The 60,948-nt window shown below is 46.0% G+C and overlaps 1 protein-coding gene across 1 annotated transcript; it reads left to right on the top strand.

The window, feature by feature from the left end:
• The first annotated feature begins 12,299 nt into the window (after positions 1-12,299).
• Positions 12,300-53,093, top strand: LOC115636458 (myeloperoxidase-like). The gene is made up of 13 exons (XM_030536577.1): positions 12,300-12,375; positions 15,141-15,234; positions 19,738-19,913; positions 20,749-20,872; positions 22,591-22,720; positions 32,240-32,446; positions 33,849-34,164; positions 36,121-36,281; positions 40,805-41,051; positions 42,875-43,045; positions 46,128-46,365; positions 50,459-50,670; positions 52,904-53,093. The coding sequence occupies exons 1-13, from the start codon at positions 12,300-12,302 to the stop codon at positions 52,924-52,926; spliced, it is 2,175 nt and encodes a 724-aa protein (XP_030392437.1). The 3' UTR covers positions 52,927-53,093.
• Positions 53,094-60,948: the final 7,855 nt, after the last annotated feature.

Here is a 60,948-nt window from a genome sequence, read left to right as displayed (position 1 = left end):
GCTGTCAGCACTCCCACTATACAAATTGTTCCAGCATGCCTAACCTTTTATGCTCATCAAGATAAGCTTTCAGAGACATGATATCTGTTCTTTGTTCAGTCAGTTCAAGATCTGCACTGCCTGAACCCATATCTAGATGGCAATCTATGAAGCAGCACTTATTCATAATCCAGTTCTCCTGGACATGACTCACATAATCTTCATGGTGGCCTATAGCCTGGCCTTCTTCTTGAGCATGGTGGGTAATGGCTGGATCATCCTCATCACTGGCTTCTAGGTGAAGAAGACAGTCCCTCCTATGTGGTTCCTTATCATGGCCATTGCTGACTTCATCTTCATTTCCTTCCTACCCTTCAGAGTTAGCTACATAGCCTTGGGCTTTTGTTGGTCCTTGGGCAGCGTGATGTGTAAGTTGACCATTATTGTCACCTTGCTCAACATGTTCACTAGGGTTTTCCTTCTCACTGTCATCAACGCCAGCCACTGCATCTCCATGGCCTGCCCTGTGTGGTCCCGGAACCACAGGTCGCCCCGTCTGGCTTCTTTGGTTATTCTGGTCATATGGATCCTATCCCTTGCATTGAGCTTGCAGTACCATAATCTCTGAGATTCCATGAGCTCTTCTTCAGAATGGAACGTCACCTCTGGCAATCTGAACAGTGTCCAAGAGAACCTTTTGCTGAGAAAATGAAGGATGATGGCCCGTGTTGCTATCTGCTTCCTGGTTGGGTTCCTGGTCCCATTAGCCTTGATAGTCATCTGCTACATTCTTCTAGCTGCCAAGCTGAGGAGAAGCCATCTCACTCAGTCCAGGAAGCTCCTCAATGTCCACCTTGTCTTGATCCTGATCTTTTACCTCTTCTGTCTCCCATATCACGTCTTCTGCTTCCTGCAAGTCTCAGGTGATGCACTACATTCAGTAATGGAAAAATCCCTGGACATGGGCATCCTCTTTGCTGATGGCCTGCTCTATTTTCACAGCTGCCTCATTCCCACTGTCTTCCTTCATGGGCCAGGAGTTCATGGGCTGCAGGGAAAATGCATTTAACTACCAAAATGCTGTTCACTTGGAAGGAGAGCCAGCTGAATAGGGGAGAAATGTTCAAGGGGAGATGGGATCCATTCACAAACTGTATGGTAGCTCAAGATAATGAGCTTCCTAAGTGTGTTGTGTCCCCCTATAGCAACTGAACTGTACAAGAAGATGACAGCTTACTACTGCTATTACACTTGGGGGCTCCTTAACATCTGTGCTCAAAGTGTGGTGCTGAAGGTGCTAGATTCAATCCCTGCTGATGACACATGCTGGAGGGGGGCAATCACTAGACAAAAAGGGATCTAAATTCATGGCCAATATTTTTCACACAAAATGGCTGGGCCTGCAGCGCTTAGGGCACTTGATCACAGGCCTGAGCCGATGGGCGTCTTCCCACAGATATCAGTGGGGACTGGATAAGCTTAGGGACGTTCTGAACATTATAGTGCAAACATTCCGCCTCCTTTAAGTAAAGGATCATGAGTGGCACAGTTCATGTGGTGAACAGTTTACAGAAATAAAGCTAGTTTACTCCAGAATGCTGAGAAGAACCAATTCTCAAAACTCTTCAACCTGAGTACGGAAGATCCATGGAATGGCCGTGGTCTCAGGAATGGGTGGATTTACACTCTGTGAAGCATGAGGGACCTTGTGAGTGAGGCTGGATTTTTTTCTAAAGCTAAACCTGTAGTATGAATATCAATGGCTGGGAAAGACACCGTTCCAGTTCTGGCAATCCTCCAGAGACTCTCCCTCCCCACAGTGCAATCATTCTTAATAGCCGCTGGCCTCCTCAGAGGAAGTTGGTTAGCAGTTATAACTGAATATACAGAAGATGGTTTCTCAAGTGGGTTGTTTAAGGTCTTTTGAAAAAAACGGAATGGTGTCGCAATTGTTGTTAACCTTTCCCTAGCAAGACCACTTACTGGACCTGTCCATTCTGCTTGGTTCCCCTGGAGCATCAGGGACCAGGTCTACACTGTGAAAAACAACAACCCCAAACCCCGATCCTTGAAGTGAGTCTCAAGGAGCTCACACTATAGTGGAAACAGTCCCACTCGGGATGGAGCTCGGGCTGGAAACCCCTCCCGGGACGGGGGGAGCTCAGAGCCCACACTCCAGCTTGAGTGGGAACGTTGCTATTTTTAGTGCTGCAATGTGAGCCCCATTAGCCCAAGTCTATAGATGCAAGCTCTGAGATTTGCTGCTACAGAGGTTTTTCTTTTTCAGCCTCTCAAAAGACCCCTTTAACATGGTGAAATGTGCATGGTACGAGGAGCCCAAGACTCTTGTCTTCACTTGTGTGCTGTTAAAAATTCTGTGCCTTGCACAGCTAGAGCTGAACAAATCATTGATGTTTCAGTTCAGTGGCTGGATAGAAAATCCCCCCCAAATTCACTGAAATGGAATTGTTTCTGTTTTTCTTGACAAAATGAAAACATTCAAGTTGAACAATGACATTTCAAAACAAAATGCCTCAAATTGCAATGACATTTCTGACATGTTTTAAGGTTTTTTTTTCCCAGCCAAACCTCTTTGGTGACTGTGCGGAAACCTTTCGATTTGAAATGTCATTGTTCAGCTGGAATGAACTTTTTTTCATTGGTTTCATTTTGTCAAGAAAAAGCTAACCCCCCCCCACCCCATTTAGGTTCAAAACACGCTGAATTTTGGGGGGATTTTCTGTCCAATCACTGAACTGAAACATCAATGATTTGTTCAGCTCTAGCTGTGCAAGACACAGAATTATTAACAGTGCCAAGTGAAGATAAGAATCTAGAGCTCCTTACACCATGCACATGTCACTCTGCTTAAGGGGTCTTTGGGGTGGGGTCATGGGTGACAGTCACTCTTGCAATAATTGGACCTTCACATTTACCTAATGGTGAGGTCAAGTGCGACAAGGGAGTTAAAGTTCATGAAATGTCACAATAACCTATGACGACAAATGCTGATATAAAAAGGACTGAGTTAGTACAAACAAAACAGCCTCCTGATGTAATTCAAGGTCTGTGTTAAGATTACGCCTGGTAAATCAGAACATGGTGGGATTTGAAATCAGTGACCCAAAATTGGTGTGCTGGAAATTGTATCTAAATTGGTGACTAACAGAATGGGCTGTTCCACCCATCAATCCCTTTTGGGGTTCTTAAAAAGAACAGCCTTTGGGGCGAAAACTAGCAGAAAAGGAGCAGTCTGCTAACAACCCCTGCGCTGAGCTTTACTGTCCTGGTTGCCACCCACCATCTTCTGGGAGATGACATTGCTGGGCTTTTGTGGTCTTCATCCTGAGAGACGTCATGAGCAGACTGGGCCAGAGAGAGGGATCCAACTGACATCATCACCTCCCCTGGATCTGGCTAAATCCCAACCACCACCTGGGATGTAAGAGAGACTTTGTTACCTTCCCTCCCCACCCACCCCATGTCCTTTTCCTTCCCTAACTTATTTCTTCTCTTTGTACACCTCTCTTTTTTCCTTCTGCCTACTAAGAGTCTGGCTTAGCGAGCCAGCACTGCCCCAGCACTGCAACAGTGCTGTCAGACTCTGGCCATGAAGAAGCAGCTAAAAGCAATGTCCTAAATAGCCCGATGGTCATATGAGTTTGCCAGGTCTTGGAGTGGCTGAGACGACCTTATGCTGTGCCTCTATTTCTTCAGCAGTGAGGGTGCAAGTGAGTCAGTGCTAGAGACAGAAGCTGCATTTTCTCTTTGCTGTTCTTTTCTCGCCCCTCTTGTGTGTGTTTCTTGTTTTGTCTTCTAGGAAATGGGATCGGACTTTAACAACAGCAGAAGCAGCAACAGCTCCATCTGTTTCAACTGACTCTTCTCTATCCCCCAAAGAACAGTTACTGCCATTTTTAATACCATCTAAGAGTCTGGGGGAGGTCCCTTCTAAAAACTCCCGCCAGATAAAACAAAAGAGAACAAGAGATGTTGCGAAAATGAAAATCTTGCTTAATATTTTACATTTCAAATGCTTTAACTGTTTTTTTCTTCTTTTCTGTCTCTTATTAAATGTGTGTTTGCAATGGGACGGAGCAGGCTGAGTTCTCTGTATAGCAAACCCCAAACCATGTTTAATGTTGGACAGTTAACACTACTGACATTTTTGGCCCATATAGTCCATCAAAATTAATACCACACCACTCCCATTTGTTCTATCCATGCCCTGGCCAGATACTCCACACTGCCAGATGCTGGGAATGGATGACACGGGATGGATCACTCAACAATTGCCCTCCTCTGGTCCGTCCCTCTGAAATGTCTGGCGCCAGCCACTGTCTGTAGACAGGATATTGGGGTAGACGGACCTGGTCTGACCCCACGTGACCCTGGCAGGCCAAATGCAGTAGTTAAGAACTGACAACCTCGCAGTTGGAGACCAGACCAAGTCACCTGGATGTTCGTTTTGCTCAAAATATGTATGAATCGTATAAGAATGTATTTAGTGTTTAGCCTTTATGAAATGCTTGCATGTGTTGCTGACTGCATTACTCTCACTTGTAATGTCTATATCCCATGTTATTAGGTAATATTTAAGTGTTTGCTTTGTAACTGTAAACCCCCACAGTCGGGAGAGAAACATGACCAAGTGTGAAATACTAGTTTGCCACAGGAGGTGTTATAATCTGTCCAGCCAAAGAAGGCCCCTAGACACCAAACTAACCACGGTGGAACATCAGAGGATATTGCTCCCCTCCACCCATGAAGAGGAGATGCGCACGTGAACTCATCCCATCATCTTTAGCTCTGGGGGAAGGGATAAAAATCCTTGACAAGAAGAGAAATTGCATCTTTTTGGCTGTTTGAACTCTGAAGGGCCAGAGACTCTAAATTGAAGCCAGAGATCCCCAGCCTCCTGAAAGACACTTTCAATAGACAAATCACTACAACTCTGTCACTCTTAGGATTTAGAAGGTATCTCATTGGTGTGTCGATGGTTGCTTGCTTGAATCTGTAAATAACTCTCTGATTTCCTTTTCCTAGTTAATAAACCTTTAGATAGTTTATTACAAGATTGGCTCCAGGCATTGTCTTTGGTGTAGGATCTAGAGTAACCTGAGGTAGATGATTGGTCTCATGGAACTGGAAGCAATCTGAATATGGTGTAATTTTTGGTGTAAGTGATCGTTTTTCACTACATCCAGTTTGTCTGGGTGGCAAGATAGACTGGAGAGTCTAAAGGGACAGTGTGTGACTTCATCATAAGACTGTTCTGGTGATCCAGGAGTTCACATTTGTTACTGATTTGGTGAAATCTAATTATAGAACATACCACCGGCTTGGGGGGGTCTGCCCTGCCCTGAGTTAGGCACTCACAGTTGTGAGCCAAGCCAGACATTGTGATACCAAGTATGGCTGTTCCTATGTTCAGGTTTCTGACCGGAGGCCCCCCCAGGCAGTGCATGGGCTTGGCTAATTGGTCACTGAAGATATGGCTACACAACAAAGAAAAACCCATGGCTGGCCCGTGCCAGCCAACTTGGACTCGGGGCTTATTCCTTGCTGTGTAAAACGCACAAACTCACTGCCTGCTGGACCATGTCTCGCAGCCTCAGCTGAGAGGCCAAATGACCGATGGGACCCCCTAGAAGAATTAAGGGGAAGCAGGGTGATTTGTCAGTGTGTGTGGGAAACATGCTTTGCTGCTCCCTTGTAAGTAAGGAGTTGCCTTGATTCACCAGGGCTGTTTCACCAACACTAAACCCACATGTCATTTTAAGCTGAAGTTTATTGTTTTATGCAAATTATTTGGAAATATACAAATTAGATTGAAAAAATTGCATCAAATGTCTGGCATGGTACTGCACAAAACTTGTTGTCTCTGTGTCTGTCTGGAGTTTGTGTAGATTGAGGCAGGGGGCATGTCTAAAGAGTCCATTGCATTCGGTGGGTGTTGAAGCAACAATGAATAATAATTATACCTAGGAGAAATCTATCAGAGCTGAGAGTTAGCTGTCTATGGATCAGCACACACTGGCCAGTGGGTTACAGATGGTTGTTGTGCAGTGTTTGTTAGTAAAGAGCAGGTGCAGGACCCTTGCCATGCTGGACATGAGCTGTATTTTAGTGCCATATTCAAAGTATTGCTCATCTAAATGGTCTGGCACCCAAACCATGATAGTGAAGAGGTGCAGACCAATCCAGCTGTGTTCTCCTCCTCCTAGCCTGGGGATATCTCAGCATGGGTAACTGTCTTCACTAAGGGACACACACAGACCCCAGATAGAAACACCATTCCGTCTTTTTCCAGCTGCATTGCTGTCTGTATTGTTGGAGTGTCTAGAATGTTTCAAGCCTGACGTTCCCATGTACATCCCTTCAGCTCACGAGACCAGGGGAGCCCCCCATGGCTAGGCAAGAAGTAGCTGCTCTGGGAGTGTTGCCACCTTTCCTGGTGTCACCTCAGCCTGGATCCAGGGCCGGTGCAAGGATGTTTTGAACCCTAGGCGACACTTCCACCTTGTGCCCCCCGCCCTGAAGCGTCCCCCACCTGGCAGCCCCTCCCCTCCGCCCTTAGGCGCCTCCCAAGATCCAGCCACCGCAGTAGCTGCTGAAGAAAATGGAGCCCCCCCAAATCCCAGCGCCCTAGGCAACAGCCTAGTTCGCCTAAATGGTTGCATCAACCTTGCCTGGATTAGTCCTGATTCTATTTTGGTGGAAATGGCAGCAGTGAGGGCTCTGGGGCTCATGGTGATGTTTGGCAGACAGGTGCCCCAAAACCCAAAGGGAATCTCAGATGCCTGCTCCTGCAGAGTGTTGTTCTGTGGGCAGCTCCTGGGAGAAGTCCACAATGGGCATGGACAGCAGCTTTCAAGAGACAAAATCTTTCCCAGAAGATCCAGTTCTCATGAGACCAGGCACTGGTTTTTAGTGGGGTTTAATAACTGTCACATTCACGCTTACAGTGGCGGCACAAGGGGGAATCCACCTGGCTACTCCAGCAGCATTTGACTGGCTTTTGAATCTCAAGATTCAGTTACAATTCCAGCCCATTGCTTTTCAAATGCCATATGAAAGAATTCAGAGTAGCAACCGTATTAGTCTGTATCTGCAAAAAGAACAGGAGTCCTAGTGGCACCTTAGAGATTAACAAATTTATTTGGGCCCACGGAAGCTTATGTCAAAAAAATTTGTTAGTCTCTAAGGTGCCACAAGGACTCCTGTTCTTCATATGAAAGAAGTAATTCTTCATTGTGTAACACATATATCAGCATAGCCAGTGGCATCTTCTAAAGACTGATCATCACACAAAGGGCAAAGATATGAGACTGCAAAGTGAACACAGAGAACAGGCTGAGCCATGTGCCAGCTCAGCTGGTTTGCGTAAGAACGGTCATGGTTGTGCAAGTCAGCTGCGGTAACACAAACAGGGAAATTCAGGCTGTGTCTTGCCATGAGCTGATTTTACTGTGGATTTTGCTAAAGCACTTGGTCTAACGCCTCCAGCGAGAAGATGAAGAATGGTTTCGGCTAGTCCAGGAATAATACAGTCTATTCAGAGGAAGACAAGACCCAAGAGCGTGGAGCGGAGGAAGGACAGGGCTAAGTCCAGCACAGGAGGGAAGTGGCATAGACCCCCCAGGGATGGGATGGGGGGGGCAGCTTCAGCATAAAGAGTTGGGAACCGCAGTGAGGGATTAACAGAACTAATGGGGAAGAAAATGCCAGATAGCCCCTGGGGTCATCCCAGCTCCTCAACTCTGCCACTAAAACCACCCTAAGAGTCAATCCAGGCTCGCCCTGAGAAAACCGACAGAATCCCTGCTTTAGCGCTAGGCTCCCTCCAGGCGGGCATAGGGCTGAGGAGTGGAGCTGACCCTTCAGACTCACTGGCCAGCTCTGCTTGCACAAACCAGCCAGGGCGCACCAGTGACATGGTCCCTTAGCCCTGGTGCTTTCAGGATGAGGAGTTGGGAGGTAGCAAGAAGTGGGCAGAGCTTTTTCTTGGCTCTGCCCAATTCATGCCAACTGGGCGTTTCCCACAGCCTGGCCAGTCCCGCCCAGCAGGAACTGCCCCCGCCTGGAGATAAAAGTGCAGGTGTCCAGGCTGCCATGGGAAGAGGAACAGAAGATGGCAGGTGAGATGCTGCAGGTTTAATGCTTTTATGTGCTTGAGCAGAACTGCTGCTAAAATAGCGCGGTTGTTAGGAGGATGTGCCGGGAGATGCTTGTGGAAAGCTCGGCTAAGTCCCTGCTACTGGTGCTTTGCACTGTCTGTGTGGCAGCCTCTGCTGCATGTGCCCTGTGCTAGTGCTGGGTACTGTCTCTGCTGCTGTCTGGTAGTAGCGCTTGCCTGCCTGGGCAGCAGAGTGTTCAGCTGAGCCAGGCACTGTACCAGGGATCTGTTGTTTCATTGGTGGGGTCGGGGCAAAGAGAAGCAGCCAGAGATCTGAGTTGCTTGGTTGTGTTTTCCTTTCATCCATTGTTGTGCTTGTGAGGCTGCCAAGCCCTGTCCCCTCAACCCAGGGCCTGTCCTCTGGGTGTGTTGGAATAGTCTCACCAGTCTGGAGCAGCTGCTGCGGGAGAATTAAACACCATGGCGAGGGCTGGGCGGGAAAGGAGCTTTTCAACAGTTTGAACTTTTTCCTGGCATGGATCTGTGACAAAAATCAAACATTTGAAAATTTTCAAAACCCAAAAATAAGAAAAAAAAATTGGGTTTTTGTCAACAGAAACATTTTATTTTTATAATTTGGAAACATTTTGTCTTGATTTGGACTCTTTCTTTTCTTTTAAAAAAAAGCTTTTTTAGGTGTAAGTTTACTAAAATTTTAAAATGAAAAATCATTTTTAACTAAAAAAAATCTGAAACTTTCTATTCTGACAATTTCAAGCCTTTTTTTTAATCTTTAATCTTTCTTTTTATTTTTTTTTAAGCCAGGTGTTTTCTCAAACTTGAAGCTGTTTTGCAAACAATTTGTTTAATCAAAAAATTCCTGACTCACTCCACTTATCACCAGTGCTGCCCACTCAGAGCATTCAGGATTCATGTGTCAGGCTTCAGAAACATGAGATTGGCTTAAAATAATAATACGCCTTTGGCTTCTGATTCCGGAGCTTTATTCCGCACTCCTGTCATGTTTTCAAGCTTTTCTCTACAACAGTTAATGTAGAAATTTACACCTTTTCTACCTCATAGGACAGCTGACAGTCTCAGATAATCACATGACTCAGGAACTGGGGGCTAGGAAAAGCAACAAATATCATGAAAGTTGGCAGCCCCGTGCAACACACACCTTTCAGCCATAGCTGTGTGCATTGCTTGTGTTTGGAACCATCACTGACCTGACTTGGCCTCCACAGAGAGCCCTGTACACTGGCTCTGCAGGCCTACAGGGCATGCAAAGCCAGGGTATAGCTTGGTGCAAGGGGGGCAGCATGGCTCTACACCTCTCTTGGCTCAGCCCGAGGCCCAGGGACCTGCTGGGGGGTGATCTGAGGGAAAGTGGAGGTGTGGCCAGAGCAGTTGCAGCACCGCATAAATTAGAGCAACTACTGGGGATCTCTCCGGTCCCCAGCCACCTCCACAATCTGGGAGGCACCAAGTTGGTGCTCAGTGACCTTTGATCCCCAGAACCAGGGTAATCTGGCACTAGCTAGTAGCCAGCAGCCCCTTTACGGTGGGGTGAACGCCACTGTGTGTTCCTGACTGGAACGGCTCCTGTAACTTTGAGCTGGGGATAAGGACCCCCGCCCTGGCGAGTGGTCCCCAGAACAGCAGCTCTGGAGACTCCTGTGGGATCTGTGAATTCCAGCTTCTGTGTTACGCTGCTCTAGCAAAACCTGTGAATTAGTCCCACTGTTAAAATCCTTCTCTCCCCATCTCAGCAGCTCTGCACACGCTAAAGTGCTTAATGCAATTAATAGTGATGGCTGGGAATTATGCAGACAGAAAATTAGGCTAACAGAAAATACTGATTCTACAAACATTCAAATTTTCCTTGGGAAATTTTCAATTTTGCCCAAAATTTCCAATTTTCTATTGGGAAAATCAGATTGTAAGATTTCATTCCGGGTCAGTTGAACACAAATCAGAATGTGTCATTTTATTGACCTGACCTGAAACATTTTGTTTCAAATCAGTTAAAAAAACCCACTCAATTGCATTTTGCAAGTGCATTGCCTTATGAGAGTTGAAGTCTGGGCCCCCATCGTATTCCCTGAGTTGGGCTCCCTGGAGGACGACATCACTCACAAAGCTTGGTCAGATGGGGCCACATGGAGACAATGGAGGAGAATCAGCTGAGCATGAGCTCCCAGTGCAACGTGGTCACAAGGGCTAATGTAGTGTGGGTTCCCAAACCTTTGACGATGGTGTCCCCCCTTTCCCCTGGCCATGCCCCCCTGCCCCACCCCTCCTCCAAGGTCCTGCTCTTTGGCTGAGGCCCCACCCCCACTCACTCCATCCCCCCTCTCTCTGTTGATCCCTCTCCCCACCCTCACTCGCTCATTTTCACCAGGCTGGGGCAGGGGGTTGGGGTTCAGGGGGGTGAGGGTTCCAGCTGGGGGCATGGGCTCTGGTTTGGGGCTTGGGGTGAGGGATTTAGGGTGCAGGAGGGTGCTCTGGGCTGGGACTGAGGGGTTTGGAGGGCAGGAGGGGGGATCAGGGCTGGGGCAGGGGTGTGTGGTGTCGGGGGAGGCTCAGGGGTGCAGGCTCCAGGCAGTGCTTACCTCAAGCAGCTCCTGGAAGAAACGGCATGTCTCCTCTCTGGCTCCTATGTGGATGCATGGTCAGGTGGTTCTGCATGCTGCTCTGTCTGCAGGCACTGCCCCTGCATCTCCCATTGGTCACGGTTCCTGGCCAATGAGAGCTGCTGAGCCCTGGGATTGGACCACAGGAGCCGGGAGAACAAACCTCCAGGGGTGAGCAGCCAGCTCCAGCCTGACTCACAGCACCAGTGTCTCTCTGGAGCTCCTGCATGGACATCTCAGCAGAGAGAGAAGCATGAGAAATATCCCGACCTCTGGCTGTGCAGAGGGACTCTGCTCCCAGAGCCTTCCCCAGCAACTCCCTACCTTGTGCCCAGCTGGGTCCGCTGCCTTGTCCATGCCCCACCAGAGTTACCTGCGGAGGGGGGAGAAGGGTGGCTCAGTCTTTCTCCTGCTAGACCTCTCTTGGCCAATTCTTATTCTAGCCTCTACATTTTCAGAACTGAGCCTTTTACAAGTCACTCCTGCTCCACAGGAGGGGATCGCTGCCCTCACAGCTCCTCAGGGAGGGATGGGCGCAGGAGGGGATCGGTGCCCTCACAGCTCCTCAGGGAGGGATAAATGCAGGAGGGGATCAGTGCTCTCACAGCTCCTCAGGGAGGGATGGATACAGGAGGGGACTGCTGCCCTCACAGCTCCCCAGGGAGGGATAAATGCAGGAGGGGATCACTGCTCTCACAGCTCCTCAGGGAGGGATGGATACAGGAGGGGATCGGTGCCCTCACAGCTCCTCAGGGAGGGATGGATACAGGAGGGGATCGCTGCCCTCACAGCTCCTCAGGGAGGGATGGATACAGGAGGGGATCGCTGCTCTCACAGCTCCTCAGGGAGGGATGGATACAGGAGGGGATCGGTGCCCTCACAGCTCCTCAGGGAGGGATGGATACAGGAGGGGATCGCTGCCCTCACAGCTCCTCAGGGAGGGATGGATACAGGAGGGGATCGCTGCTCTCACAGCTCCTCAGGGAGGGATGGGCGCAGGAGGGGATCGGTGCTCTCACAGCTCCCCAGGGAGGGATAAATGCAGGAGGGGATCAGTGCTCTCACAGCTCCTCAGGGAGGGATGGACGCAGGAGGTGCTCCTGTGGGACACACCACTGAACACGAAGTGGAAGTGACTTAACACATCAAAAGGGTGTGATGCAATGAGCTTTTCTGCTGTGGTCACCAGATAATAGCAACAGGACGTACCACCTGAGCAGAAGGGCTGAAGTGCAGGCACTCACCTACTGGGCTTCGAGCTTCTCGCCCAGTGGCTTTATCCCAACATAACGCCTGACTTGCAGAGGTGTGAATGAGCCTAGGATTAGGCTGCCATGTACCACTGCAATGGCTCTCTTATGGCCTGAAAATAACCCCTCACATCCTGGGAGATGAATCCATCTGTACCCAAAGGTAGGAGATTTTGGCCTGGAGTTGAACCTTACTGAGGAGAGGGGCAGTCAGAGCTGTGGGAGTTGAGCTCTTCTGATGGGTGGATGAAATCTATGAATCCTTTACATCCTTCATTGCTACTAATCCAGGTGTATTTGTGTTTCTTTCCAGGGATGAAGCCAGCGATCGCCCTTGTCGGATCCCTGGTAATGCTGAGCCTGTGCTATGGATCTCTCCCTTCCTTGAATGGTAATGCCCCCTTCTCCTGCCTCTCCTGCTCTCTTTAATCAGTTTGACAAAGATTTTTTTTTTAAAAAGTGGTTTATATTTTGAGAAGGAAAAGTGCAAAATTACAACAGCATCAGGAATTAAATGTTTCATCTGCACAGAAATCTTCTCTAGAGATCAGCTGAAGCACAAAAGAAATAAACAGTTCGCTTGGGAAAACAAACCAGAGAGCATGTCTAGCAGCTGATAATTTGCCTTTTCAGACTCTCTCAGCCCCAAGTGCCCTTTCCCTCTCCTGCCCTGGTCATTCTACAGGATGGTGAGTTTCTGACAGCCAGTGTCCTTTTGCTGTTCATCCAGAGTGAAAGGAGATGGTACTGGTGTAATATGCACACAGGTTTTCTGATCAGCCCCTGCACAGGAAGGCTATACAGCCAGGGTACTGACCAGCTTCTCAGGCACCCGCCTCTGGAGGCTAAACTCAAAATTATACCATCTTGTGCTGCACAGAGAACTGTAAGCTCTAGAAATTCGCCCTCTCCCTCAACGTGGGGAGAGATGCAAAAGCTTTCTGCCTCAGGTTATAATGTCCAAACACTAGTTTTAAACAAAACAAAAACAAATTTATTAACTACAAAAGATTAATTTAAAGTGATTATAAGGGACAGCAAACAGAGCAAAGCAGATTACCTTGCAAATAAACAAAAATGCAATCTAAGCTTAATATACTAAAGAAATCGGATACGAGTAGCAAATTCTCACCCTAATTGTTGAGTTAGGCAGTTTGCAGAGTCTTGAGGGCAAGCTGCACTTACTTGAAGCTTAAAACCCATTATTCCTTTCACAGGCTAGAAACTCCTCTAACATGGGTCCAGCCCTTCTCCTCAGTTCCAGTCCTTGTTCCTCAGATGTTTCCAGCAGTCTCCTTTGGGCGGGGAGTCCAAGAAGAACCCCGATGATGTCACTCCCCTGCCTTAAATAGTTTTTGCAAATAGCTGGAACCCTTTGTCTCCAACTTTAGTTCCCACACCTTTCAGTGGAAAAACACTGGTATTCTATGATGGAGTCCAGCACCAGATGACTTGGTCACATGTCTCTGTAAGGCTGTAGCAGCCATGAACCAGAGGCTGTTTGTAGTGTCCCCAGGAAGGCTTCCCTGTGGGAGATAAGCATCTTCTAAGACCCACTGTTTTCCCTAATGGCCCTTCCCAGCCAGCCATCTAGACTGATTGCATTCTGTCTAGTGGGTGTTCCCCAAGTGTAAACACATTTTTGAGAGATGCATAGACAATATTCCTGACTTCCTGTCCCTACATTCATACAAACAGGATAATCATACTCAGTAACTCATAACCTCTTCAATGATATTTCACATGCCTTATCGTGCACAAAATACGTCATAATGATGCCATGCTCATATCATCATAAAAATACTATGAAGAATATGGATCGTAATGCCACAATAATTTTTAGCATAAATTGTGAATGCTTCATTTTTCTTCATAACTGAAACCTTCTTCTTTAGCAGAGGCTGAATAATAATATTTTTTTTCAGAGAAAGTCACTATGAATTGCACTTTTGCAAAAGGTCTGTCTTCTCTCATTGTTCTTCCAGACATTCAGCAATGAAGACTAATGGGAAAGATGACCATTAGCTCTGTACCTTTCATTTCAGAAACTACCCATTGCACCAGATCTATTCGGGGGAGAGGAGAGGAGGAGGGTGTGTGTAGTGGTACACGGGATAGCAGGAGGGAGGTGGAAACCAGAACATGTCTTCAGAGGAATGTGGACAGGAAAGAGGGGGAGAAAGGTGTATCCCAACTGCTTTGCTATACTGTGGAGATGCAAAGCAGCTGTAACCCCAACTTCCATGCCAGTACTCTGGCTGCTTTGTGCTGCTTCCAAGGGGCAGAAAAAAGTTAGCCTGAACCAGTAGATCTGGCCATAAAAATGAAAAGCAAATGAAAACAAAAGATTGCTACAGCTTCTTCAAACCACTAGTAATATCACTTAGTGGCATTCTGGTTGGGGTTTGTGTTTACTGTTGATATATGGAAAATAATTTTTTTTAAAAATCAAGGCACTTTTCAGACAAAAGTTGCACTAAACTGAAATCAAGTTTTAGAGCACGTATCAGTAATTTAAGATAACAAACGTAACAGGGATGTTGTAACTATCCTATAAACAATTGTTATGAACCCAAGAAATTCAGAGTAAAGATTAAACTTAAAAGAAATCCAAAGTCAGTCTGGTCTAGAAATGCCCATGTCAGCTAAAGAGACAAGGTGGATGAGATAATGTCTTTTATTGGAGTGGCTGGCAAAAGAGACAAGCTTTCAAGCTACACAGAGTCTTCAGTTCAGTTGGGGGCACACAGAATTAACTAGGCAGAATCTGCCCCAATAGATACCATGTGGGAGAGAGAATAGTGCAAAGAGAACAAAGCAATTCTCAGTCAAAAGCGGCATTAAACTGGAGTCAAGTTTCGTAGCACATGTCAGTAATTTAGGGTGGAATTTGATGCAATATGTACCATGTGGGAGAGCTAATAGTACAAAGGAAACTTGATCTTTGAATGTCCAAACTCTGGGTATTGAATGGCTGTAAGAGTGGGTATATGATAGAAGAAGAGAGGGACAGAGGCCAGATAGTGAGCCTCAGGGCAGATTCAACTTGTGATGGGCAGAGACTTGCTCCAATATATACAGCAAATCCTGATTTGTGCAGTGAACTTGTGGGAAGGAGTTGTCCTCATATCCTGCTCCTCTTTCTCTTTGGACTAGATATCTCAAGGATGCTGTCGGCTCCGTCCCTTCTGAGCAGTGTTGATGAAGCCAAGCAGCTGGTGGATGCAGCATATAAGTATACCCAGTACCGGTGAGTTCCCTGCTAACAGGGGGTCAGCCTCTCATACCCTTCTTCATGGCGAATAGCACCCTGCTCCATGAGTAGGTAGCTTTATTGATTTCAGTGTCACTATTTGCAGCGTAAGGTGCGACTCATCCTGAACACAGGTGTCAAAATCTGTCCCAGGATAATTTTCCCTATGTAATATGCTGCAGTCCAATATCTGACCCTAATCCAAGGCTCTCTACTCCAGGTTGCAAGCAGAACAATGCCTGAGACCTAATCTGCGATTGGTGACATTCTCTAGCAGGGCTACAGAAGGAGTGTCACTAAGGTGGCATTTAACAGTCCTTAGTGGAAAATGACAGTAAAAGAGATGGCGGGACAGAGACAGTCCTTCCCCATGGGCCTCTTGTGTATGCAAGTCCTGCCTCATGGCTATCTGTGCTCTGACATAATTGTTATGGAACTGCCGGCAACTATTCCATAGTTAAGGTTGAGTTCAGTTTTTCTTCTAAGAATACAATGCATCTTCCCCAATTTACAACGCTTAATCTGGGAGCAAAGAGTGAATCTTCTGAGGGTTTTCAGCTAAATGTTAATAAATCACTTTTTTTTGAGTCACAGGTATTCCTGGGCCACATCTAGCTTCCAAACAGCTTATTCAACCCTGCAAACTTTCCATAAAATTAACACACATTGAAAATGTTGGGAAGAGGCACATCTGAACGAATCAGGTCATAATGCAAAGTTACTAACAATTGTTGTTTAAATATAGTTAAGATAGAGAATATGTCACCTTATTTTAGGAGAAAGAACATTTCAGGGCGGTTGTGACTCTATATCCAACATTCCAAACCCGGGAAATTCAAAGTTAAAATTATGCTTAAAAGAAAGTTAAAATTATGCTTAAAAGAGATTCAAACATGGTAAGGTTTTGGGAGAGCCGAGTAGTGAGGCCAAGTAATAACCATACAATTACAGATTCTGGATTATGATTAAAACATTTAATGTTTGTGGTTCCAGAATGGAGGACATGGATTTTTTGAGGATAAGTTAAGGGGGTTTTATTTTTCCCTTCATAAGAGCAGTACAAAGCAGCTGAAGCACAGTGGTGAATCTGTCCCTTAATTTGCAGTGGCTTTATTGGTCTGCGTTAGCGAGACTGGTGCTACATGAAGGGTGGCTGGGAGAGACAAGTTCTGAGTCCCCGTAGCTCTGCCCTGTGCTCCTGGCTCAGTTCCTCTGACAGTGCTGCCTCTGTGTCCGTGGAGCCAATGGGAAATTTTCAAGCACTGATGACCAAGCTACTATGGGGCTATGGGACCTTTAAAAGGAGTGGCAGTTGTGCCATGTAATCTACCAATGAGAACTCTTGATATATCCAATCTTCTTCATGTTTCTCTTATTACAACCAATGGAATTGTTACACACAAATTAGCTGTAGAAGAAGGTTGAGGATTAGTTGTTACCTCTGATGTCACATTGGTAGCACTTCGAATTAGCTGAGCTGTTGCCCTGATCTTATCTGGACCCAGTTAAACCATAACAATTTATGCACCAATCACTGCTACTTTAGTTTAATTACAATCACATTTCTTCAAATATGGACCATGAACAAGAGGTCAAATATTTGAACTGTGGAAATTTGACAAGCGTGTGTTGTCCCATTATTTTGGGACAAAGAAAAGATTGACTTGGATGGTAAATTTCTTAAAGGATCCAATTTTTAATTCATGTTAACTCATAAGCTAATTCTGAGGTTTACCGGTAAATTCTCAGAAAATTCATTCTGAGCTCAAAGAGTGAATGGTGTCAGTTTGGGGAGGATAAGTTGTATTCTTCATTTATAACCAAGAGATTGAACCCTTATTTTAAGTGCAAAACAGAACTATAGAGCTGCAACCGGTATCTCCATAAATACAAGCAAGGACAGTTCAAACGGCATGGATCGTTTTTGTGACATCAGAGGTGACTCAACCACCCATCACAATCCCTTGACAGTTGATTTGCATGCCGCATTTCCAATGATTGAAATGAGTCAGTGGAGTAAGGGGGCTGGACACGTGCCCAGGAAGTTCTCATTATGGAGGTACTGTTTGGGACTCCACGGTTGTGTGGAGATTGCACTTAAAACAGGGATTCAGCATTTTGTTCTGTATGAACCATCCTGCATATCCTCCCCACACTGACAGCACTTTGTCTTTGAGAATAAAATGAATTTTCTGAGCATATACAAGATAATCTATTAATTAAACAGCATTACAATTAGTAAAAAATAAATAAAGTGTTTTTGTTCCAATCTAATCTCATTAATGGAATTGTGAGGAATCTTCAGACTTTCCATATCATTAACCTTACTGAATTTGTATGCATATGCTACATTTGAAGAATTTTTGTTTAGGATTAATGGTAATTTTTTGCCATTATTCTTCATAACTGAAAGTTTTTCCTTCAGCAGTGGCTGAAGAAAAATATTCTACTTCAGAGAATTCTATGAACAACTGCCCTCTCAAAATGGCTGCCAGCTCTTATTCTTCTGAATCCCATAGCAAAGATGGACACCACCTCCTTTCACCTGCACCCCTCCACTCCTTCACAGCATGGGGAGCTACAATCTTCCCTGGAGTCAACTTGGCATCACTCTCAGTGGGAACCATGAGAAGTGGTGGCCATTTTGGATGAGAGCAGCCTGCGTCGTGTGAGCAAAGAGACACCAGACTCCAAGGGTGGAATTCACAAGGGGACATACACACCTAACTGCCACTTTAAGTTCCTCAGTCCAACATTAGGTGCCACTGGCATTCACAACCCCCCTGCTCAGCTTCTGTCTAATCATGTAGGTGCCTAAAGTCCATAGACTGATATTTCTGCCTGTAAAGTCCACAAGGTACCAACATTTTGGCAGCTGAGCACCTCCTCACACTGCCGTGAACCTAACACTTGGTGGGATTCACAAACGAGGGATTCCCCTGCCTATCTTGCCTTCGGGGATTGGTCTGGTAGATGCCCTCTGCACACGTCTAAACTGACACAAAATGGTCAGCGGAGGGGGTTGTGGTGTCCCCTTTAGCTCAGTGTCTAGAATACTTTCCTGTCCCCTATGAAAGGGCTTAACCTGCGTTTCCTGCCTCATAGGAGAGTGCCCGAGCCGTCAGGGGATTCTGGGGCAGAGCTCTCTGTCTCTCCTGCCGTAGCTGCTCCACTTTGTGTGGGTAATTCAATACTGAGTGGAGAAGGCAGACTGGAACCTGGCTGCCCCCTCTCCTAGCAGGGAGCCTGAACCACTGGGCTGTAACGTCAGTCTCACTCAGGCCATTATTGGGGTTAGGGTCCAGGGGCTGGGGGTGGCTGTGATGCGCAGGGGGCAGCCTAGATGATCCGCTGGTCCCTTCTGGCCTTACATTTGTGACTCTCTCTGGCCCGATGATTAGTTTGTATTGTTATCTGTATTATCTGTTCAGTGCCTTATTGTCATATCCATCACGCACTGAGAGAATCTGCTCCTCTTTAGGCTTCTGCTATTCCTGCCCTTTGCTTCTCTTCCTTCCTCACCCACCTTCCTGTTTCTCTCCCTATCCTGTCTGTGATTCTTCTGTACTTTCTTTGCATTGCCTTCCCTGCAGCCACACCCAATTTCCACCCTGTGGGCTTCACTCCCTCCCCATGCTCCCCTCCAGCCACTAAAATGGTCAGCAATTAACCAGTTATTGTTGGCATCACTGGTATTTAAAGTGGATGGCTCAGTGAGAGGAACAGGGGAGATCACCTTTCGGAGCCGTGGTGTCAGGCTCTGTGCAGACTCAGGCAGGCATCACTGCTTTGGCTATCTTTAAGTCACTTTGGGAAGGTTATGTCTGCACTGCAGCCATGACTGGTAGACACTTAGGCCACGTCTACACTACAGCATAAAATCGAAATTATTAAAACTGGTTTTATAAAACTGGTTTTATAAAATCGATTTTACGCATCCACACTAGGGCATATTAATTTGGTGGTGTGCGTCCATGGTCCTAGGCTACCATCGATTTTCAGAGCGGTGCACTCTGGGTAGCTCAGTAAAAGAATGAGACCAATAACTTCGATTTCCGTCCACACTAACGCTAAATCGATATAGTAATATCGATTTTAGGGTTATTCCTGTCGTTGGGGAGGAGTACAGAAATCGATTTTAAGAGCCCTTAAAATTGATTTAAAGTGCCTTGTAGTGTGGACGGGTACAGAGTTAAATCGATTTAATGCTGTTTAAATCGATTTAACTGTGTAGTGTGGACCAGGCCTTAACTGGTTTATAAATGAAAGTGGAGATTCTGGAGAACCCGACTGTATTATATAGGCGGCAATACACCCTGCTGGTCAGCTCTGGCCGGCACACAGATGTTTGCTAGCCCCGCACCGCACACACATGCCAGGATAGTAACTACTGTAACTATGGAATGAATGAGCTGCAATGGACAGAAGGCGGAAGGGGCCCCGTGCAACTTGGAGGATTGTTTCTGCTTCAGAGCTACAGCAGGACTTTTTTTCTTTCAGTTTAAAAGAGAAACTGAGGAACGAAGCCTTCACCCCTGCAGATATGCTGGACTATATGAAGCAGCCAGTGGCGGGAACCAAGGCCATGATCCGAGCTGCCGATTACATGGAAACCACCCTGAGCCTGCTGAAGAAGAAGTTGCAGTGGACTGTGAAGGGGAAGTTTAATGTCACAGGTACGGGGGGCAAGTCAGTTTGGCTTCCTCTCCTTGAGGCCTTTCTCTGGCCAGTGTCTTGGGGCTCAGTTGTCCTCCTACTGACTTCAGTCCTGCGAGATTGGGCCCTTAATTAGATACACCTGTGAAGCTAGAAGATGAGTGTCTGCAAGCTACAGGCAAGTGTCTGTTGCCAGGCAGTGGCAGGCCATGAACCGTTGGGGAGGGATAGCTCAGTGGTTTGAGCGTTGGGGTTGTGAGTTCCATCCTTGAGGGGGCAATTTGGGGATTTAGTTGGGGATTGGCCCTGCTTTGACTAGATGGTCTCCTGACATTCTGTGACACCATTATGAATGCTCTCTCTGTCAGGTAGTGCACATCAGAGCTAGCATCTCCCCATTCATCACTCAGTTCCCCTGCAACACAACCCCCTGAGCAGAGTAGCAGTAGGAGTAGGGTTGTAGTTCAAGAACTCATCTCCTTGGTGTGAAAAGGGAACACCAACCTTCCCACATGCCCCCCACCTCTTCTGGGAGGAGAAGGGGACTCTTCCCTGGTGCCACCTTTCTCCCCTTCATTCTGGCGTCTCCCTCCCTGTTTTGCAGAGATGAGGTTTTAAAGCCAGCAGGTGCTGTCTGTGTGAACATACCCAGCTGCTTCAGGCTCTGTTTTACTATGAGTCCAGACAGAGGCTCTGTGACCAGAGCAGGCTGCATCCTGGGGAGGGCAGCAGTGAGCTGGGGAAGTGATTTCACAGAGTGCAGAAGTGGCTACAAGAATACTTTGCCTTGCCCCATTTCTGAGGCACCAATCCCAACACACCAAATTTCTGAACTTCTTTTGCATTTTCTTGCAGACATGCTGAGTCCAGCTCAGCTGAAATTGCTTTCCAAGGCTACTGGCTGTGCCCAACAAACTATGAATATACCCTGTGATGAAACAAACCCTTATCGAACGATCACGGGTGAATGCAACAACAGGTGATGCTAGCTGTCAAGGAGAGGATGGCAGGTCCTCCCTACATTAGAATAACTTCCTATCTATACGTTCCTATCTAATCCCAACTATACATATAAAATGATGGGGTCTAAATTAGCTGTTACCACTCAAGAGAGAGATCTTGGAGTCATTGTGGATAGTTCTCTGAAGACATCCTCTCAATGGGCAGTGGCAGTCAAAAAAGCGAACAGAATACTGGGAATCATTAAGAAAGGGATAGATAATAGGACAGAAAATATCATGTTCCCTCTATACAAATCCATGGTATGCCCACATCTTGAATACTACATACAGAGGTAGTTGCCCCATCTCAAAAAAGATATATTGGAATTGGAGAAGGTCCAGAAAAGTGCAACAAAAAACACTTTTCAGCTTGGAAAAGAGACAACTAGAGTGGGATATGATAGAGGTCTATAAATCATGGCTGGTGTGGAGAAAGTAAATAAGGAAGTGTTATTTATTCCTTCTCATAACACAAGAACTAGAGGTCACCAAATGAACTTAATAAGGGGCAGGTTTAAAACAAACAAGGAAGTATTTCTTCACACAACACAGTCAACCTGTGGAACTCTTTGCCAAAGGATGCTGTGGAGGCCAAGACTATAACCGGGTTCAAAAAAGAACTAGCTAAATTCATAAAGAATAGGTCCATCAATGGCTATTAGCCAGAGTGGGCAGGGATGGTGTCCCTGGCCTCTGTTTGCCAGAAGCTGGGAATGAGTGACAGCAGATGGATCACTTGATGATTCCCTGTTCTGTTAATTCCCTCTGAAGTTCCTGGCATTGGTCACTGTCGGAAGACACAATACTGGACTAGATGGACCTTTGCTTTGACCCAGTATGGCCATTATTATGCTTTTATGTTCCTAAATCCCTAGCCAGGCCTGTTCCAGTGAAATCTCACAGGGTACACAGGAGAAAAGTCCTACCAGGAGTGGTGAGCCTGACCATGCATTTGGTGTCTACACCCTCTTGTTAATTCAGCTCATTGAAGAGCCTTTTACACTCCTGGCTCAGTAGCAAGAATTTCCTCCTCACCGGCTGGCTCCTGCCTCACAATCAGGCTGGTTTCCAGGAAATCCCTAGAGTGAAAGTCACACCCAAGCCAAAACAGAGGTCAGATTTCAGCTCCTAGTGTAGTCTGTCCTCATGCATGCTATGTGTCAGGGTGTCACTGAACTATTTGCAATGGTTCTGCTTAGTGGTTTACACACTAGCGACTCCTGCCCTCATAGGTCAGTTGTGCCCTCCTTCACTGCCTCTCATTACATTCTCATACAAGCCCCTTTGTGCTTTGTCCCACACTGCCCCTCACCCATGGCAGGAGCTCCCAAGAGCACTGGCATCGCCACCTCATTTCCTCCTTCCAATTCCTCCTTAACATGCCCCTGTGTAGTGATGCCTACAAAAGCGTCAGCAATGATTAGGCAGCTGGTGTGCTGAGGCCCCTGCTTGTCATGCTGCCCAATATTGTTTCCTTGTGCTCTCCCATTGGCCTGTCTGTGTCTACTTGGTGGCGCTTGTCTTATTCTTAGACTGTCGTCTCCTTGGAGCAAGGACTGTCTTTCTGTTCTGTCCGTACAGTGCCTAGCACATTGTTCTGGCCCATGACTGGGGCTCCTAGGCTCTATAATGATGATGAAGTTGATGGTATAATTTTCTGTATTGCAAATATGGATTCTTTCATTCCATATCCCAGGAGAAGCCCTTCCTTAGGGGCTTCAAACAGACCCTATAGCCGATGGCTGCCTCCAGAGTATGAGGATGGTGTTTCAATCCCTCGTGGCTGGACGGAAGAAGTCCTTTATGCTGGATTTCGTCTCCCGTTGGTAAGGACTGTCAATTCATTTAAAATACATTCTTTCAATTAAAATAGTAGGAAGGATGCTCAGAGTTTTGCCAGAGGTAGGGTAGTTCAGGGGCCCCATGGCACACGTCCTCCACCATCAGTAACCCCTGTGCCATCTCTAGGCTGGACACATAATGACCAAAGTGAAAAGAGGAAGGAAACAGCAGGCCATTAGGTCTGCACTTCCGACTGGAGGAGTAATTCCCAGCACGCGGGAAAGTGCCTGGGCTAGTTCTGATCGAGCTAACATGCTAAAAAGAGACGTAGCCACATGGCACAGATGCAGGCAGAGGCTAGCTGCCTTGTGTCACAGATGAGTAGGTACTCGGCACAGCTAGCTGCTTATTTTTAGCATGCTGGCTCAATCAGAACTAGTATGGGTGCCTCTCCTTAAGCTGGGAATCACCCTGAGCTCAAAGTGCAGCTGTACCCTAAAATGGTTGTCTGAAGCCTGAGTGGAAAGCAGAATAATCTGCCTCCATCGTTCCCCCTTAGACCCACTTAACCCAGTGTTGCCAACTCACACGATTTTATCAGGTGAGTAATCATACTGGGTGTTTCCCCTGAATCCCCAGCTCCTGAAGTCATGAGAATCTCTGCTTTCATTTTTTAAAAAAGACTTTCTAGCTCATAGGGGGGCAGGAAGAGCTAAGAAAGCTGAACCCTAATGGCCCAAACCCCAGAAAGCAAAGAAAAAGATCCCACATTTACTATTTTAAAAATTCTTGTGATTTCACTGCCAGTCTCATGATTTTTGGGGCCCTGAGTCATAATTTTTGAACTCTTGAGTTTGAGAACACTTGACCCTGTTAAAAAGCAGAGAGCAAAGTTCTAGAGGACGAATACCCGAAGAAAAATATGTTAAAATACCCAGCAAGGAAGAGGTACATGTGTACCCGCATCAGGGTGGGTGGGGAGCCGTTAGCTGCTGTAGTGGGATGTAATGACAGCAGCACTCAGAAAGGCAGGAATTTGGGATAGCTGGGGATTTCAGCTGAAATGCTCATTCCACTTCCAAAATCCACCTTGTGCCAGAAAAGTCTTTAAAGAAGGGAAGCTACAATCCAGCTGCTTGAGCTAGAAAACCAAAGCTTGAAGGTGCATGAAGATTCTCCTCAGGCAGAAACTAATGATGAACTACTGAAAAATGCATAGCGCATGGAGGAAAAATAAGAGGGCAGGAAAAGAAAAGAACCCAGATAACGTGCTGTCCCTGAGAGAAACAGAGCTGAACACAAGAACTCTGAGACATGAAGAGTAACCTGAAGATTTGTAACTGAAAGGGTTTTACGGAGAGCCATCCAGAACGAACAGCTGAGGAGTAACTAAGCTAATTGTAAAAAGAAAATATTCTGCAGTTCAGTTTAATTGGGGCAAACATAGACTAAGGCCTTTAAAAGCGCCACACTGCAGTGTGGGGGATCTTGGGGGTGGGAAATAATGGAGAAAAGAAAGGGGATGGGAAGGGACTCACAGGGGCTCTGTATAAATCCTCCCCATGTAACATAAACGTCAGAGGACATCTCCTCCTGAGGGTCAGGGTTGAGGTCCCATGGGTAGAGGATGTTGTCCAGAACAACAATAGATTAGCAGCAATTAGAAGTGATCTTCAATACTTTCAAATAAATAATAAAGACAAAAGAAAGAGAGGACTCTGAGAGGCACGTGAAGGAGTAAACTCTTGAGAAGAGCCTCTCATTAAAAAAAAAGAAAACTCAAGAAAAATTAGAACTGAAACAGAACTTAAAGATCCATCCTTTGATCCCTAATCTCTTTAGGTTCAAGAGGGCAGGGCTAACTCAGTGAGAACAAGGGTTTAAAAAGCCAGCTTGTAAGCGACCAGAGAGCTAGTGAACAGGATCAGCAGAAAGGGCTGTTGTGCAAAGGTGTTTAGAGAGGGCACGTGAGAGCCGGATACATTGATAAACATTCTCTAAATGTAGGCCAATAAACGCCTGCCCCCTCAAAAACCCAACCAGAAGAACAAACAATCCCCTAAACCCCGCAGACATACACACAAAGAACAAACCAAATAGCTGCAAGAGTAAAACTACTGTGACAGAAGTCTAGCAGCGGGGGTGGGGGTTGGGGGGCTATCCACTTTATTGCACAGAATGCAGCATATCGGATTACTTGCCTTGTGAGCAGGTGGCATATGTGTGCATTTGGTGCAAGCAGCTCCTGGCCTTCAGAGACCGAGCATGGGCTGTTGACCAGGGTGGCTGATGGGAGGAGTGAAGGGAGACAGAGAGGTCTGACAGCCTCTGTGCTGCTGAGGAGAATGAAAGTCTCGGGGATGGAGAACATCAAGCTGGGAGAGAGGGAAACAATCCTTTATTTGGGATTCTTAGAGATGATGTTGTGGTGTCCTCTGGCCCTGAGAATACCCTTTTGGGGGAGGGGATCACAGTTATTTGGAAGAGAAAGATAATAGTTATGGGGGATTCAGTTATTAGAAATATAGATAGTTGGGTTTGTGATGACTGAGAGAACCGCCTGGTGAATTGGCTCCTGGGTGCTAAGGCTGTGGAATTCTTGAGACATCTAGACAGACATATGTGCAGTGCTGAGTAGGAGCTGGTGGTCATGGTAGATGTGGGTACCAGTGACACAGAGAAAGAGAGGAGAGAGATTCTGGGGTAGGTAAGAGATTAAAGTTCAGTAGCTCATGGTGGCATTATCTGAAATGCTTTCCATTCTGTGCGTGGGCCAGTTAGACAGGCAGAACTGCAGGGTCTCAATGTGTGGATGAGACAGTGTTGGGAGAAGAGATTTAGGTTTTATTAGGAACTGGGGAACATTGTGGGAAAGAAGGAGCCTGTACAGGAAGGATGGGCTCCACCTACACCAAAATGGAACCAGATTGCTGGTATGTAAAATTAAAACCTTCATAGGGGACATTTTAAACTAAGGGCTGGGGAAAAACCGACAGGTGCAGTGGAGCACATGGTTTAGATAGAGACATCCTGTAGGGGAGGATTTATTAATGGAGATTCTCTATACCCTAGTAAAGAGGAGAGGATGGAAGTTGATAAAATACAGGCAGAAGCGAAGAGTAACAGTCAAGTGAAATAGAATCTCATTCAGTTACACCACATGAAGGCAGACAACTAAATATTGACAGATTTTACAAGTGCGTCTACAGAAATGGAAGAACTTTAAACACTACGATGGGAGTGTGACAGGGTCCCCAGGGTGCAGCCTGGACTGCCGACCACTGAGCCCTCGAACTCATCAACCTGGTTGTCCCTTTGTCCCTCACACAGTGATGTCAATGTCAAGCTACAAGCCTCTGACAGGCACTGCACTTACACAGCCATCCACAGGTAGACACAGACACACCCAACTGAGTTACATGAACAAGTTCCCAGATACTCATGAATAGGGCCCTACCAAATTCATTGTCATGAAAAACACACCACAGACCATGAAATCTGGTCTCCCTTCATGAAATCTGGTCTTTTCTGTGCTTTAACCCTATACTATATAGATTTCACAGGGGAGACCAGCATTTCTCAAATTGGGGGTCCTGATCCCAAAGGGAGTTTCAGGGTGGGTTACAAGGTTATTTTAGGGTGGTGGGTCATAGTATTGCCACCCCTTACTTCTGCGCTGCTGCCTTCAGAGCTGGGCGGCCCAGAGCAGCTGCTGCTTGCCCAGGGCCCATCTCTGAAGGCAGCACCCTGCCAGCAGCAGTGCAGAAGTAAGATGGCAATACCATACCAGGCCACCCTTAGTTCTGGTGCTGCTGCTGGCAGCAGCTCTGCCTTCTAAGCTGGGCTCCCGGCCAGCAGCCGCTGCTCTCCTGCTGCCCAGCTCTGAAGGCAGCGCCACCACCCCCAGCAGCAGTGCAGAAGTAAGGGTAGCAGTATTGCAACCCCCTACGATAACGTTATGAGCCCTCCCCCCACAATTCCCTTTTGGGTCAGCACCCCTACAGTTACAACTCGGTAAAATTTCACATTTAAATAGCTAAAATCATGAAATTTACTGGTTTTTAAACTCTGACCATGAAATTGACCAAAATGGGTTGTGAATTTGGTAGGGCCCTAGTCATGAACAATCAATAGGAAGGCTCCAGCCAATTCCCCCCAACTCCGGCCCTACATCCCAGAACTATTCCATTTTGAACTGGTCAGAAGCCTGACTGGTGTAAACTCATTAATTAGTTCGCCACTTCGACAAAAGGGTAGTGGGTGTGCAACAGCCCATGTTAACCTGAGCTGAGATTCCCCAAGGACTTCCACCAAAACCATGCTGGTTTAGATAAAATATTAAACAGATTTATTAACTACAGAAAGAGAGATTTTAAGTGAAATAAAAACAGAAACGCAGTCTAAATTCTAACTTAAACAGACTAAACAAGATTTGAATCAAACACTTTCTCACCCTAACAGATGGTACAAACAATTTACAGTTCCTCAGTACAAAGACTGCAATCCTTCCGATCTGGGACCAATCTCCCTAGTTCAATGTCTTTGTCCTTCAGATAATCTTCCAGGTGTTGAATTGGGGGCGGGGGGAAGGAGAGGCCAAGTGATGATGTCCCTCTCTCTCTTTTATATCTTTGTCCAGCTGCTAAAAAGATCCCTGCTGTGATGTGGGGGTTAGGCAGTACTCATCACATAGGTGTCTTTTGGAATCTCTGGGATAGGGGATTCCTTTTTGATGGGCCATTAATGCTGTCTGAGCCATTCTTTGCTGTAACTGAAAGGGTGACTGTGTGTGTTCCCAACCTTACAACATATTTCAGTAACACAGGTAGCAATACTTCACATACAATGATAGCACATACAATTCAACAGGATATTAATGTTCAACAGATCAAGACTTTAAAATGATACCTCACAAGCTATAGTTTGTACAAAACATACCATAATCCTATCACAGTGGTGAATATGGGGGTTCCAGGGTACTACTTTGAGGTACAGAGTGTCACAGGGTGAACTTGAGTGCCTGCTATGAAATAAGGATATTGATATCACAGGTATCACAGAATCAGTTGCACTGGAAGGGGAGTGGCACTATATGTGAAAGAAAGCATAGAGTCAAAGTGAGTAAAAATCTTAAAAGAATCAAACAGTCCCATAGAATCTCTATGGATAGACAATAAGAGTATAGCAGTGGGGATATATTGCCAACCATCTGACCAGGAAGATGGTAATGGTAATTGTGAAAGGCTCATCGTAGTTATTGAGGCTACAAAAACAGAAAACCCATTAAAAATGGGGGATTTCAACTATCCCCATATTGACTGGGAACATGTGACCTCAGGACAGGATGTAGATGTTAAAATGTCTGCACACCATTAATGACTTCTTTTTGGAGCAGCAGTTCCGAAACTCACAAGGGGAGATTCCTAAGTGGTGCACAGGAGCTGGTCCAAGTGGTGAATATAGCTGAATAGCCTGGTAATAGATAGGGCCCTAACAAATTCACGGACATCAAAAACACATCACAGACCATGAAAGCTGGTCTCCTCTCAGTGAAATCTGGTCCTTTGTGTGCTTTTACCCTATACCAGAGTTTCTCAAACTGGGGTCTGTGGACCCCTGGGGGTCCCCAAGGGTACTCCATGGGGTCCGTGAGCCCTGCTGATCAGCTCCTCCCCCTTCTTCCCTCAACTGCTCCCCTCTCTGAGTGGTGCTAAAAGTCCGGTGGCGCAGTGGTGCTAAGGCAGAATCCCTGCCTGCCCTGGCTCCATGCTGCTCCCAGAAGTGGTCGGCTCATCCCTGAGGCCCCTAGCAGGGGCGGTGGGGGTCTCTGCATGTTGCCCTGTCCCGAGTGCTGACTCTGCAGCTCCCATTGGTTGGGAACTGCAATCAATGCATGCAGTTCTGGTCATCCCCACCTCAAAAAATAGATATTAGATTTGGAAAAGGTAGAGATATGGGCAACAAAAATGATTAGGAGTATGGAACTGCTTCTGTATGAGGAGAGACTGAAAAGACTGGGACTGTTCAGCTTAGAAAAAAGACAACTAAGGCGGATATGATAGAGGTCTATAAAATCAAGACTGGTGTGGAGAAAGTGAATAAGGAAGTGTTATTTACCCCTTTACATAACAGAAGAACCAGGGGTCACTAAATAAATTAATAAGAAGCAGGTTTAAAACAAACAAAGGAAGCACTTCTTCACACAACACAGAGTCAGCTTGTGGATTTCGTTGCCAGAGGATATGATGGAGGCCAAAAGTATAAGTGGGTTCATAATAGATAAGTAGTAGCTAAAATGGTCAGGGATGCAACCTCATGCTCTGGGTGTCCTTAAACCTCTGACTGTCAGAAACTGGGATTGGACAACAATGAATGGATCACTGGACAATTGCCCTGTTCTGTTCATCCTCTCTGTAGCATCTGGCTTTGGCCACTGTGGGAAGACAGGATTGATGGATCATTGGTCTGGCCCAGTATTGCTGTTCCTATATTCTAAAAAGCTGTAACAGATTCATAGAAGTGCAGGCTCAGAAGAACATATCACCAGCTAACTAACATTAGGGAGGGAAGTGAATAAGTTTATGGGAGATGTCCCTAAACAAGCCCTTACATGTATAAAGAGGCTTTTTTATGAAAAAGGAAGCAGATGTGATAACTCAATGCTCAAAGGATTAAAGAACAATACACTATCCCACCAATTAAAAATGCTCGGCAAAAGGTAGTTACACACCACTACAATATGTGCTGCTTTTGCTATTATTAGAATAATGTCTATACTTCAGATACTTGCAGTTTTATTTTTTTATCAAAAATATCTGGAAGTAGCGGCAATGGGAAGTAGCTGTCAAAGACACAGGAGATTGACAGAGAATTTTTTGGAGAAGAAATAACAGAGGACATTTAAAAGTGGAAAACTCCAAGCCTTGTGAATTTCCAGCAGAATTTTACAAGCTGTCAAGGAGATATCAGCTGATCCTTTAATGCTGTTACTGAAATATCAGGTCTACCTAGGTGAGAGCCAATAACAGCCTGACAGGGATAAGGAAAAAATGCTTTATTCTGCAGAAGAAAGGACAGCCTTGTACTTTGGTACAAAAAACTCTGTTCCATACAAAATTCACAAGCCTTTTATACACTTTTAGACAAAGATCCTTGCGTGTTAACCCTTGATTGGTAGGTGTCAAACTCCGCACTCTGTTATCTGGTTAGTAAAAGCTGGTTTGAAGCAAGTTTTCTCTGCTTTGAGGCAGAAGAGAAAAGATAGTTCAAAAGTTCAGGGTACTGTGTACGTGAGGCTTCTGCTTCCCCCTAATGGCCAAACCGTTAGTTGTTAGGAGGGTTACCAGTAACTTTCACAATGCTGCTGTGTTAGGGGAGGAACTTCCAAAATCTATGAGAGAAACTGCTATTGTAGGTCTCCCTAATGTTGGAAAAAACTTTCCCTCATGCAAATCTGATAGGCCCAGATTCAAAACGAGCTGTTCTTTATTTGCAGAACCGGAGGAGATTTATATACATCCAGATCAAACTGGATTAATTAAGGACCAACAAAGGTCCAGTAATATTTGTATAGTATTTGGAGTAATTCATAGTGCCAAAGCAAAAGGGGATGTGTTTTTCTTGTTATCCCCAGATGAGGAAAAGGGGTTTACAGGACAGAGTGGCATATTTTATTCATAACTTTGGCACATGAACATTGAACATTGGCACTGGCCCCATTGCCTTAAATGCAAGCCAACGGAGCCTAGAATCTCCAGTCTGAGATGTGTGAAGGCAGTAAACAGGGATGCAATATTGTTTGTATCTAACCCAGATATTTCCTATAAACTATTATCCAAAAAAATCCATGATTTTATGCATTCTTGGTGCATAAAAGGAGGTTCACTGTCTGCTATTCTAGTACCCTGTCCACTGGATAATGTCTCTCTTGGCAAAAGCACGTCCACTTTTGTATTTGTAAATAGGACATTTTTGGTACTTGCTTGGTACTTGCTTGGTAATGATTTGTAAGATTTCTTATACTTCCTGGATAAACAGTTGCTAAAAGAAAGGTTCTTAGAGACATGTTTGAATGTTCTAAAAGTCTAGAGTAGATACGACAGTTTATAATTGAAAACGTGTTACACTGGCTTCCTCCCGCCCCTGTGGTAAAGGCTGTGTGAGCCTTGTTTACATTAGGCTTTTAAAATGTATTAATTAGAACATATTAGCTAACAGGTGCTAACGTCACAACTTAAATCCTGGACTAGACAAGGCATTCAGCTAATTTAGCTGTTTAGTGAACATATGCATCTTCTAAAGTTCACATTAAATAAGGCAACGGCTTCAGTGCAGTCTTGTCTCAGTCAATGTGTGCTTTGCAGCACAGGGCAGCCCAGCAGTGCCCTGGTAGCTGGCCAGATAGTTCCCGATTATGGAATTCCTTTTAAAACAAAACCTAAGAAATTTCATTAAAAGACTCAGAGGGTAGTTCTGCTGCTGCCTGGCCTTCATACTTTCCTCCTTTACGCTGACGTATGGAGGCAGGCAGACAGGCCGGAATCCCCTGTCCATGTGGAAGGAACTAATGTTGCTTCTCTTTCACAGAAATGGTAATGGAGACCAAAGGGGTGAAGGTCAGTGTTTTCAAATGTTTGTGCCTGAAGTAAGGCACCTGACTCAAAGATGTTCAACAGGCGATTCATTTCTGACACCCTCATTTCAAAAGAGTGATTTCAATCCTTGTTTTCTTTAGTTTCCAGTCTGTGAAGGGTTGATAATGCAGGACCACCTCTGTGAGGCTCATTGCATAATTGGCGCCAGGGCCGATCCCCAGCACATCTAGGCTTGGCAGTTCAGAGCCCAGCACCTCCTGGCCTGGCCGTTCACAACCCCGGCACCTCTGGGCCTGGTAGTTCAGAGCCCTGACACCCCCAGGCCTGGCAATTCAGAGCCCTGGCACCTCTGGGCTTGGCAGTTCAGGGCCTTGGCACCTCTGGGCCTGGCAGTTCAGGGCCCTGGCACCTCTGGGCCAGGCCATTCACAGCCCCAGCACCTCTGGGCCTGGCAGTTCAGGGCCTTGGCACCTCTGGGCCAGGCCATTCACAGCCCCAGCACCTCTGGGCCTGGCGGTTCAGAGCCCCGGCACCTCTGGGCCTGGCAGTTCAGCGCCTGGCATCTCTGATCTTGCCGTGTCAGTTATGAAAGTAAAACAATTGCTCGAGCCCTGGCCCATCTTTCATTACAAATTAAGCAGTGGTGAGGCTCTTTGAGCTCTCTGAATGAAGCAGCGCTAAGGGTGGAGTATTGTAGAGTGTGTTCAGAGCTGAACAGACTTGACTGGAGATGGCAATGGAGACTTAGAGCCCTCTAGTAAGGGAGTCCAGAATGGTGCCTGCAGAAAAAGCAAACAAAGAATTCACGGCTTAAATGTTTGTATTTTCAAGAAGGACATTGGAGCAGCTGCCATTGGACACCTGCTGATGGTACTGGGAATTGCCCCCAACTCGCCAGTCTTGTCCACAGAACACACGTTCCTAGCCCATCATATTACACACACATGCTCTCTGCTTTAATCCCTCCAGGTCCGAGCAGTTTCAAACCAGATTGTGCGCTTTCCAAATGATCAGCTCGTCTTGGATCACAACAGGGCAGTCACCTTCATGCAGTGGGGCCAGTTTATTGATCATGACATGGACTTTGGCCCTGCGACTCCAGCAACAGTCACCTTCAGCAGCAGAGTGAACTGTGATACCAGTTGTGCCAAAGAACCACCGTGCTTCCCCATCAAGGTACTGTCAGGATTTCTCCTGCGGGGAACAGAAAAGTGATGGGGCACCTCTCCTTAGAATTGTAGAATCATAGAAGATTAAGGTTGGAAAAGACCTCAGGAGGTCATCTAGTCCAACCCCCTGCTCAAAGCAGGACCAACACCAACTAAATCATCCCAGCCAGGGTTTTGTCAAGCCAGGCTTTAAAAATCTCTCAGGATGGAGATTCCACCACCTCCTAGGTAACCCATTCTAGTGCTTCCTAATATCCAACCTAGAGCTCCCCCTCGTTCTGTCATCTGCCACAACTGAGAACAGCTGAGCTCCAGTTTAAATCCATTTGTTATTGTGTCCACATTGGTACTAAGCTTAAATAATTCCTCTCCCTCCCTGGTATTTATCCCTCTGCCACTGCCACTTTCACCACTGTGCCTCTGTTGCCACTTTGCCACCTGTGCCACTGCAACCTCGCTCCTGCTTTGCAGCCTCGAGATGCTGCCACTTGCTGCTGCATGTCTCACCATACTACACCTGCCTAGCCCTGCTATTAGTAACCACAGCTCTAAGACTGCTGGGTAGGGGGCACCTCTTCTACTGCACCTCTACGCCCTGCTGCTGGGATGCTGTGTTTGGAGGTTCCACCACGTAGCTCTGCTCTTGGCGATTTCACCAGATAATGGGGAACCTCGCTGCTGCTGCCTCCTCTGCATTGCCTTCCCCTGCAACTCTGCCCCACACCAGCCCATCAGTGATTTCAGCTCTAGTGATCACTGAGGCGAGACGTAGACTCTCTACTCAGCTCTGTCTTTACACATTGGAAAGTGAGGATCCAGTGGCATCTAAGATCCTTAAACAGAGTCCTCACCACCAGGTAGGAACACCTGTCTCTGCCCTCTCTCTCTTTCACTTGGATTTGGTATCATTACCCCATGCTTAGTGAGTGAAGTTCAAGTTATGGAGATCCTTCAAGCAGGACAGGCTAAGTACAGTCGTAGAATAAGGAAACCCCCATTTCATTACCCCTGCATCCCAGGCTGCAGTGAATGAGGCCCTCCTATGGGCAGTGAGTGCCCTTGGCACCCCCAGACCCAGGCCCTTGATGAAGAGTGGGAATGATCCTTGATGGAGGCCTTCATTATGCTCTGTTTGGCTGTTGGAAGGTCACAAAGGGGCAGTGACCAGTAAGATGTTTTCCTCTCTGCAGCTGCCCGTAGGATTATGACCATTTCTCTGCTTGTTGTAGTAACTCAAGCCTTTGTCACCTTGAGACTGGATTAACAAAGCATTCTACGTGCAGCCACAGCTTAAATCTAGCAAGATACTGAGGCTGTTTCAGTGTGGAGCAGGGCAGGAAATGCTGCTTCGGGAGGGAGAATGGCTTCTGCAGTCAGTGGTAATTAATCCCATTCATCTCTTGCTGCAGATTCCACCCAATGATCCACGAATTAAAAACCAGAGTGACTGCATTCCATTCACCCGCTCAGCCCCTGCATGCACCATGGGCAGAGCCATTCGAAACCAGATCAATGCACTAACAGCCTTCCTCGATGGCAGCATGGTGTATGGCAGTGAAGTACCGTTGGCTAGGAGACTAAGGAATAATACCAACCAGCTGGGCTTGATGGCTGTTAACCAGCAATTTACTGACGGGGGATTGGAATTACTGCCATTTGGTGACACGGTGAGAGACCCCTGTCTTCTCACCAACAAAACAGCTCAAATCCGATGTTTTATTGCAGGTAAGTCGTGCATCTGCAGCACCTCTCATTCTCTGATAGCGAGACCCAGAGTGAATGAGTCTATTAGTTCTATTTTGTTTCTTGATTTTTTTAAAAAATCCAAACAATTAAATCTTATGTTGGGGGGTGAGGTTTAAACCTTCTCTTCTGGGGTTGTCAGATCCTTATTTTCACAGCTAGTCTTCAGACTGCCCAAGAAAGAAAGAAAGAGAAAGCAGGTGCAAAGAGCCTGTTTAGGGATGCCTAGTTGTAGCACGTGTCCCAAAAGCCTCCCATCCTGGAGTCCTTCTGGACTGGAGCTCTGAAAGCCTGTGCGTCAGCCACACCTGCAGGGGAGTGCAAGGTGTCAGATCATGTTCAGCAGAACCCACACCCTCCTAATGCCCCCTCCGTGGTTTTTTGCTGTGACCCCAAATGCCTGTGGGATTGGGATCTTGCATCAGGAGAGTTTGAAAACCTTACTGGATCATAAACTTTCCACTCTAATTACCCCAAGTTGGCTGAAATACTTCACTTCTCTCACCATGTCCCTGCCCTCACTTCTCCACCTTTTATATCTCAGGCCTTTCGTTCCATTGCCATCCCTGCAGATTATATATCTTCCTGCAAACAAGGTGGCCAATCCTGATGGGATCTAACCAGACCAGTGAAAGTAAAATACACGTAGTCTGATTATCATGGTGTTTAGGCACAAACCAGTATCCTATTAGCTCTCTTCCATGTCATCCTGGCATCAAGCACAGGCAAAATATTGCCCCAGTACTCAGTTAAAACTCAGTTAATGAAGATTTAAAGGATGCTAATATAATTAATGTCAATCATCAAAGGCTTATGGAAAACAGGTCCTATCAAATTGATTTGAGCTCTTTTTTTATGAGTCCACCAGTTTGGCTGATAAAGATAACAGTGGTGATGTAATATATTTAGACTTCTATAAGGCATTTGACTTGGTGCCTGGTGACATTTTGATTAAAAAACTTGACTGATAACAAAATGTGCCATTAAATGGATTAAAACATGGCTAACTGGCAGGTCTCATATGTAACTGTAAATCAGGAATCATCCTTGAGTGGGTCACTTTCTAGTGGGATTCCGCAGAGACCAGTTCTTGGCCCTACATGATTTAACATTTTAAAATAACATTTACTATTTTTATCAATGAGCTGGAAGAAAACATAAAATCATCACTGATAAAGTTTGCAGATGACACAAAAAATGGGGCCGTGATAAATAATGAAGAGGAGAGGTCGCTGATATAGAGCAAGCCGGACTGCCCAGTAAGCTGGGCTCAAGCAAACAATGTGCATTTTAATATGGCTGAATATAAACCTATACATCAAGGAACAAAGAACGTAGGCCACACTTACACAATGGGGGCTCTGTCCTGAGGAACAGTGACTCTGAAAAGGACTTGGGGGTCATGGTGGATAATCAGCTGCATCTGAGCTCCCAGGGTGATGCTGTGGCCAAAAAGGCCAATGGGTTCCTGGGATGTATAAACAGCGGAATCTTGAGTAGGAGCAGGGGTTAGCAGAGTGGAGAGCTCCTGTTGGTAGGAGTTAGCAGTAGGTTGTGACGAGCACTAGGACACCTCTCCATGCTAGGCCAATGCGTGGCATTAGCTCTGCAGAGCACAGACTGCATTACTGTGTTTAGTAAATTTGGCCGAGACATTTATGAGACTTTAGGAATTAACCTCTTCACTCTCCCTTTGTTTGTGGAAGTCAGAAAATATGAATTCTGCATAAAATTCCTGAAAGGCTGTGGGCTAACGGGGAGGGTAAGAGTAGCTGGGTGGTGAGTGGGAGTCTGGGGTGAAAGGGTTACTTACGGGGTTCCTGGGAGGGAGCACGGACCTACTCAGTGGGAGGAGCAGTAGGGGTTTGAGGGGAAGGCGATGTGATTACAAGGAGAACAAGGCTGGGAGAATGAAATAAATGATTTTGATTTCCACAGGTGACACTCGAGTCAATGAAATGCCAGAGCTGACATCTTTTCACACGGTCTTTTTGCGAGAGCACAATCGCTTGGCCAGAGACCTGAAGAGATTAAATCCCCAGTGGGATGGAGAGAAGCTCTACCAGGAGGCCCGGAAGATCATAGGTGCCATGATCCAGGTACCAGTTGTAATGATTGGTTGCCCGCAGCCATGCTGCCTTGGGCTGTGATTTTAAAAGTGAAGTGTGGTCAGGTTTCATAAGTACTTGAAAATGGGACGATCAACGGAAATCTGTGTTCCTACAGGAAGAGGCAAAAGGGATAAGGGAGGAGGTGCTTTTCCTTCTGAGTCAGCTCTGAACCAATGCCCAATGTGATGCTGGGGAGCTGTGCTACTGGAGATGCTGTATGAAACCAAGCTCTGACCTCACCAGGTCAATAGATAGTCTTTGGCACTGTTCAGAGGGGAGTAGGTGTTGGGCTTGGCCAAATTCCAATTTGACATCCCCTTAATTCCCCTGGATATAATAGATATTAAGTAGCTGTATGTTCCATGCAAGTGGTGTCTGCATTTTCATGGTAGGTGAAATGATAGTGTATATCTGGTTTGAAGTATTTGGGATGGCAGGTGTCACATGCATGGAAGCTATGGCGATAGCTGGAGGATGCTGAGAAGGGTGTTCCTCTTTAACACCCTCTCGTCAGCTGCTTAGAACTTTTGGGAAATGTTCGTTTTTGGCTAAGCAATCAGATGCCTGGTGCCAGCCCCCCAGCGACTCCCTGTCTGAAGGCAAGAGCACAATGGCTACTGCTGAATTAGGCAGGTGGGGGAATCACTTTTCACTGTGGGGAGTGGGGAGTCTTGTCTGTCTTATCAGACTTCCTGCCTAGACCTCTCTGAGGAATATGGGAACAAAGAAAGTAGGAGGGAGAATATACCTGAGCAACACTGTGTAAATGCTGTAGGTTTAAATTTTCAAATGCTGGATGGGCATTGGATTAATATTGCTCTGGCTGTTAGATTGTGCCCTGTGATAGTTCACACCCGGGATGCACACAAGGCATCACAATTATTCTTGTGGTCCCCTGTTGTGATGGAGAAGAAAAGCTCCCACATCCCTTAGCAGTGCACAGCATACTCAACCTCCTCTTCACTCTGCATCAACAGCACATCCAGCCAACTCCACTGTCTGCAGGGCTGTATTAGGCCAGGGAATACCCTGTTGGGGAAACCATTACTTTTCTTATGCTCCACTTGTTCAGATTCTCCCTTTAATACTAGAAAAGGGTCTTCAACGGTAGTGGGTTTGGAGTTTTCAGCTGGAATGATTTTCCGATGGAAACTGCAGTTTCAGCATTTGAGTTTACTAAGTCTTTTGACACAGTCCCACATGATATTCTTCTGAGCAAACCAGAGGAATACGGCCTAGATTAAATTAATATAAAATGGGTGCATAACTGGTTAAAAGACAATACTCAAGGAGTGGTTACCAATGGTTTGTTAGAGAAGCACAGAGTCCTGTGGCACCTTATAGACTAACAGACATATTGGAGCACGAGCTTTCATGGGTGAATACCCACTTCATCAGATGCATGTTTGGTTTGTTGTCAAACTGGGAAGATGTTATGTAGTGGTGCCTCACAGGAGTCTGTCCTGGGTCTGGTACTATTTGCTATTTTCATTAATGATTTAGCTAATAGAGTGGAGAATATGCTTTTAAAATATGGAAATGACAACAAGCTGGAAGGACACTTTGGAGGACAGGATTAGAATTCAGAACAACCTTGACAAATTGGAGAGTTTGTCTGAATTCAACAAGATGAAATTCAGTAAAGATAAGTGCAAAGTGCTTTGCTTAGAAAGTAAACATCCCATGCACATCTACAAACTGGGAAATAACTGGCTATATAGTAGTATTGCTGAACAGGATTTTGGGATTACCATGGATCACAAATTGAATATGAGTCGACAATGTGATGCAGCTGTGAAAAAGGTTAATGTCATTCTGGGGCATATTAATAAGAGTGTCATAAGTGAGACATCGGAGGTAACTGTACTGCTGTACTCAGAACTTGTGAGGCCTCAGTTGGAGTCCTGTGTCCAGTTCTGGGTGCCACACTCTAGGAAGGATGTGAATAAATTGGAAAGAGTCCAGAGGAGAATTACAAAAATGATCAAAGGTTTAGAAAACCTGACCCATGAGGACACAAACTGGCATGTTTAGTCTGAAGAAAAGAAGACTGAGGGGTATGGGGAACTGATAACAGTCTTCAGATATGTTAAGGGCTGTTACAGAGGACAGTGGTCAGTTGTTCTCCACATCCACTGAAGGTAGGACAAGAAGTGATGGACTTAATCTGCAGCAAGGGAAATTTACTTTAGATATTAGGAAAAACTTTCTAACTCAGAGTTAAGTGAAGTACTGGAACCAGTTACTAAAGGAGATTGTGGAATCCTCATCCCTGGTGGGTTTTAAGAACAGGTTGGACAAACATCTGTCAGGGATGGTCCAGGGTTACTTGGTCCTGCCCCAGCACGGGGGACTGGACTAGAATACCTCTCAAGGTCCCTTCTCTGATTTTGGCATTTCCTAAACAAAATATTTTAGACTATTTTGTTCTGAAAACCTTGCTGAAATTTCAACTTTTCATTCTGATTAGGGTTGGATATAAATGTTAAAATATTGCAGTTTCCCACAGGATGGAAATTCTGACTTTTGTTCAGCTCTAACTCCAGCCTTTATAGCTGTAGAGAGAACCTTGAAAATGTGAAATGAGTGTGATGCCTGTCTGAATCTTCAGAGAGCTTGAAACAATAGCTCTGAGATGTGTGGGCTGCCCCATTCATTGCTTTGGGGCCGCAAGTGCAGATGTTCAATAGTGGTGATAATTTAAATGTCAGCACTATTAATTCGGCTGCAAATTGGCTGTAGTATGTAAGAAAGGAGGGAAGGGATGTCACAGATCTGCACAAGCTGCTGGGAACAGCATCTTCCTTTGGAGCCACATGTGGATGGTGTTTGGGAGACACTGGCAATTTCTGTCCTCATCTGACCTGTGGAGCCCAAAGGCCAGAGGGAAGGAGCAGAGCTCAGAGGCATCCAAGCCCCCGCAAGAGAGAGACTAGTGGGGCATCAGAGCCCTGAGTCAGCTAGTCCCCCAACTCAGAGCAGTAGGGGACAGAACTATTCCAGTGGTGGGTCTGGGGCCAGGCAGCTTCCCCCTGGCACTTGTGGTTGCTCTTCCCCCTGCTGTCTGTTCTAGTTTGTATAGTTTTTATACTTGCTCATCACCACAGCATCTGGACCCCTTCCTGTCGTACATAAAGCAATGTGACTACACATCTGGTACGTGTTGGTTGGTTCTCTCATCCTCTCCTGAGAGGGAGAAGCAGACACAGTGAAGTTTCTTGATTTGTAGGTTGGATTTTTCTTTTTTATAAATGTATCTATTGCTATGGTGTGAAGACTGAAGCGAAGTCAGCATTGAGCAGCTCTTCCGTCCTATCTTCTTCCATTACCAGCTCCCCTTCTCCATTGAGCAGTGGATCCTCAGCATCCCTGATCTTCCTTTTTTTCTCTGACATATTTGTAGATCCCCTTCTTGTTGCCTCCAACATTCCTTGCCAGCAGTAACTCATTCTTTGCCTTGGCTCTCCTGATCTTGTCCCTACACAATCACACTATTCCCATGTATCTTTCCTTGGGGCTGTGCCTCTCCTTCCATCTCCTGTATGGATCCCTTTTGGTTTTAGATAGCTACAAAGCTTCTCATGCAGCCACATTGGCCTCCTGTGGCTCTTCTTTTCTTTTCTCTGCATTGGAATCGCTTGATGTTGAGCGTCTAGTATTACATCTTTTAAGAACCACCAGCCCCCTTTGACTGGCAAGGTCAGAGATATGTGCCTTGCAGCTGAAGTGGAATGTAAGGAGATTTGGGATGGTCCTTGGTTCATGGGGGATTTCATTGCACTGTCTTGGACTAAACCCTGGAAAAAATCCTGTCTCCTACACAGATGATCTTTACCCTGATTGTTGAGAGTTCCACTGTGCCATGGGAGCGGTGTGTTGATCACAGGTTTCATCTGGGAGCTTTAGATAGTCTTTTAGATACCTTGGGACTGAGACCTTGAACTTAATGTGAAATTCTATGGTAAGCCAGCGTAGGAAGTAGAGGACAGGTCTGACATGCTCACAGTAGCCTGTTTTAATTACTTTCTGAGCAAACATGAGGGGCAGAAACTTTGTTATTTGTAATGAAAGCTGAGATTCTGAAACCGTCGCCTGGCTGGGGAAGCTGCAGCCATACGCAGAGGACTTTTGTGCTGACACCCAAATCTGACCTGCCCAAGAATGCATCACTGACCACGTGATAAAATGGCCAGGTGTAGAAAGGACCATGAGTCCGTGCCACAAAGTTAGGAAGTAAGTTACAAGTAGTGCCTGGGACTAACGTGTGTTTGGGTGAAAAGAGTGTCTGGCCACGTCAACAGAGAGATGATTGTTGGGTAGTCCCTGTCCTGTGCACTTTCTCTGCTCCCACTTTGTGCAAGCACCTGCCCTTTTATCATGTATTCCCAGACAGGTGGTTTTGAAACAGTTACATAGAATGACTCTTGGGAGAAGAGCATAGCCCTTTCCGCACTCCCAGGGAGCTGATGTTGGTGCCATGAGTGGATCACCCTCTCCTTGTTTTCCCCCAGATAATAACCTTCAGAGACTACTTGCCCCGCCTGCTGGGAAATACCTTTGGGACAGCAATTCCTTCCTACCGGCAGTACAATGACTCTGTGGATCCCCGAATATCCAGCATCTTCACCATCGCTTTCCGCTTTGGTCATGCTTCGATTCAGCCCTTTGTGTTCCGCTTGGATAATCGCTACCAGCCTGTAGGCCCCCCAAGCCTCCTCAGCAAAGAATTCTTTGCTATGTGGAAAATTGTGACACAAGGTAAAACCCTTCCTGCAGTTCTGCATTCTGCTGCTCCGCACCCATTCTGGTCAGATCCGTCCGGTCTGCCATGATGGCCAGACTTCACAACAGGATACATCAAAATAGGGGTCATTGTCTCAAAATCAGCCAGTGAATCCTGCCAGTCACGGGTGGTCAAAGCATCTTGCCATCCCAGCACAATTCCCCTGAGTGGTCAAAGTAGAAACCGGCCTCTTGGGGAAGCTCACGGCTGGTTGGTTAAATGGTTACAGTTGCTAATAAAATACCAAAGATAAAAATATTCCTAGAATTGAAAGAGGAGGAAAAAAGACCTGAATGGAGGAAATTTGAATCTATGTGAGGTACTTACATGGTCCCCATCACCGTAGGGTCTGGGTCTGACACATTCTTTAAGGTATTTATCCTCACAACGCCCCTGTGAGATTGTGCAGACATCTGGCATTGGCCACTGTCAGAGACAGGACACTGGGCTAGATGGACCATTGCTCTGAGCCAGGATGGCCATTCTGATGTTCTTACTGTCCCCTGTTGCAGATGGGGACCTGAGGCCCAGAGAGAGTGAGGGAGAGGTCCACAAAGGGGCGTACGTGCCTAAACTCCAGCTTTAGGGGACCAAATCCCTGTTTAGGCACCACTGCAAGTCACAACCCCCCCATTCAGCTGCCGTTTAACCCTTTAGGTGCCTAAATGCTTCTTGGGGTCCATGGTTCTGCCCAGACCATGTTCCCCCACCTATCTTCCTGCAGGGCCCAGTCCAGTGGGTGTGCTCAAAACAAGCCTAACGCTACCCAGAACAGTCAGGCAAGGAGGGAGGAGGAGGCAGAGCTGGCCTCCCTTATAGCCTTTAATCCAGTGGCTAGGGTACTCGCCCAGGATGGGGGAGACCCCAGTTTAATTCCATCCTCTTCCCAATTAGGAGACAGGATTTGAAGAGGGCTTTCCCACCTCTCAGGTGGGTGCCCTAACCACTGGACCATAGGGAGAGTCTCATGCTTTCTCTGGCCCAATTAATATTTAGTTAGAGTAGAACAGCTTCCACAAGAGAGACTAGCACCTGCTACCAGAATATCCCATACTCCAGTCGTTAGGGGGTTCATATGAGCAGGGTCAAATCCCTTCTTCTCATCAGGCAGAGGGGGAATTGAACTCGGTCTCCCATATCCCGGGTGAGTGCCCTAACCAGTGCACTGAGGTTATACACGAAGCAGCTTCCTAAGTGTTGTGGGAAGCTAGGCAGCCACCTAAACCTCCTGACTCCAGCAGAGGGGTTCCTGGCTGTGGATTGCTAGCAGAGATCCGTCCTGCAGCCTGGACTTGGGTGCTGAACTCTGTGAGGGGGTGGCGCTTAGAACACTCCCCTCTGATCCACCTCCCCCTTTGGCTAGCTCAGGTAGCTCCCCACCGAGCTTTTGTGGAGCCTTTCCTCAGGTGCCTCTCTCTCTGCCCCCATGCATTGGTGCCTGCCTCAGGCTTTGTGAGTCCCCTGATTTTCCAGGAACTGAGAAGTGAATCTTTACAATGGCCACGCACCTTTCTTGGATTGGGGCCTGAGCAACTTGCCCAAGGCCTCCTAGGTAGTCTGTGATGGTGCAGGAAATTCAACCCAAGTCTCCTGAGTCCCAGGTCAGCATGCTAACTGCTGGACCACTCTCCTTTTCCAAAGGAGTCCTTTGCCAGATATCAGGAAATTCAAAGCTTAGGTTTCCAAGTCATCTGCTATACCAATAGATGTATGAAGAAAAGCCCAGCTGGGGACTCTGTTTCAAATGATGGAGTTGGATGTGGAAGGCCATTTACTGGTAGCTGTTTAATTACTGCAGGTGGCATTGACCCTATTCTCCGTGGCTTGATGGCTAATCCGGCCAAACTGATGACACAGCAGCAAATGGTTGTGGATGAACTCCGGGATCGGCTGTTTGAACAGGTCACGAGGATTGGACTGGATTTACCTGCACTTAACATGCAGCGTGGCAGAGATAAAGGTCTCCCAGGTGAGGATCCCAGCTGGCTCCATCTCAGAAACAAAACTCCAGAAAAAGAGGAAAAACCAATATGCCAAACCCCACAGGAATTAATGTAAATTGCAGTATAGTCTAGATGGGGAGAAATGTAAGGAGAAATGTAGTCAGCCTTAACCCTTCCACAGACCCTGGGACAAAAAAAATCTGACATGGAGAGTAAATATTAATAGCCCAGTGTTTTGGGGATCTATGCCACAGTAAACCAGTAGGTAGAAAAGTTAGCCACTGAGTTAGCAGCCGAGGTGGAGCTAGGAGCTGACTGGAATTAGGTGCTCAGCAGCATAACCCTTTGCAGTCACATCACATTGCACAGAATGGTGCTAATGGTCTTCTCTGTGTGTCACAACAAACATATTATCTTCAACTGATAAATGGCAAAACTGTCATGGAAACTAATGACTTGTCTGCAAGAGTCATTGCCTAGCCAGGACTAAAATTCAGGAGTTTCTGCATTCTAACTCTGTGCCCAGCTCCTGAACCATGCTGCCTGTTTGATTCAACAAATCGCATCTTCTCACATGTCCTGAGTGTGCCTCCTTATTGTGTGGCAAAGTGCCCCTTCACTAGACCATGGTGAGTAGGAGTAAGGAGATGATTTTACCTCTGTACGGCATTGGTGGGACCAGTATTGGAATGTTGCGTCCAGTTCTGGTGTCTCCAATGAGAAAAAAATGATGACAAATTGAAGATGGTACAGAGAAGTGCCCCAAAAAGATTTGAGGGCTGGAGAAAATGCCTTACAGTGACATGAGACTTAAAAAACTCAGCTGATCTAGCTGATATAGAGGTGACTTGATTACACTATATAAGTACCTGCACGGGGAGAAAATACTGTGTGCTAAAAGGCTCTTTAATGTAGTGGAGAAAGGCAGAACAAGAGCCAATGGCTGTAAGCTGAGGCCAGACAAATTCAAATGGGAAATAAGGCAACATTTTTAATAGAGGGTGATTAGCCACTGGAACAAGCTGTCAAGGAAAGTGGTCGATTCTCACCTTCTGAAGTCTTCAGAGCAAGACTGGAGCCTTTCTGGAAGAGATGCTTTACCTAGACACATACTGTTGGGGTACGTCTACACTATCCGCTGGATTGGCGGGTAGCGATTGATCTTTCGGGGATTGATTTATCGTGTGTAGTGTAGACGTGATAAATTGATCCCCAGTCGCTCTCCCGTCAACTGCTGAACTCCAGCTCAGCAAGAGGCGAAAGCAAAGTCGACGGGGGAGCGGTGGCCGTTGATCCCGCGCCACGAGGACGCGAAGTAAATTATTCTAAGTCTATCTAAGATATGTTGACTTCAGCTATTCTATTCTCATAGCTGAAGTTGGGTATCTTAGATCGATCCCCACCCCCACCCCCACCCCCACCCTAGTGTAGAGTAGGCCTTGGGCTCAACACAGGATAAGCCAAAATTTCTGTCCTCTGTTACGCAGGAGGTCAGACTAGATGATCTAATAGTCCCTTCCTACCTTACACTCTATGAATCAGGGAATGGTTTGGAGAAGCAATTTGGTACCAAAATGATACCTTTTTACATCAGCCTGTTTAGGTGCTTACAGAAGAAGCAATTCTCAATTCAGACATGGTCTACATCGGGAAATTAGGTCAGTATCATTACATTGCTCAGGGGAATGAATAATCCACCCCCCTAAGTGACGCAGTTAAACTGACTTAGTCCCTGGTGTAGACCTAGTTCCACCTCTCGGGGAAGTGGAGTACCTGTGCCAACGGGAGACTCCTCCTGTTGGGGTAGGTAGCGTCTTCACTGAAGCACTGCAGTGGTGCAGCTGCAGCATTTTCCTTGCAGACAAGCTCTTACTCTTGAGTAACAGACAGGAGTTAATAACTTTAAAATGGGGCGTAGGAACTTCCTGGGCTAATGGTGATCACTGCCCAGTTAGGCTGATATTGTAACTACAGTAGCATTGTGGTGGGAAATTTAATAGGGCAGATTTCAAAATTATGAGGAATGGTGATAAGTTCACAGTTTTCAAGGCCAGAAATAATCTCTAGGGTCTAATCTGACCAGCCTAACACAGACAATATAACACCAGCCTGCCCTTCCTGCAGTGGAGGGAATAATTCTTCCCTGCTATGTAAGGAAACACTATTGGGTCTAGTACCAGGTGTCTGAACTAGAACAGAACATTTAGAACAATACCCAAATTGATTAAAACCCTCTAAATGAGGATAATTTACTCCCTCCCTTGCTCATCTGTTGCAATGGTTCATTACACCTACTGTTAAAAAGCTGCAACTTATTTCTCATTTGAACTTGTCTAACTTCAGCTTCCAGCTATTGGATCATATCCTGCCTTTATCTGCTAGAGCAAAGAGCTCCCTAATGCCTGGGGCCTTCTTTAGACAGGTGATTACAGGCCAGGATCAGCGAGTCTCTTAATCTTTGTTTTGATAAGTGAAATATATTGAGCTCATTAAATCTTTTAGTGTACGTTGTACTTTCCAGACTTCCGATGATTCCTGTAGCTCTTCTCAGAACCCTGCCCAGGTTTTCAATAGTCTTTTTAAAGTGAGGAGACCGGAATGGGATGTAGTGTCCCAACAGTGATGTACTCAGAGATGACAGCCCCTCACTAGTTCTACTCAACATTCCCCCGTCTATACAGCCAAAGATCGTCTTGGTGAAGAGCAGGTAGAAGAACATATTAGAATCTTAAACTGTAAATGGAGCCTGAAAGTAACTGACGACTCCATAGAGAGAGACAATTATTCATCTGCCTTTGACACCAAAACAAAGAAAGAGTAAAAGCTGTCAAGCAAGAAAGGATTGCATCTAAATCAGCATTATCTAAAGAATAGACATCCTGCCTGAACTATACAGGCCATGCCAGGTAAGATACAAATGGGAACTAAAGTGGCAAAGAATTGACACAAAGAACAGAAAAACAGAGACAATAAGGGGAGAGCTTTAGAAAAGTCTTCAAATACACTAGAAACAAATGTGTGACTGGGTCACTCAAAGAGAGAGGAACAACTTGCTGACACCAATGGGAGGGAGATGGAGGTATTGACTGCTGTGCTCTGGTTCTTCAGGGTATAACGCCTGGAGACAATTCTGTGGGCTCTCACAGCCTCGCAACTTCGCTGAACTCTCTGCAGTGCTGAAAAATAGTGAGCTGGCCAGGAAGTTCATGGACCTGTACGGGACACCATACAATATCGACATCTGGATTGGGGCACTCGCGGAGCCGTTTGTTCTCAATGGCAGAGTTGGGCCCACCATGGCTTGCATCATTGGATCTCAGTTCAGAAGATTACGAGATGGGGACAGGTAAGTGATCATACAAAGACAGGAATCCCAGTGATTAAGGGTAGGAGGCTGTTTGTTTTGGGAGCTGAATGCAAACTCCATATATGATTTTGTTTTTTCCAAAACTTTTCTTTCTTTCCTGGTAAAATACATATTCCCTTGGGCCAGCATTTAAAAAAGCATTCTGGGTCCCTCTATTTTGGGGATCTTTTGTAAGGATTTTAATCTCCAAGGCCTAAAGAGTTAAAGGTGTTTATAAATTCTTTCACTGTCCCACATTCAGCAGTGATTGATAGGCCAGGGGTTATTTTTCACAGTGGCCTTGGTTGTACTTGGTTACTTGGCAAACACCCAAAAGTATTCATTCAAGTTGAAAGTTTAATGATTGCTCTCTCTCTCTCTCACACACATACACACTCACACCCCCTGCATGCTCAAGAAAAACCAAGGAATTAAACCAAGCATTTATATTGAAACTGTGGTTGAGTGACTATGCAAAAAAAAACCCCACCTTAGTCTGACCCTATCAAAGACTCTCTCCTTTCAGTGTCAAAACATCAGTTTCCTTTTTCATTAATAATCTTTCTTTGCTGAAAAGCTAAGGACTAATTCTACTGTCAGTCCTGATGCGTGAAGGACATTCACCTATCCTGTTGCTATCAAACAGACAGACACAAGATGGATGAGGGACAGGATAGAAAAGAGGGGTGAAATATGTTTTTCTTGATGTTTTTGGAACAGTGGACTGCTCTTTAGTTATGATTGGATGCTTTGGCCAGCAAGTCAGCCATGACGCCTGCAGCTTGGACCCTGGTTCACATTCTCGTGAGGGGTGTCACCTGGTTGGATTTTTTCACCTTAGACAAGGCAGGCTTGGATGAATGCAGTGTAGTTGATTTCAGGATTCAATGAAAAGCTAGGATAATGAGAGGATAGGAAGAAAGATGGGGAGGGGAGGAAGAAAGCAATTCAGCAATGGAGGAGAATACAATACAGGATCTTATATGCCTCTGCAGTGTGTATGATTAGATATCAGGACTGATGGGCTGAGGACAGGATGGCGTGATAAAGTGATGACTCTCAGCACTCACAGGTGAAAACGAAAAAGAACAGGAGTACTTGTGGCACCTTAGAGACTGACAAATTTATTTCAGTATAAGCTTTCGTGGCCTACAGCCCACTTCTTCAGATGCATAGAATGGAACACACAGACAGGAGATATTTATACATACAGAGAACATGAAAAGGTGGAAGTATGCATACCAACTGGAAGAGTCCAATCAACTGAGATGAGCTATCGTCAGCAGGAGAAAAAATACCTTTGAAGTGATAATTGAGAAGACCCATAGAAGGTGTGAGGAGAACTTAATATAAGGAAATAGATTCAATTAGTGTGATGACCCAACCATTCCCAGTCTCTGTTTAAACCTAAGTTAATTGTATCTAATTTGCATATTAATTAGAGTTCAGCAGTCTCTCTTTGGAGTCTGTTTTTGAAGTTTTTTTGTTGCAAAATTGCCACCTTCAAGTCTGTCACTGAGTGGTTAGAGAGGTTGAAGTGTTCTCCCACTGGTTTTGGAATGTTATGATTCCTGATGTCAGATTTGTATCCATTTATTCTTTTGCGTAGAGATTGTCTGGTTTGGCCAATGTACATGGCAGAGGGGCATTGCTGGCACATGATGGCATATATCACATTGGTAGATGTGCAGGTGAATGAGCCTCTGATAGCGTGGCTGATGTGATTAGGTCCTATGATGGTGTCACTTGAATAGATATGTGGACAGAGTTGGCATCGGGCTTTGTTGCAAGGATAGATTCCTGGGTTAGTGTTTATGTTGTACAGTGTGCAGTTGCTGGTGAGTATTTGCTTCAGGTTGGGGGGCTGTCTGTAAGCGAGGACTGGCCTGTCTCCCAAGATCTGTGAGAGCAAGGAGTCATCTTTCAGGATAGGTTGTAGATCTCTGATGATGCACTGGAGAGGTGTAGGTGATGGCTAGTGGTGTTCTGTTATTTTCTTTGTTGGGCCTGTCCTGTAGTAGGTGGCTTCTGGGTACTCTTCTGGCTCTGTCAATCTGTTTTTTCACTTCAGCAAGTGGGTATCGTAGTTTTAAGAATGCTTGATAGAGATCTTGTAGGTGTTTATCTCTGTCTGAGGGATTGGAGCAAATACAGTTATATCTTAGAGCTTGGCTGTAGACAAATGGATCATGTGGTGTGTCCTGGATGGAAGCTGGAGGCATGTAGGTAAGTATAGCGGTCAGTGGGTTTCCGGTATAGGGTGGTGTTTATGTGACCATCACTTATTAGCGCAGTAATGTCTAGGAAATGGACCGCTTATGTGGATTGGTCTAGGCTGATGGTGGGATGGTGGGATGGAAATTGTTAAAATCATGGTGGAATTCCTCGAGGGCTTCTTTTCCATGGGTCCAGATGATGAAGATGTCATCAATGTAGCACAAGTAGAGTAGGGGCATTAGGGAACGAGATCTAAGGAAGCGTTGTTCTAAGTCAGCCATAAAGATGTTGACACACTGTGGGGCCATGTGGGTACCCACAGCAGTGCTGCTGACTTGAAGGTATATATTGTCCCCAAATGTGAAGTAGTTGTGGGTGAGGATAAAGTCACAAAGTTCAGCCACCAGGTTAGCCATGATATTATCGAGGATACTATTCCTGATGGCTTGTAGTCCATCTTTGTGTGGAATGTTGGTGTAGAGGGCTTCCACCTCCATAGTGGCCAGGATGGTGTTTTCTGGAAGATCACTGATGGATTGTAGGTGAAAACAAAGTTCCTTTAACAAGAGCACTTTTGGAGCTGCCTTTCCCCATCTGGGGCCATGCAAACTCTTCATTTTCACATTCCTAGATCTGTGCGCTAGTTGGGCCAGATAAACCACAGGGTTATAACTAGCGGTATTCATCCTACAAAAAGTCCAGATTGTGTCCAGATTGTGTAACTGAGTTAGATACTGGCTACACAGCGGGCCAGGCCCCCAGGTACACACAGCAGCACTCGCAGAACCTGAAGAGGGGGTTATAGGTGGCTTTTCACCAACTTTCCACTCCACTTCAATCCTCACAGCTACTGAGGGCCAAACTACACCATGGCACAAGTTAGAGCAGACTCTGGGCCTCTCTAACTTGCACTAGTGGATAATGTACCTCACAGGGCTGCTCTGCCAGCTTGAAACACTGCAGTACACATTGTGTTCTGGCCCCATCCTAAACATGCTGCCTCCTTCCCCCAAATACCTCCTGCCCAGGCAGGAAATAGGTGATAAAGGTCATGCCCTATGACAGCTGCGGTTTCCTTTTTACTAGGACCGTGACTCTCAACCATTTGGGTTTTTCTGCTGGGGCCCCTTATCTGTTTAGCAATATAGGAAGGAAGAGGGGCCTGTGACCCCCAGGGTGAAACCCACACTCTGGGAGAGTCTCCTCCATTTCTGCCTTAAGCTAGCTTTTAGTTCCCTTTGTGCCACTAGCAACCCAAAGGGGAGTTAAGATGGGCCAAGGACCTGGTCAGATAGCTTGTAGGCAAGTGCTTTGCAATAGCTGTTGTGAGCATAGGGCAGGAAAACCTTTTTTACGGAAAGAGGAATTATGGAGCAGGTGATATGGCACCCTTAACTTCTACCTGGCTAAGGACCAGCCTCTGCAGGTCCAGCCCTTCCATTGCTGCCTTATAGGGACAATACTGAGTTCTGGTCTTAAGATCCCCCCTCTCGTCAGAGTACTTGGCCACAGGTAGCTCCAGCTGCTCCTCAGCGTCCTCGTCTCCCCCCCCCCCCCCCCCCGATGGCAAAGTGTCGGTCCGCTCAGAGCTCAGCCAGGCTCTGGCAGGGACGTCTGGTCTCTCCTCTAGCTCAGCAGCAGCTGAGCTCCTGGGACTTCCAGTGAGGAGTGCGGGGCAGGTTTGGCTCCACCCACCGAGGGGAGCATAGTGGTCCCTCACACTCAGCCTCACTACAAAGCCCCATTCATGGCAAAGCTCACAAAAGAAAGGTGTTGCTGGTGTTCAGGTTTCACTGGAAACGACATGCCAATGATCCCGAGTCTATAGAAACCCACAGGATAAAATCTGGTTCTGCTGTTTTCCTGTTTTGGGCAGATTCTGGTGGGAGAACACAGGGATTTTCACTCCCCAGCAGCGAGGCGCCCTGAGACGGATCAGTTTGCCACGTATAATCTGTGATAACACCCACATTACTGAGGTTCCTAGGAATATTTTCCACGTCAATAGATATCCCAGAGACTTTGTGAACTGCAATCAGATCCAGAAGTTGGACCTCTCGGCCTGGAGATCAACACGTGAAGGGGAAGGTAGGTACAGAGTGAATTGGCTGGCTTGCACTCAACGTAACATGGGGAACTCAATTTTCAAAGTAGGATACTCAAAGATGCATGTTTGCATCTGCATTTAGTAGCCTAGATAAATACCTACAGGGCATATTTTCAAAGGTTTTTAGTTGCCTAAAGATGCAAATAGGGGCCTAGTGGGATTTTCAAAAGCACCTAAATAGATTAAGATACTTTAACTCCCTTTAAAATCAATGTGAGTCTGGCATGTAATTCACTGAAGTGCTTTTGAAAATCCTGCTGGGTGCCTATCTACAGATTTAGGTGCCTAAATAGCTTTGTAAAGCTGGCTCTTAGGTCCAAAAAACTGGTATATAGACGCCTCCATTTAGGCACCCAGGCTTGAAAATTGGGTCTGTTATGAGTAAGCTCATGGGTATGCAGCCCATCAGCATTGCTGGTCAAAGGTAAAGCTGACCTGGGCTGCCAGGGATGACTTTATATAAATGTTTGGCTTGTTACCTCCTCAGGAAAGGGTCTTCCTGTCACGTCAGACTTACCATACTGGGTCAGAGCAGCAATCCCTCCAGCCTGGCTGTCTGTCCTTGCTATGTCTTGTGCTGAGCACATTGTCAGTGTTTAGCAAATAATTGCTGAGGGATCAGGTGTTGGCTCCATAGATAAGGCTGAGTTGAGATTTCCACTTTACGCTAAAATTTATTTCATTTATTTCCTATGAAGAAAGATTCTGAGTACAGATATTGTTTCTGATATTTCCGCCAGACCTGGATCTGGACTAAGTGGCTGGAGTATGTTTAACTTCTAAAGGTTTAAATATGCCTTTTTCCAAATTTAGCTTTTTGATCTAATGTTTTTCTGGGTCCCCGGAGCTAAAAATTCACAGAATGTATGGAGCCCCCCCCGAAAAGTCTCTAAGATCTCCAATGCAGGTCCCTTTGCAGCATGGGATTTGGCTTCTTGTTTCTATTATTCTTCAGAACTGTTTTCATTTATGCCTCTGGAGCTCCTGGCAACTGAAGAAGGTGTGTGAGGAGCCCCAGCAGAAGCCCAGTGGACAGAGCTGGCTTCCTGGGCTTCCTGAGCAGACTAAGCAATTGCTTAGGGTCCTGAGCAGCTCAAGGAGTCCCAAAGTTTTTATCATAAGAATTTGCCTGGTTTAGTAGTGCGTGTGTGTGTTTGTGTGCGTGTGGGGATATTCCTGCTTACGGCCCCCAGTGGGACAGCACCAGCTCTGCCAGTGGGCAATGCAGAGAGCACAGGGGCTGTGGGATGTACGTGAGGAGCAGTTCAGTGCTGCAGAAGGAGGATGCTTCACTATGGCTTGCCAAGGGGAGTCCTGGTGCAGGGAGCTAGAAGAGATGAGCTGCAGTGGGTCACACCCCTGCAGAGGCTAGCGGATCCCCTTCTCACACAACAGCCATCCTGGTAACCAGGGAACACCGGGTGGCTGCAGCCTGGGAGCGTTGACTGATGGTATCTGAGGAAACGTGAGAGGTGAGGTCTGGCTCGAGGAGATCTCTACTGCCATGCAAGCTCTGGCTTGCAGCCCTGGGCTTCCCCCAGCAGGCTAGAGCAGGGCTGGTGGGTGCTTCCCTGCCTTGTCCTCCTGCAGAACTCAGTTGCTCCTCTGCCCCTTCTGATCCTTCAGGTTCTCAGCTGAGCTACATTGCTTCCCTTCTTCAGCAGCTAAGTCACAGCTAATAGTTGACAGATAAAACACTGACATTTCATGCCCAAGCTACATTGGAAAAACTTAGAAATTAACTTATTAATGACTGTTTATCTAATTGTTACGATTATAGACTAAATCAGGTGGACCCATTGCGACATACAACCAATTGCCACCCTTCCTGACCAGTAGATTTGCATGCTTCGGTTCTATTGGTTAAAATGTCAGGGGCGTGAAGGACACTGTACACAAAGTATCAAGAGTTCTCATTGGTAGATGTCTCAAACTTAAAAGTCGCACTTCAAAAAGGTTCTTTGGCCATCTATTGGCTCCTGTGCCTAGTCAGAAGGGAATCCTGCTTAGCTGTACTGGACTCCAGCTGGGCAAGGTGAACACCTCCCACAGAGACTGAGGGCATCCACTGGTGGATATCTTGCCTCTCTCCTCTTTGTCTGATACGTCTCCGCTTGTCCTTCTGTTCCTGCTTAACTCATAGAGATGAAACACAATCCCAGCCTCCTGGGGCCTTCACTGCTGTATTAACACCTTGCCTATTTCACCCCACAGAAGAAGCATCCGGTGACTACTAACAATGGAAACTGAAGTTCCCCTGGAGGGCTGGATTCAGGATGCTGCCTGCAAGGATTCTTTACCACGTTTAGTCTAATGCTTTTACTGCCTGGAATACAGGGCATAAGTGCTATCGTCTGGCTTGATTTTGTTTTGCATGAGGCCTTTTCAGTGAGATGCAACCAAATTAAAGTGAGCATTGTTAAAAGACTTTCCAGTGCAATGTATGCAATGTTCTAAACATGACATTACAGAGCAGAGAACGACACCAAAATGAGTTTTCAAAATGACAACAGAATAATTCACAATCAGCCAGGAAGCTGCCCTCTTGTGAAATTTGGCCTAAATCAGCTTTGTCTGAAGAGCCATTTCTTTCTGTCTGATTTTCCATAACTACCTGGGTCTCTGTTGGGAGCTGGTGTTGTAGGACAAAGGAAGTCCAACGGATGCACTAGAATTTCACTGAAATGAACTTTTAACATGTCTCTCATTTACTACAAATCTGTTTTGCTCTCTGAGTTACTATAATAAATCACTAGAACTTTTCCTTTAAGAGAAACATAGTTTGCTGATTTCCCAGGAGTGCCTTTGAATGAGACAGTAAAGATTGTCAGCCATAGGATGCCACTTAATTATTGTTCTTTGGTTTCTTTATAATGAAAAAGCATCTCTCGCTGTTTTTCCTGGAATGGTGAGTCAGCAGATTGTCCCTATTGAGGGAATAAGACATTAACTCCTTAATTCCTAGTCTCTTCACAGACTGTGGAGCTCTGGTAGTCCCAGATGAAGGACGCACCACTAATGTTAGCACCATATGTGAAAGGAAATTAGCACAGCAGCCACAGTTCCCTGGGCTGGTGAAGAAGCACTTGGTATGAGTCTTTGCATCCTAAACCTGGGTGATGGGACCAGTCCTGGTGCTCATTAGAGCAGCTGGAAGATGATGACCAGTGTGGTGCAGGGATGCCTTAATTATGCTTCCTTTCCCCTGGCTCCATCCCCATCTGGCAGCTGAGGTGTAGGAGACATTACACAAGCTCTGTGCCACCTCAGGATTCCCCTAGGCAGGGGGAATCCACCAGCAATTGTTGCGTTGATAATTGTTTAGCTCTCTGGGACAGGGTCCGCTGGCATTAGAGTTGCTGTGCCCAGCTAAAGTGGCTAGAATTGTGCAGAGCAGCCCTAGATGTGGGTGATTTGGTGCCTAGCTATCCAGTCACAGAGGCCATAGACATTTGGAAAGCCCTTGTGTTCACTCGTGTGGTTCCTCTGGCAGTTTAATTTAATCGTCAGTTAATTTAATTAACTCAGGCATCAGTGCAAAGAATCTTCTGCTGTGCGAGGCTGAGAGTTTGGGACGTGAACAGTAATTGTTAGTGACTGTCACAAAGCCACAGTGTGATCTTCAGCATTACACAACAGGGGACTCCTCTGACTGTCAGGGCTTGAGGGCTTTCATCCCTTCTGCTCAGAACATGGAGGCCTCCCTCAGTCACTGCACGTGCCCCTGTGTCATGGTAGAACTGGAATAAGCAAAGTCAGAGAAGAAAATCATTCTCTGTTAGAGCTCTTCTGTCATCAGAATGGTTTGATTCTGTGCCTAAGCAGCAGAAGCATGATCGCATCCCCGGGGAGGCAGGAAGCTGTTTATTACACTCATGCCAATTTATGTGGGAAACACGGCACAATAAAGGTGGCAGTGACTCTTTTTTGAGCCTGTGTTTGTAAATAAGCTCTCTTTCCCTTTTCTTAGCGTGGAAATGAAGTAATACCTGAAACAGTTTGTTTAATTATAAGGCTAGAAGGGCCTATAGTGACCACCTCGTCTAACTTTCTGTATAACATAGGCCACAGAACTTCCCTGAATTAATTCCAGTTTGTTCTAGAGCAGATCTAGTTCACATAGTCTCATTCCATGCATAGCCCACCCTTCCCCAAGTGAGAGGCAAGCCAACGTCTTCTCTCCTGTAACAGGCCTTGAATTGCTTTGTCTGCTGTATAACCACTGTCTGTGTAACGCATCATCCAATAAAATGCTCTTTTGGAGCAGAGGCTGACTTTCCTTTCCCTTGTGCAATGCAATGAGAGCAGTAAGTAGTGAAGGGAGGTGAGCAAGGAGAGGTATTATGCCGGGACTCGGCAGGTACATGCTCAAATCCAGAGGCACTAGCTAAAGTAGAAAATGCTGAAAAGAAATTGCCCTGCCGAGTCCCTGTGCAGCAGAGGCATCCCTTGGCTTCCTGGGGCACGTGATGCTGTGACAGAAACTGAGAGAGGAGAACTGCAGCAGGCCTGGTACAAATCAACAACTACCTCTCAGACTAACAGCTGCGAATGAAACCTCCCAGCCCCCTCATAGAGGAGACAGGGCGTCCCAGCTGAACCCTCAGAGTAAGTATGGGGGATTGCAGGGCCCAGTTTCCACAAGGCTGAAATTGGTTCCTTACTCCCCGTGCCTTACTCAGAGGGCAAAATTATTTAAAATATTTCAATGTAAGGTTATTATTTTTTTAAATTTCATCAAATTAACGTGACCAAAGTCATTCAACCTGACCTGTAGTAATACTGAGCAAACCAACCACTGCAGAACAAATCTCTGGAGGCATGGAACGACCAGAGACATACCTGATGTGGTATGAAGTAAGCAGCTACCAAGAGAAGTTCTTCAACCACCCTAAGAATGCAAACCATCATCATCAGCAAGTCCATATTAAGACGAGTGGATGGAAAATTCAGCAAGGGACATGAGGGCAATAGGCTGGTGAGCTGTCTCCCAGGAGTGAAAATACGAGATGTCACTGAGGGATTAGACAGGATTATTATGAAGTTGTCTGGCAAGTCTCCTCTGACAGTGATACACCCTGGAACCAAAGACAAAGCATCACGTGGAACCACACAAATGACACAAAATCTCAGGCATCTTGAAAGGGAGTAGAAAAAGAGGACAGTTCAAGTGATGACCTTAGAGCTCCTACAAATCTAATCAGCAAGAGAAGGCAAAAAATACTACTGGTGAACTGCTGGCTGCACAACTGGTGCGAGGCTGAAGGTTCATAGACTCATACACTTTAGGGTCAGAAGGGACCAATATGATCATTTAGTCTGACCTCCTGCACAAAGCACCCACAGAATCCTACCCATCCACTTCTATAACAAACTCCTAACCTATGTCTGAGTTATTGAAGTCCTCAAATTGTGGTTTGAAGACCTCAAGCTGCAGAGAATCCACCAGCAAGTGACCCGTGCCCCATGCTGCAGAGGAAGGCAAAAAACCTCCAGGGCCTCCATCAATCTGCCCTGGAGGAAAATTCCTTCCCGACTCCAAATATGGTGATCAGCTAAACCCTGAGCGTGTGGGCAAGACTCACCAGCCAGCACTCAGGAAAGAATTCTCTGCAGTAACTCAGATCCCATCCCATCTAACATCCCATCACAGACCACTGGGCATACTTACCTGCTGATAATCAAAGATCAATTGCCAAAATTAAGCTATCCCATCATACCATCCTTTCCATAAACTTATCAAGCTTAGTCTTAAAGCCAAATATGTCTTTTGCCCCCACTACTCCCCTTGGAAGGCAGTTCCAGAACTTCACTCCTCTAATGGTTAGAAACCTTCATCTAATTTCAAGTCTAAACTTCCTAGTGTCCAGTTTATACCCATTCGTTCTTGTGTCTACATTGGTACTAAGCTTAAATAATTCCTCTCCCTCCCTAATATTAATCCCTCTGATATATTTATAAAGAGCAAGCATATCCCCCCTCAACCTTCTTTTGGTTAGGCTAAACAAGCCAAGTTCTTTGAGTCTCCTTTCATAGGACAGGTTTTCCATTCCTCGGATCATCCTAGTAACCCGTGTCTGAACCTGTTCCAGTTTGAATTCATCCTTCTTAAACATGGGAGACCAGAACTGCACACAGTATTCCAGATGAGGTCTCACCAGTGCCTTATATAACAGTACTAACACCTCCTTATCTTTGCTGGAAATATCTCGCTTGATGCATCCTAAAACTGCATTAGCTTTTTTAACAGCCATATCACATAGGCGGCTCATAGTCACCCTGTGATCAACCAATACTCCAAGGTCCTTCTCCTCCTCTGTTGCTTCCAACTGATGTGTCCCCAATTTATAACTAAAATTCTTATTATTAATCCCTAAATGCATGACCTTGCACTTTTCACTATCAAATTTCATCCTATTACTGTTACTCCAGTTTACAAGGTTATCCAGATTTTCCTGTTTGATATCCCGGTCCTTCTCTGTGTTAGCAATACCCTCCAGCTTTGTGTCATCTGCAAACTTTATTAGCACATTCCTGCTTTTTGTGCCAAGGTCAGTAATAAAAAGGTTAAATAAGATTGGTCCCAAAACTGATCCCTGAGGAACTCCACTAGTAACCTCCTTCCAGCCTGACAGTTCACCTTTCAGTACGACCCGTTGTAGTCTCCCCTCTAACCAGTTCCTTATTCACCTTTCAATTTTCATATTCATCCCCATCTTTTCCAATTTAACTAATAATTCCCCATGTGGAACCGTGTCAAATGCCTTACTGAAATCGAGGTAAATTAGATCTACTGCATTTCCTTTGTCTAAATAATCTCTCACCTTCTCAAAGAAGGAGATCGGGTTGGTTTGGCACAATCTACCTTTAGTAAAACTATATTGTAATTTGTCCCAATTACCATTGACCTCAATGTCCTTAACTACTTTCTCCTTCAAATTTTTTTCCAAGACCTTACATACTACAGATGTCAAACTAACAGCCTATACTTACTCGGATCACTTTTTTCCCCTTTCTTAAAGATAGCAACTATGTTAGCAGTTCTCCAGTCTTATGGTACAACCCCTGAGTTTACTGATTCATTAAAAATTCTTGCTAATGGGCTTGCAATTTCATGTGCCAGTTCCTTTAATATTCTTGGATGAAGATTATCTGGGCCCTCTGATTTTGTCCCATTAAGCTGTTGGAGTTTGGCTTCTACCTCAGATGTGGTAATATCTACCTCCATATCCTCATTCTCATTTGTCATCCTGCCATTACCCCTAAGCTCCTCATTAGCCTTATTAAACACTGAGGCAAAGTATTTATTTAGATATTGGGCCATGCCTAGGTTATCCTTAACCTCCATTCCATCCTCAGTGTTTAGCGGTCCCACTTCTTCTTTCTTTGTTTTCTTCTTATTTATATGGCTAGAGAACCTTTTACTATTGGTTTTAATTCCCTTTGCAAGGTTCAACTCTACATGGCTTTTAGCCTCTCTCACTTTATCCCTACATGTTCTGACCTCACTAAGATAGCTTTCCTTGCTAATCCCACCCATCTTCCACTCCTTGTAGGCTTTCTGCTTTTTCTTAATCACCTCTCTGAGATGCTTGCTCATCCAGCTTGGTCTACAGCTCCTGCCTATGGTTTTTTTCCCCTTTCTTGGGATGCAGGCTTCTGATAGTTTCTGCAGCTTCGACTTAAAGTAATTCCAGGCCTCCTCTGCCTTTAGATCCACAAGTTCTTCAGTCCAATCCACTTCCCTAGCTAATTTCCTTAATTCTCTAAAGTTAGCCCTTTTGAAGTCAAAAACTCTAGTCCCAGATCTATTTTTGTTCATCCTTCCATCGAGTTTGAACTGAATTAGCTCATGATCACTCGAACCAAGGTTGTCCCCTACAACCATTTCTTCTATGAGGTCCTCACTACTCACCAAAACCAAATCTAAAATGGCATCCCCTCTTGTTGGTTCTTCAACTACTTGGTGAAGAAATCCATCTGCTATCACATCCAGAAAAATCTGAGCCCTATTATTCTTACTAGCACTTGTCCTCCAGTCTATATCTGGGAAGTTAAAGTCTCCCATGATCACACAATTCCCATTAGTGTTTACTTCATTAAAAACATTAAAGAGATCTCTCTCCATATCCAAATCAAACCCCGGCGGTCTGTAGCACACCCCAAGCACTATCTCAGGGGAGGCTCTAGTAGCTTTCTTTCCCAGTGTGATTTTTGCCCAGACAGACTCTGTCTTTTCCATTCCATCACTTCTTATTTCTTTACAGTTAACCTCATCATTGATATACAATGCTACTCCACTACATTTGCCTTTATTTCTGTCTTTCCTAAACAGCACATAGCCTTCAATACCTGTACTCCAGTCATGACTACTATTCCACCATGCTTCTGTTATCCCTATAATATCTGGTTTCACTTCCTGAACCAGTAGCTCTAGTTCCTCCATTTTGTTACCTAGGCTCCTCGCGTTCGTGTACAGACATCTTAATTTTTGCCGTTTGGCTTCACTGACATCCGTTACCCGGTTAGGCACAGACATTCTACCACCAGCATCACCTGTTAGTCTGGTATCTACACAACCCTTCCTCCTTATGTCAATGCTTCTGTCCATGGCTGTATCCCCTCTTACTTTGTTTTCTTCCCTCTCAAGGTTAAATTCTGGCATGGAGATCACCTGGACATCTCCCAACCATCTCCCCCAAATTCCTAGTTTAAAGCTCTCTTAATCAGTTGTGTGAGCCTCCATCCTAGAAGTCTGTTTCTCTCCCTACTCAGGTGAAGTCCATCCCGAGAGAACAGTCTTCTGTCCATAAATGCTTCCCAGTGGCCGTACATCCCAAAGCCCTCCTTATAGCACCACTGCCTGAGCTATCTGTTGATCATCATAATTTTGTCACACCTTTGTTGCCCTTCTCTAGGAACCGGCAGAATCCCACTGAAGATCACCTGAGCCTCGATTTCCTTAAGCCTCTTCCCTAGTCTGGCATAGTCTCCCTTGATACGTTCCAGAGAGTATCTAGCCGTATCATTCGTTCCCACATGAAGGACAATCAGTGGATTCTTTCCCACTCCCGTTAGGATCCTTTTCAGCCTCAGGTCCACACCCGTATCTTAGCACCCAGCAGACAGCACACCCTTCTGTTCTCTGGATCAGCTCTAGTTATAGGCCAGTCTATTCTTCTCAGTAAGGAGTCCCCAATCACGTAGACCTGCCTTTTCCTGGTGACAGTGTGATTCTCCGGTCTATCCCCTGCTCCCTCTGGCTGCAAGTCCTCTCGATTCCTATTCACCCTTGCAATCCTCCTGGGGCTCATATTTGGTGTTGCCTCCATTGACTCCTCCCCTCTTCCTGTAGGACTAGCAGCTCTTCTCTTCTTCCTTGCCCTCTCTCCTTCAGCAACCACCTGCTGTGCCCCTTCTTCATTTTCCAACTCTGCAAACCTGTTCCTGAGTTCTATTTCTCCTTCACTGGCCTGTCTTTTCCTCTGCCTGGTTCTCTTAGTCACATGTTTCCACCATCCACTTTCCTCACCCAGCAGTCTCTCCTCAGAATTCTTTGATCCTGCTTCCATCTGCAAGTCTGAGCTTATCCCTTCAGCTTCCTCATGTCTTTGCTCCATCATCTGCTCGAACCCCCTTCTAAACTCAACCAGAGTTTCCACCTGCATCTCCAGTCCTCGGATCTTTTCTTCCGTCAGCTCTATCAGGTGGCACTTCATGCAGATGACACTCTTTCCAGGTACCCCCTCCAGGATCATGTACATGCTGCAGCTTCCACATCCAGTCATCCTCATTGTGTCTTTCATTGCTGCCTCTGTATCGATTATAGCCTTCCCACCTAAAACCTGTTAGTCCAAGAAACACAAAACAAACCGCCAACAGGCACCAGAAAACTGGCAGACCACCACCCACTCCCTTAACTAGCCTGTCAATTCCTCTGCCTAGGTCTCTTAGTCTCCCCCACAACCTTCCCCTGTAAACTCCCTCCGAAACTCCCCTGTTTACAGCTCTGTTTGCTGGCTGCTGTGCCACTGCAGCTGTCTGTGCCACTGCCTGACTGGCTCGCTACTTTTATAGGACCCCTAAGCAGGTAAGCCCCACCCCCTAAACAGGGCTCAGCTTCTCTCCCAGCACACTGCCCCTAGCAGCCTCCACACATACAAACTACACAATACAATACACAAAATACAAAAACCTGCTCCTCAGTGGGCCACATCCCAACGGGCCAGGGGCTGTACAAACAGGATAGCCTGTATCTC

This window comes from Gopherus evgoodei, chromosome 17, assembly GCF_007399415.2.
Source record: "Gopherus evgoodei ecotype Sinaloan lineage chromosome 17, rGopEvg1_v1.p, whole genome shotgun sequence".
Classification (NCBI taxonomy): domain Eukaryota; kingdom Metazoa; phylum Chordata; order Testudines; family Testudinidae; genus Gopherus; species Gopherus evgoodei.
This window is presented reverse-complemented; position numbering and strand designations above follow the sequence as displayed.

What these genes read in the sequence shown, in the direction of transcription:
- LOC115636458 (XM_030536577.1), top strand. Translation starts at nt 12,300, where the DNA reads ATGAAGCCAGCGATCGCCCTTGTCGGATCCCTGGTAATGCTGAGCCTG. An exon ending in CTGGATTTCGTCTCCCGTTG is followed by an intron (nt 22,721 to 32,239) that starts GTAAGGACTGTC and finishes TAATCCCTCCAG; the next exon opens with GTCCGAGCAGTTTCAAACCA. An exon ending in AATCCGATGTTTTATTGCAG is followed by an intron (nt 34,165 to 36,120) that starts GTAAGTCGTGCA and finishes TGATTTCCACAG; the next exon opens with GTGACACTCGAGTCAATGAA.